Below are 72089 nucleotides of genomic sequence, written 5' to 3' on the forward strand. Positions count from 1 at the left end.
TATGATATTAATGAACATTGGTTTATGTGATCACATGGGCAATATATCCCCAAAGCTTCAAAAGTAGCATCCAATTATTGCCTAAAGCAAATTGAAGACATGCCTAGCAACTAGTTAGGGAGAAAACCGCGTACAAACCTTCAAAAACTAGGTAGCATTACCTCTAATGTATATACTCCTGCAGTTCAAAATAAGTGTCCGTTTAGCCTTTTTATTTTAATTCAAAATAAGTATTTATTTACATAAATAAGAAGAAACTAATAAGTTCTTCCAAATTTACCCCTATCTAGATAAGTGAGTTTTATATAATAAAAAAATTATATTAATTAGGTATTATTTAATTAAGAGTAATTTAGTCAAAATACCTTAAAAAAGTCTTAGGAGTTAATATTTTCTTAGGAGGCGTGCAAAACACTTTGAACCAGAGGGAATATTTGTCTTTTTTTTAAAAAAAAAAAACTCCTTAAAAAAGATATTAATAGCTTCAATTATAAGAGTATTTACTTAAATTATAATTTATCCTTCTCTTAGACGTCACAGTCAATTATACTAGTACTAAATTAAACAATAAGTGTATAATTTGAAAAAGAAATATTTCTTATTCTTTTAAAACGCCAAATATCTTGAATGAATTATTTAATTTGCCAAATGACAAATAATATATGAACTGGAGTTAGCAGACTCTTTACTATTTTTTAAGATTAATGGGACAACACCCCCCCCCCCACCCACCCCCCACCCCAACAAGAAAAACAAAAAAGGAAAGAAAAGAAAATGTCATCCCCATGTTCCCAAAAAAATACCCCTTGCACTTTCTTTTTGTTGGGTATGACTCACGTAATACTTTTAAAACGAAGCTTTGGACTAAAGTCTATCTAGCCTTCCTTTTTCAGCCTTTCTAGGTCTTGGCTGCACTTTTTCAAATTTTCTTTTTGTCACTCTAGATTATAGTCTAAGAAAATTGGTATATATAAGAAAATAGGTGTCATTTTCTCGGCACTTCATTTGTTTAACAGTTTAAGTGTTATATCCTATTTGTCACTCTAGATTACAGTCTAAGAGTTGGTGTAAAAACTAAGGGTCCGTTTGTTCATAGATATAAAAAAAAAAAATCATTTTTTTTGGAATTTTGGAGTTAGAGTTGTGTTTGGTCATAGTTTTTGAAATTATAGTTTTTGCTGAAATGTATTTGTAAAAAGGTGAAAAAAGTGATTTTTTTTTTTAAAAAAAAGTTTTTTTTGTTTTTGAAATTCCGGAATATAACTATTCTTATGGCCAAACGCTGAAAAGTGAAAAAAAAATTCCGGAATAAAGTGAATAATTCTTATAGCCAAACGCCCACTAAAAAGCTTGTCATTTTCCCGCACTTTATTTGTTGAAGTATTATTTTCTTGTTTTCCTAAATCCTAATATCCAAGGCCCCCTAGATTCCTAGAAGCACTCGATGAATAAATCTTTACATATACATATATCCTCTGCCCTATAGAATATACACAATGGATTTGATTGGAGCGAGAAATTATCCTTTGTTTAGAGAGTGAGGTAGATAAATGAAAGGGTGACTATTTCATTTAAGTAGATTAGATTTCAATTTACTATACATTACTTGCATGCAAACGGATCTACATTAGGAAAAATTACTTAACGAAAAGCTTCATGTATTTTATGCCTGTGTGTATATGGTGTATATATACTTTCATTTCGGTAAAAATGTATTCGTGTCGAGTATTTGCATCAATAAATGCAACACATATGTCTTCCATATATACATTCACCATTTAATCATGGTGCAAGTTGTATGTATTCTTACACTAACTCTTAATTACTAAGGTTAACACACTTAATTTGGTGTAAATATTCCTTGTAAGTGTTAACTAATCCTTTCACGGATGCAAGTCCTATTTATTTACTAGTTTTCTTCCCTCTACAATTTGAATTAAGTATAAGAAAGAAATATCCTGTTTTATTAGGTGAACCATCTTATACAGAAGAATTTTAATTTGTCGGACGAAAGACTAAGATATGCAATTTTTTTGACATGCTGGGATTCTTTGTTTTTTTTTTATTTGGGCTGAAACATTTGAAATTCTCTGAATCTTTCTGAAAGATAGAACAAATAATTTGGTTGATTTATAATAAATTCATTGATAGTGTGAACTCATAAATTTAATCAAACAAATTAGACTATTTGTTCTTGAATTTGACCAAAATCAGCCAAAAAAAATTCCCTTAAAGAAGGTGCAAATACCCGCGAGTCAGGTAGGATTCTATCATCAACGCAAATACATAGACAAAACTCAAAAGGATAAAAACAATCCTTTATGTTTGATGTTTAGTGAAAAATAGTCTTTGAATATAAGCATCTTTAGTCCTTGAATAGTCTCTACGTGTTTTTAAAACACATAGGCAGTTATACATCTTTGACAAAATTTGCTCGTCAGACGCGTGCATACGGAAAAGGGTAAAAAATGCCGTTAAATTTATGTGAAATTGAACAAAAAGGCCATCCATTCATAGTTTGGTCTAAATATGTCCTTAAACTATACGAAATTGAATAAAAATGGCTCTATTGTTACTTAATTGGGTCAAAAATGCCCTTTTCCTAATAAACATCTTGTTTATTTTCTTTTTAAACACATTATTTTTATACACATTATTTTTATAAAAATATTATTTTTAGATAAACCTTTTCTTGTTCATTTTCTTTTAAAAAAAAACCTTTACCTAATAAAAGTCGGAGATAATTTTTTTTCGGAGATAATTTTTTTTCTTCTTAATATCATTTTATCAATTAAAATAAAATTACCCATGTATCATTTTAACTGATAATATATATCATATATATAAGATCATAGTAACTCCATCATTAATTTTCATTTAGATGACGATAAAATTCTTTTTCTTAATAAAATAGGAAATATTTTTATTTCTTAATCTTTTCCTGAATTGAAGTAGGATATATAAGCATTTGCTGATGTAATCCTTAATTTTAAAGTTAAAATGAAAAAGGGTCAACAATAACTCCATGGACGTTATCTTAAAGATATTTTGTGATTTGATGCAACGTAATAAAATTGTTATTTTATGGCATTATGATTGTTGTATCTTAACTTTAAAACCAAGGATTATATTAGCAAATGCTTATCCTACTTCAATTCAGAAAAGATTAAAAAATATAATTATTTCCTGTTTTATTAGGAAAAAGAATTTTATCGTTATCTAAATGAAAATTAATGATAGGGTTATTATGATCTTATATATATGACCTATATTATCAGTTAAAACAGTACATGGTGTAATTTATTTTAATTGATAAAACGAAATTAAGAGGAAAATTACTTCCCACTTTTTTATTGGTTAAAGGGGTTTTTAAAAGAAAAGGTTTATTTAAAAATAATATTTTTATAAAAGAAATGTGTTTAAAAGAAAAGAAACAATATATTTATTAGGAAAAGGGCATTTTGACTCAGTTAAGTAACAATAGGGACATTTTTGTTCATTTTGTATAGTTTAAGGACATTTTTGGACCAAACTATATATGAACGGAGGACATTTTTTGTTCAATTTTACATAATTTAAGGGCATTTTTTACCCTTTTCCGATTATTTAAACTGAGATAACTATCTGAACGAAATTTTGTGGATTCATTTCCTCCAATTTATACCTTAAGAAGACTCCTAACTTCAGGTTTCAATGGTAAAGGATGCTAATGAGTATTAGAAGGGGACATAAATGTTTGATTCATTTGCTATTTCGTGTGTGTGTGTGTTTTAAATATAATATAAACGAGGAATAATCCATTTTGATAAACATAAAAGATTCACATACATTTCAAGAATTATTTTAGATCAATATATCCAAACATAAGTGGTTATTTTGGTCATTTTATCCAAATACATAAGTGGCTTGGAAGATTTAGGTGGCAAGACCCCAAATTTTTTTTTCTAAGTGACAGGATCTCTATTTTCTTTTCCATTTATTTTCGTCCCAGAAATTACTAATGAGATTATTAGCAAACATGCAGGGGTCTCTTTGTATTTTTAAAAACTTTGGGATTTAGTTTTAAACTAACAAAAAACTTACAATTTAGGCTCCAACTGATCGATCATCACCGTCATCTTCCCCAAAAGTGGCTTGGAAGATTTAGGTGGCAGGACCCCAAAAGTTTTTTTCTAAGTGGCAGGGTCCCCATTTTCTTTTCCATTTATTTTCGCCCTAGAAATTACTAATGAGGTGATTAGCAAACACGCGGGGTCTTTTGTATTTTTAAAAACTTTGGGGTTTAGTTTTAAACTAGCAAAAAACTTACAATTTAGGCTCCAACTGATCGATCATCACCGTCATCTTCCCTACATATCCATTGTTTGATCTTCCCGCTTCTCGAAACTACAAAAACTTGAGGAAATCCTAATCTACGTTAGCAGTTATTCTAAGTTCTTGAATATCCCCTTTTTCAACTTCCTTAAAAGCTGCGATTTCAGGATTTACTCTACCTTGAAGATATAGGTATGGAACCCTAATTTTATCCTTTTTTTTTTTTTTGGATATCGTTTTGTAATATTTCCTATTTTTGTTCACAGTTTGTATCTTGGGGTTCGAAATTTCATTATATTCATGGCGAGGACGAAAAATGTATCGAAAAAAAATCGAGAAAGATGAATCAACAAGTAAAATATCTGTTGGGAAAGGTAAATCAGCAGTGGAGTCCACTGGAAATAACAGGAAAGGTCAAAAAAGGTTGAGAGTGGAGGAAGAAGTAGATGAAGACTTTGTGCTGCGTAATTACATGGATAAATGAAAAAAAAAAATCTAATAAACGAGTAGAGAAAAAAAAAAGAATGGTGATGTTCAGGAAGAAGAAATTGCTGAAAAGGAAAAGAATGGTGATGTTCATGAAGAAGAAGAAGAAGTAGTGGAACATAGTGTTCAAAATGAAGGGGAAAATGATGATGATGAGGAGGTTGAGGAGGAAGAAGAAGAAGAAGAAGAAGAAGAAGAAGAAGAAGAAAAAGAAGAGGAAGCAGAAGGAGGAAGAAGAAGAAAAAAAAAAGCAAGGAGGAGGATGAAGAAGAAGAAGATGATGATGATGATAATGAAGAAGAAGAAGAGGAAGAAAAGGATGAAGAACAAGAACAAGAAGAAGAAGTACAAGAAGAAAACAACGCTGATGAGAAGACCATAGACCTCGCAAGTTATGGATTGACCACATGGAGGGCTAAACTTGGTGGTACTTTCCCTAGAAAGATCTCAGTAAGGTCTAGGATGTCAGTTTTTTTCGAATTGCTAAAAATTATTAATGCTCAAGAACTTACCGAATATTTTGAACACTTTTGTTTTGGCCACTTCATGTCATTGTCAACTTTATGGAATGGATTCAATGGAAAATTGTTCATTCTCTTCTTCTTCATCAAGTTACAAAGAATGAGAAGAAGCTTGAGTTCTAGTTCATAGTGGACGGAGTGCCCTGTTGTTTTGGGTTGAGGGAGTTTGCACTAGTCACAGGTTTGAATTGCGGAGCTTTTCCCAGTAAGGATATGAAGAAGATTATTTTCTCAAGAGGTTTGGGTTTATGGAATAAACTAAAAAAGCTTACCGGATTAATGGGGTTGACCACAGCTGAGCTGCTGAAATTGGTTAAAAAAAAGGTAAATTGACCAATTTAGAGAAGTTTAAGACTGTAATGGTTGTATTTGTCCATACCCTCTTGTTGGCTCACGATGTTTCGAAAAAAGTTGATAAGAAGTGGATCACCACGGCGGATAGTATTAATTTCTTTGAAAAATATCCATGGGGCAAGAAATGCTTCGAGTTGATCTTTGAATATTTGAAGAAGGTGGACGTTCCGAAGATGTATAAACTATCTTGTGAACAAAAGCAACCACCACAGTATGCTCTTTATGGCTACCCCTGAGCCTTCGTTGTAAGTATTTTATTATACAGATTATATTATTATAGATTAGTGATTGCTATCTTACTGCTTATTCTACTTATTCGTTTATTCCTGTTTACTATAGGCATGGGCATACGAAGCTATGTCATTTGCTGGAAAAACTGTTGCCCTAGCTAAACAATGTCCTTTTAAGATTCCATGGATTTTGAGATGGCGAACGGAGGAGAAGCCCAAAGATGTTGATCCTTTTCAAAAGTGCAATTGACAGTCGTGCGGTAATGATACAAACCTATTAATGCATTAGAACTTAGGTTAGTGATTGTCTATTCTGATTTAATCTGTTGTTGTTTTTGTTAACTTGAGGTGGTGAGACCTTTTCTACACCCTAATGATGCGAAGAAGAGGAATGAATACATTAAAAATCTTGTAGATTATGACGACGAAGTACCGGACCCGAATATTGATGCCCTTAAGAGGGAGATTAGGGATACTCGTCAATTTCGCATGAAAAAGGAATTTGCATCTGGTTCTGGGCACGAATATGATCATGATGAAGACCAAGGTTCAATATCGATACCTTAAAGGATTGGGTAAAGAGACATGCGGCTATTGTGGTTGTGGGCCGAGTGTCATTGCAAATAGATTGACATCAATTAAGGAAGAGCTAGTTAGCATTCGCAAATTGCTCGAGGGAAAACCAAGAAGGTGTGTTTCTCCTTCAGTTAGGTCCAGTAGGAAGAGGATCAAGAAGGCATTGCAATGTGTCAATGCTAAGAAGACCAAAGGTAATGTCAAATTCTGTGACATTCAAGTTAGTTAGTAGAAGCTTTTATGGTCTATTGTTACTAACCTTTATTAATTTTGACCCAGTGAATGCTCTTGCTGGTTCTCATTTGGGTAATGGGAGTTCTAAACCACGCATTTCTCCTTCAGTTAGGTCCAGTAGGAAGAGGATCAGGAAGGCATTGCAATGTGCCAATGCTAAGAAGACCAAAGGTAATGTCAACTTCTGTGGCATTCAAGTTAGTTAGTAGAAACTTTTATGGTCTATTGTCAATTATTGTGTTACTCACCTTTGTTAATTTTGAACCAGTGAATGCTCTTGCTGGTTCTCTTTGGAGTGATCCTGCCCATGTCACTAATGCTGATGGCTCTTCTAATCCTCTGTTTAATCATGTTGATGATCCTAATCATAAGACTCTTCCTTGTTCTCCTTTGAGTGATCCTGCCTATGTCTCCAATGTTGATGGCCCTTCTAGTCCTTTTCCTGATCAGGTTGATGATCCATTGGGTCTTTTGCTGATTCCGCTCTTCCTGGTGATGTTGCTGGTGAGGTTGATGATTCTATTGTTGCTAGTGGAATGATGGTGAAAATAGATCACCCGATCGAAGAATAGCTGATATCTTAGAAAAGTTAAATGGCGAGGTTGACATTGAAGAGGTTGGAGATGTTGGTCAAAATAGCTATGAGACTGCCAATGAAGAAGTTGTTTGAACAATTATTTAGGTTTATTTTGGAACAATTATTGAAGTTACTTTTTTGTATAAGTACAAATATTCCTGTAAATTTCCCTAACGAACCAGTTATTATAACGGATGTTTTATCAGTGAACTAATTCATTAATTTGGCTTTTTTTATACTTTGAATTTCACAATTTTCACTGGTCACCATTAACCGGTTACTATAATGGTTGTTTTGTTGTTACACCCCGTACTTTCATGTTAGAATGTGTCGTAAGTAAATCAATATGAGCCAGAGAGGTTAAAGACCTCTACAAAGATAACGGTGGGTTAAAACAAGTGTAAAGGAAGTATCGTGAGGGTTGGAGGTTAAACGAATCAAGGATGTTATAATCCTTACTTTCGAGATAAAACTAGGAGTGCTTAATATGCTAAGGAGGTCGTGTTTTAAGGTATTGAATCATATAACATTCGTATGTTAAGTTTTGAAGTAAAGCAGGTTGTAAAACAAAAGTCGGAAAAAGTTATCGCAATTTACGTTCATAATTTCACTGAAATTTGAGTCTAATGTCACTGAGATTTTCTCCCAATATACTTGGAGTTATGGGCTGTTACACCCACCAAATTGAATTTCTACGAATCTAGTTTCTAACGCATTAAACCGTTTATCAATGCAATGTCGGAGTCTAGAGATAATCGCATTTTTTCGAGATAGCGCAGGCAGCCACTTTTAGGACCCACTTAGGCAGTGGCTAACCTTGTGTTATATATTTTAAGGTCCAAACGTTTTTCTCATTTTCTCCACGCCTCCAGACCTAGAAACCCTCCATAGATGACCCCTCAACCCCTTCTGAGACTATGAAGCAAGTTCTACAAGTTTTAACTCAAATCAAACCCCGCTAAAGACAAAGAAACATAGGAAAGATATTGAAGAAAGAAGAAACTTTAGTTGCTGGTGTTGTTGCTGACCTTGGAGAGTACTTCAGGGTGAAGTAACCTTATAAAGGTAAGATTCTACCCTTCTCTATATGTTTGATGAAATAGAAGTGTTGGATATGTTGTTTGGGTGATGAACCTTAAAGAAAATAGTGGAAGGCCATATGTATATTGTTGTTGTGTTGTTGGAATGTTTTAAGGTTGTATTGTTGTAACTGGAAATTATGATAAATGATAAGGAAATTATGTCTATGATGTTGTTATGGATGTTTAGATGTTTATGAAAGAAACTGATAAAGAAAATATGAATAACTTGAAGCTAGAACATGAAGAGTTTGGAGGGTGTTGTGCGGACTATTTTGGAAGGAAATTGATGGAACTTTTGGGCTGATTGTTGTTGTGATTCTTCGGATATATTGTTGTTTGATATTATATGATTGTTTTGGGCTGAATTTGGTTTTGGATGGAAGCCAATATTATAAAAGAAATGTTGTCCAAATTTCGGTAGTTCACCTACTAGCTTGAACTTAGCTTATGAGAGTTCCGATGTTTAATCTTGGTCTTAATTGTTTTGTTTTAGATTGGCGAACGTTGGAAGATGAACGTTGGATACTAACGGTAAGTGGATAAGGTATGTAAAGGCTATCCCTTCCTTCTTTTTGGCACGAACCTATAATCAGTAAGAGTCAAACGAGCATATACGAGAAGAGTAATTCGTAGAGTTTCTATATCTCTATTATTCCATCTTACTTGTGTTGAAATCATCCCTCGACGAGAGTCTATATTCAGTAAGAGTATATCATCTCTAGTTGAGAAACAGAGAGTATATCATGCATATCATTTACGACATCGTTGCATACATTTGCCTTCGGGGCTATGCATTCATCAGCATATACATTTGCATTCGGGGCTATACAAAGATACAGTTGCCTTCAGGGCTAGATACAGTTGTCTTCGGGGCTATACAGAGATGCAGTTGCCTTCGGGCTATTTACATATGCCTTCGCGGCTATACACGACCTTCGGGTCACTCACGTTGCCTTCGGGGCTATACACTTACACACTGGACCCTACATGAGGCCGGATAGTTTATTTTCAGTATTGCATACATGACATGAGACAGAGACGACGCTTTTTCATATTATTATTGACTCTCAGCTTGCATTCAGTATATCATAGATATCAGTTCAGTTTCAGTTATTCAATTGCCTTACATACTCAGTACATTGTTTCATACTGACGTCCCTTTTGCCGGAGGCGCTGCATTCATGCCTACAGGTACAAATAGACTTCCCAGTAGGCGAGACCAGACATCAGCTGATTGGTGAGCTCCACTTATCCGGAGTCGCCAGGTCTAGTTTCTGGAGTCTCCTTGTGTTACAGATATGATGGGTAGGCCGGGGCCCTATCCCGACCATGATACAGTTATGCTTTCCTTAGAGGCTTGTAGACGAGTCCTGTATACAGTATGTCAGTGTTGTAGCCTTTCCAGCCTTGTATATGTCTATTTTGGCACTGTTGGTTGTGTACGTTCAAAGCAGCCTCGTCGGCTCGCTCAGTTATATACATATGTTTTGGGTGTGTGGGCCCCGTTCAGAAGAGATAGCCAGCTTTATATATGTTCAGAGTGTGGCCTTATCGGCTGGTTGGTATTGTCTATTTACGCTGTAGGCCCTATGGGCCTAAGTTGAGGATCACCCCTCCAGAGTTACATATTCAGAATGGTTCGCTCGAGTCGAGTGTGGCACCGGGTGCCGGCCACGTCCTCTTTAGAATTGGAGCGTGACATTTGTGTAGTGGTCTAGTGGTGAAATATTCCTGTAAATTTGCCTAACGGACCAATTATTATAACGGATTTTTTGTCTACTGAGTCTAGTGGTGAAACAAATTTGCCTAAGGCGGAAGCATGTTTTTGCAAATTCGATTGTTTATTTATTTATTTCATTTCAAAATTAATTTATTTATCAGTGAACTAAACATTAATTGAAAATATTGGTTTGTTTTTTTATACTTATAATTTCACAATTTTCACTGGTCACCACCGGTTATTATAACTAATGTTTTGTGTAGTGATCTAGTGGTGAAATATTCCTGTAAATTTTCCTAACGAACCAGTTATAATAACAAATGTTTTGTGTAGTGCTCTAGTGGTGAAACAAATTTGCCTGTAACTTTTCCTAACGAACCAGTTATTATAACTGATGTTTTTTCTGCTGAGTCTAGTGGTGAAATATTCCTGTAAACTTGCCTAACGAACCAGTTATAAATTTGCTTAAAGAAATTTCCTGTAAATTCACCTAACATATGCAAACAAGAATACTCAAGAGCAACAAAACATAACATCACTTAAATATTCATATATTTAAACATGACTTAAAACGTAACATACTGTTGTTCGAAATACATAAAAACTTAAACATTTGGGGGGTGGGGGTGGGGGGAGGGTTATGAAATCATCCATGTCAATCTCCGCCAAAAAACATAGGGCCCTCAGCATGTAAGCAATGCGCCTGATGCATCTCCTAGCGCTCAGCATCCTCGTTGATACGTTGAGTTAGCCGATTCAAATCGGCTCTAAAGTTGATACAGTCTGGACAAAGGTGGTTTCTCCTTGGCGGCATTTTGGATCAAAATGAAGAAAAGATGAAAATATATTTATAAAGATTGCAAGTGAGAAGGGGAAGAGGTGTGGGTGTTGAATTCATAGGAGTGAAAAGGTGTAGAGGTGTGGTTTCGTGCTTTAGTGGTCCATTGCGTCGATTGGTGCAATGAACCATTAAATCACTTCGTTTTACGAGTTGATTTGACGATGGGAAGATGAACAGCTAGAGTCTATTAATAATCGTTTTTAGGATATTAATGTAGCATATTATTATAATTATAATATAATAAAATATAGTATATAATAACACTTAAATTTGAAAAAAACTTAAAATGGTGACTAAAAAATATGTTAATGGCATGAAATTGGTGACTTGATGAATTAATTATTAAAAATAATGTGTAATTACACATTAACTACGACATAAATTACACTTCAAACATTACATTATCTAAGGATTACTCTTTATAAACTTGTAATGTTGATATTCATATTGATGTTTTTTGTAATATTTCACCAATAATAATTTTTTTTGTAATATTTCAACAATAATGATGTTTTTGGTCATGTATAAACAAAATGCCATGAGATTAATATTTTGATAATCATGTGTTTGAATAAAAAAGACAATTTATGTATTAATTTGGAGTTTTGTGTTTGTGATCTTGACTATTCTACTAAACTGTTCGTCTGGATACAATAAATTCACCTGCACGCCTATTCTAAATAATCATTTCCTATATTATTATGAGTACACACCTTTCTCAGGTCCCAAAGCACCCCATTAAGTAGTTTCAACTATTATCGATACCCAAATCTTGATAAGCTATACCATGATTATCTGTGGACTAAGCTTATTTTGAAATACCATAATTAATACATAATTGAATTTTTTGGGTGAAAATTCGAATAGCAATGGTCCTTATGGTGTAGTAGAATCCAAATACAGTCTAGTAGAAGACACACTTATGAAACCTCTCCTGATAAAGTGCTGCTTCACGTAAAGGTGCCTTGTAAGGGGAAACTTAGAAGGGTCCTGATAGTGTATTAGAATAGCAATGGTCCTTATGGTGTAGTTGAATCCAAATACATTCTAGTAGAAGACACACCTTTGAAACCTCTCCTGATAAGGTGCTGCTTCACGTAAAGGTGCCTTGTAAGGGGAATATTAAAAGGGTCCTGATAGTGTATTAGAATAACAATGGTCCTTATGGTGTAGTAGAATCCAAATACAGTCCAGTAGAAGACACACTTATGAAACATCTCCTAAAATGGTGCTACTTCACGTAAAAGTGCTTTGTAAAGGAAAAATTAAAACGGATAGTTAATTACAATATCATTGTAAGGTATAGGATACATATAGAATTAAGGCACATGAAAAGGTGCCGCCTCACTTCAAGGTGTCTTTTCTCCTTTCAAGGTGTCTTTTCGCTTTACAAGTGTCTTTTTGCCATTCACAATTCAATTTCATTACCCAAACACTAGACGACAGAATCATTATGGATCAAGGGAACGGCTTACCAAATGGACTACCAAATGGTGTACCGAATGGACAAGAAAATGACAATGTACGATGAATGATAAGCCGTTTGTTATGGGATTTTGGAGGCCTAGAAACTAATATAAGGATCCAAATCATGAAATCAATCGCTGCAACACTAAACATTGGGGTTATGAGGGACGATTTGAAGAACTCAATGAGGCCGTCAGAAGAATAGAGAGGATACTCACTATACTTCTTGAGGAAGGAGGACAGGCTCTTCTGAGAATTCAACAGCCCTCCGGATTCTCCTCCCAATTCTCCCCCTCCTAATGCAGACTTCAACAGCCCTACCAATTCACCCCCTCATAATGCCTAATTAGTTTTTTATTAAATAGCATATTTACTGTTCTCCCCGGATGTAATCTTTCATATTATATTAATGCTAATGATATTAATGTCTATTTCTATTTCTCTTTCGTATTATTTTTAGTTTTCAGTACAAATTTATTTTTCCCATGTTCAAGTCTTAGATTAGACTTTACAATTGTCAATTGGTCTAGTTTTAATTCTGAAGATTGAATACTTGCAGTTCTAATAAGCATAAAGGCGGTCTAGTGACCAGTTTGCCTATCATCCAGTTTGAAATCTAAATATCGAATATCTGAGTTTTAATATCCGTAAAGGAGTTCTAATATCATCCATTATAAATATGTATCAGAAACACTAAATAGTACAGTTAATTAAATATCTTGACAATACAATAGAAGTTCCAAGTTCACAACACAACACAGCTAATTCAAGAAGTTCAAACTAAAAAAAAATAGAACACACCAAAGAAGATTATTACACTTGAAGGAAAACAAATCAGTCTCCATTGCGTGACAAAGCTTTTGGGCAGGTCGTCTTCTTGTGGCCATATTTTTTGCACATTGAACATATATCTTCTCTTCCTAGATATAGATGCTTCCCCGGTATCCATAGTATGGCTTCGATACCTTTTCCGCGATCGATGATTTATTTTTATGAAAGTTAGCATCAATGCATTTACAAACGCCTTTGTGATCATTGATGTTTGCCCACGGAAAAAACTAGTGTCATCGATAAGGCTTTGGCTGGGCTGTGTTGTAGTATTCTCTGATGAGCCATATTTGTTGAAACTAATGGCAAATCATCGTAATTTTTTTGACAAAGGTTATTCCTGGATTCTTCAACAAATAATGATGGTTGTGGTGGTGGTGATGTTGCCGCCGTGACATTTGAACCTCCAACAGAACTCTTAGCCATATTTATCCTTAGAAAGGGCCTAGAACCATCACAAGCAATATCAAGAAGATACAAACGGACATGATAACCCATCTTTATGAATGCAGAAGCTATTTTTTCCATAGTAGACGCAACACTAATTGTATAACTAATCGTCACGTCAATAGGCGAGCGTTTCAGTTGACCACTTTCAATGACGCTTTCAACCAACTGTTATATGTACACGGCCTTTGAATTTCAATTGTTACTGTCACCTTTGTTCTGGAATGCCAAATCTAGCAATTTGAAATCTCCATCCATTCACAATAATATTCTCCGCCTACTATAATACCATCCTCCATAACAACTAAACTAGACTAATAAAAGAATAGCTAGTCTAAAATAAATTCAACTAGACTAATAAAATAATAGCTCGTCTAAAATAACTTCAATCAAATAAATCTTGTACAGTAGAGCTAATTAAACAGGAGATAACTCGGAAAAAAAGAATTGTTTATTAAAACAAAATTTGTAGAGATCTGCAGAGCCACAAAATCAAATCCCCACAAATGCAACAACAGATTCTACAACTTACCGGGTGCAAGTATAGACGACTACAACTATTGCGATTAATGCACAAGCAATTGAACTCATAAATTGGTGACCGATTTCGATGATTTGAATGAAAATTACCAGGACAAAAATGGAGGTATCTGAGCAGGACGAATAGAGGGAGTTGAGGGCGATGAATCCGAGCAAGACGACGGGGCAGGGCTGTATATTAGCAATTTTACAATTAGGAACGAGCTAGGGGTAGGGAATTAATGGCGGCAGTCGTGAAGAAGAAGTAGTTGGGGCAGCTGAGATTTTTGCTATTTTGGGGAAATTATTAATAATTTGATTCAGACACAAGTGTATTTTTTAAAACTTGGGGGCTGATTTGAAAGCTTGGAATAGTTATAATTTTTTATTTTTTTTATTTTTATTATTTTTAAATCGTTGGACGAAAATGATTTTTTTAAACTTAAGAGTTTATTTTGACGCTCAGCTAACTTGTCTCCACTTAATTAGCACTAATCTTAAAAGTGATCGTTCCACCTAATAATTAAAACTTGGAATCCATATTTCTAAAAATCTTGCTTGGGCCCTGTGACAACACTTTCCCACGTGGCTTAGGATTATAGGTTAGGGATATGGAGTGTATAATAGGGTGTCATAATATAGAATTCAGAACCTATCATTTCACTTATTTTCACTGACAAAATTCATTAATTAATTAATTCCTATAATGGGGAGTGCATTGGTGGAAGTGCAGATAAAGTATCTTTGACTGGTCTATACATGAATACACAAGCTCTGTCATTATTATTTATTTTAAGTATTGTTTTATACTTCTAATATTCTTTTATAAACTAACCATAGTTGCTAAGGAGTAAATAACATTATCTAATTTGCATAATGTACGCTAATATTCTTTTTTATTAGTTTTTAATACACTAATATTCTCAAAGTGCCTCTTGATGTGAATATAAATAAAAATTTGGGTGATTAATACACCTTGTATTCTGTACTATTAGTCACAGAATTGAAGGGTCGATTAGTCACAGAATTGAAGGGTCGATGTCATGCTTTGACCCTCTCGGTATTTGAGTTACGTCAAAATTAACCTAAAAAATTTAGACAAAAGATATAGAATGGCAAAATTGATAATGAAACAATGTCTTTTGAAATTCTTTTAGGGCATCTCCAACCCATTGCATCAAAATGGTGCAAATTAACTTGAGAAAAGACATCTTTTGATCTTTCGAATCCTAAGATTTAAAACTACTTTTAAGAACTAAACTTAATCGTATTTATTTACCCCCTTAATAACTTTCATCTCAATTATTTACCACCCCGAGAGCCGACGTGGCAAAAAAAAAAAAGTAAAAAAAAAAAATTAAGAGAGTGAAAAATATAAAAAGGTGGGCCCGGTATATATATATATATATATAAATAAATAAAATAAAAATAATATATAATTAAAAAATAATTAATTATTTTTTCTCTCCACCCCACCCCACGCCACCCCACCCCCCCGCCCCCCCCTCTTCTTCACCCCACAACCCCGCCCCCACCACCATCTTCTTTACCGTTCATTTTTTATTTTTCTCTTTCTTCTTCTTTCTCCCCATCCTACCATAACCACCCATAAGAACAACACCCACATCTTTAACCCACACCCACCACAACCACCACCATCACCCCACCAAATTTCATCCCATTCCTTCTCAAAATCGTCCAAATTGGTTATTTTGGTTGTCATTATTGGCATTATTATTATTATTAGCAACCCCATTTTTTCCATAATCATTATTCCATAACTTTATTTTTGAAAGAAAACAAAAATCAAAATCAAGAAACCAAAAAATGGTGAAAATGGTAAAAAAAAGAATGATGAGAATATAGAGAGAAAGAGGAATTTGTGAAGAAGAAGAAGAAGGAGGAGGAAGGTGGTGGGGGCGAAGGTCGTGGGTGGGGTGGGGGGTGAAGAAGACGAAATGGTGGGGGAGGGGCTGTGGCGTGGTGGGGGAGGGGGGGGGGTCTTCACTTATTCATGGACTAGTATTGCTCTTGATGTTCTTGTTTTTTTTTCTTCACATTGCACAACGAACAACATAAGTTGAATTCAAAGTTGTATTGATTATTGCTACAATTGTTATTTTGTGTTAACAATAACAATAACAATTGTTATTGTTATTCAAAGGCAGTTTGATTAACAAATTTAAAATACAGATTTTTAAATGAATCTAAATTTCTTATAATAATGTTTTAAAATTCTACCATAAAGAATGTTATGGGTGGTGGTGGTGGATGTTGTTCTTATGGGTGTTGTTCTTATGGGTGTTTATGATAGGATGAGGAGAAAGAAGAAGGAAGAGTAAAATAAAAAATGAAGGGTTGGTAATTTTTTAGTATTGGTTATTTTGGTTGGCGGCGGCGGGGGCGGTGGCGGGGCGGAGGTGTGGCGTGGCAGGGAGGGGTTGAGGAGAAAGAAGAAGAAAGAGAGAAGGAGGAAAGAAGAAGAAAGAAAAAAATAATAAAAGAAAAACAAAAAATGAAGGGTTAGTAATTTTTGACATGGCAATGACGTGGCAACGACGTGGCAACGATGTGGCGATGACGTGGCGCGAGCGTAATACACCTCCCATTGTGAGAGTGGTATTATTTTCTCAAGGTGGTAAATAATTGAGATGAAAGTTGTTAAGGGGGGTAAATAAATACAAGTTAAGTTTAGTTGCTAAACTGAGTTTTCGTGCCAAGTTCAAGGGTCAAATGATGTCTTTTCTCAATTAACTTCAATCCATTGCATCATTTTTTACACCAAAAAAGAATATTTCTTTCATATTCTTCTCTCTCTTTTATATTATATTATTTTTTTTACTTAAATTTTATTTTTAATTTCATAAAAAAAATCTTTTTTTTTTCTTTGTTACATATCCATCCCATGTATTTCATAATCCTTTGTTATATAATCATTTAATATAAAATTATTTTATACCATGAAATTTTAAATAATATAAATTGTAAGCAAATATTATACGTTATACATATTAATGGATAATTCAAATAAAAGTGAAATCATTGATAAAATATAATTAAATAAATACTATTACATTAAGGTAGAATTTATTTTAATTTCTACATAAATATTCAACTTCCATGATTAGTATGTTGCTCCCATAAATGCTCTACTAATGCATTACGAAGTGCAAAATGAGCATCTTTGTTCTTAATTTTTTTGTGTCATGCTTTCAATTGCAGTTGACTCTCCAATTTTCACATATTCGTCAGTGGCATCCGCTGGCAAGCCGTATGCCAACATTCTAAACACAGCAAATGGTCTAATCGGAAAATAATCGGCTTGTTGAGTTGTTGGCAAAGTCAGGTGCAGACAGGCAGCGAGATTTGGAGATGAAAGATAGAGCTTTGAAACTAAAAGAATTTAAAGAAGAAAATAAAATTTTATTGTCAAATTTAGATTCTATTGGTGATCCAAATATTCATGAATTTATTCGACAAGAACAAAAACGAATAATGGATAAAAGAAGTCAACAATTTCAACGACCACAACCACAACAATCCCCGCCCCATACACTCAATATTTTAATGATATTGGTGGATCCGGAAACGACCTACTACAAGTACTAAATTATTGTTATAATTTTCTAAATTATTATGTTGTTTAATGTATTTTCAATTTTAATGTATTGAACATTGTTATGTTATTGATCATTGTGTTGTTATTGAACATTGTGTTATATATTCGAAATTATTATGTTATTGAACATTGTGTTATTTATTAACAACATATTATATTTTATATTTGCACTTTTCATTTTTGTGATGGTTATATTTTTTAATACAATTATAACTTATAATAAAATTAACGTACAATTTTATATAAAATAATATATACGAAAATTAATTTATAAAACTTACACTCCAAAATTAAGATGTAAAATTAATATTATAAGATATTACATAAAAAAATAATTAGGTATATTAGGAATCTAAAATTATAAATTAAAATTTATAATATGTTAAATTAAAAGTGTTATATAATAAAAAAAAATAAAAAAAAATATTAATGAATAGTAATGGTGTAGATGAATAGGTATATTAGGAATCTAAATGTAAAAATTAAAATTTATAATATGTTAAATTAATAGTGTTATATAATAAAAAAAATAAAAAATTATTAATAAATAATAATGGTGCAATGAATAGTGTTGCACCAAATTTGGTGCAACACTATTCATGCACCAAAATGGTGCAAAAAATAGTGCAAGGTTGGAGCTCCAAAACACCATTTTTTGCACCAAAATAACATTCGATGCAAAAAATGGTGCAAGGTTGGAGATGGCCTTAGAGTTAGACTATTTTGTATGCATAGTAGACCAAGTTACTTTTTCACTTCAAAATAAACTTGAACTCTTCAAAGTGCATGAAACAAGTAGATGGTGAAATTTTGAAAAGAAACATTACCTAAATCTTGAATAATAATTCCTCCCTTCGGTCCATTTAATTTGTCATGTTTTCTTTTTGCACGTTCGTAAGAAAATAATAACTAAAAGGGTAATTTGACTAAATTATCCTTATTTATTCTATGATTTCAATTTAAATACTACTCTCTTTTTTCACCACATTAATAATTTTTGTCTACATTTATTGAGTAAGGGTAAAGATAGACAACTATTTTAGACCACCTATTTTTAGTACTCAAAATTACTTGGCATAGCTATTTCTAAGAGATAATTATTGATAATAACTACTACATTTTAATTTATTTATATTTAGTAGCTATAGTGATTTTATAAATTACCATTTATAGCTATACCAAATACATTAGGGTTATGGCTTGTATTTTTCCCTCACCCCTCTCTCTCCGGTCACCTCTCTATCTCTTCTCCCTCACTTCTCTCTTCGTTCCCTCTCTCTTCTCAGATCTGCTTCTACCCACCACCCCTCCACTACCGGCGTCACCGCGACAACCACCGTTCCCGGCGGCAATCTCCAGATCAGCTTCTCTCTCACCTCTCTATCTCTTCTCCCTCACTTCTCTCTCTGTTACCTCTCTCTTCTCAAATCTGCTTCTAACCACTACCCCTCCACTACCAGCGGCACCGCGATAATCTCCATTCCCTTTCTCTTCTCAATTTCGTGTTCTTCAGTCCAAAACCAAGAGAAAAAAGTGTGGAACTTAAAGAAAGGTTGAGGAAACTAGAAGAAGCTTCTCAGATCTAGACGAATATCGGAATCCATGGCATCTTCTCTTTATTGTATCTTAGATCTGAGTGTATTTGAATGTATTCGTTATTTTTTTCCTCTTTATACATACATTGTATATTAGATCTAAGTGTACGTATTCGTTTCCCCCCCCCCCCCCTTTATATTCATAGTTTTTTTCAGATCAAAACTAGATGTATTTGACTGTATGTGTTGTTTGAATTATCTATATACATATGTTTGTATACAAATTTTTTGAGTAAATACAGTATATTGAAATTTTGCATCTGCAATTTTGTTGAAATACAGTCGAATACATTCAACTTTGCGACGCTGGTGGCGACCTTGATGATCGGAGCTCGAATAAATTCAAATACAGCTAAAACAAAATGATATATCAATGTATAAATACAATAAAATACACAGCTCTGTCGTGTATTTAAATGCACTGGAATACAATCATTTTGAATACACATGTATTCAGAGAAATTATGGTTGCAGGCATTCAAATACAGTCAAATACAGTGATGTCAAATACACTCAAATAAAACGAATTTGCCATAAACTAGCTACGAATTGTAAATTGATAAAAGGTAGCTACTAATTGTTAATAGCCATTAAAAAGTAGTTATTCCTGTAAGTTGCCCTTTTTAGTAAGGACAACAAACAAAATGGACCGGAGGGAGTAATTCTTTTGAACATTACCTAAGCCATAGTTAGTAGAGTTGCTCAATATTTAACCTGGTGTGAGGTAACAGGTAGTGGTGAATACTTGAGGTGCATGTAAAATGATTCGAATACCATAATTATAAAAGAGAAAATTAGATTTATTTATATACAAATCGGATAAAATAAATATATTGTCTCTTCTTAAGGTTTGGCTTTAGATACCGATTTTGTCAAGAAACTCGGAAGAATTTAAGAGGATAGGAGGGACTAAGCCTCATTTGGACATGGTTTGAAATCATGTTTGGACATGCAATTAGGATATTTTAAGTTGTATTTTCTCTTATAGACATAAAAACCCCACAAATTGTGAAAACTATCAAAACATTCTCAATTCTTATACAATCTTACCAAATGAGCAAGTCATAGTTCATAACAAAATTAGTACACTACTAGAAGGCTTTTCTAAAAAATACAACATCAATTAATCAAACTTTAGTTCAATAAAAACGAAAATTTAACATGAATAGTAATGTAACTACTCTTTAATATAATCCTCCCACATAAATTAAAGGTTGGTAGACATAAATAAAGGTTGATGGAAGTTTATGAGATTGGTAAATGATTGATGGGGGTAATTGTTAAAAATATCTATCAACTTATGAGTCTTTTTTTACAAAATATAAACTTATGGATTAAATTTTATATTTAAAAAAGTTGAAACCATGGTTTCAAACCCCAAATCATGCCTTTTTGGATGATTTGGGGTTTGAAATCATGAGTGAAAAAGCATGTCCAAACGCTGGTTTGGGATCATGATTTCAAATCATGGTTTGAAAACGCATGGCCAAACGCCTACTAAGGGTAGTTTTTAATAAAGAGTGGTAATTGTCTTTTACAATATTAATTAATGAAGAATTTTGGGACAAAGGGGAAGCGTGACTCACGGAACAAGTACTTGGTTCTTTCTTTAGCACATTTGTCAAAATCTGATTCTTGAAGTCCAATTAAAAGTCTTGTTGTTTGCTTCAAGTTTAACGACGCAAAATTGGACTTTGAAGGTACACAATTAACTTAATGATGATTGAGATCTTACAATTCTTATAATTAATCTCAAATCCAACGTTTAACTGTGTTACTAATACATGTAATTTTTTAGAGTGTGAGAGACTAGGTCCTAGTAATATTCCTGTTAGGTAAAACGTTTGCAAGGTTCTTAGTAGGCGTTTGGCCATGAAAACCAAATATTTTTCACTTTATTTGGTATTTTGGAGTTGGAGTTGAAGTTGAAGTTGGAGTTGTATTTGGTTATAGTTTTTGCAAAGAATATTTGGTTGTTTGAATGTATTGAAAGTAAAAAAAATGAAAAACAAGTTTTGGTTGTTTTTCAAATGGAATTTTTATGGCCAAACACCATAAAGTGAAAATAGTGAAAAAATATTCCGAAAAAAAATGAATAATTCTCATGGACAAACGGGCCCTTAGATTACGTTTAGAGTTTAAACATAAGTTTTTAAATCCATATAATTCCTTTGCTAATTTTGATAAGTGCGGAATAATGACTTTTGCAAAGTGTTCTCCAAATGAGTTTGATGAACTACAGATTGGAATAGGAGTTACCAATTTGATACTTTCATAATTTATATGCGAGATGGTAATCGCACTTCTCCAACTTGCAAAGAAGTATAGTAGTTATTTGGCAAAAGCATTAGTTGAGATAAATTTTGATACAACTTATTTACTTGTAACGCTGACTCCAATTTTATTTGTTGCTACTGCAACTGTGGAGAGAGATTCTTATCCAAGAAGCAGATAAAAAATGAAGTGCGGAATAATATTGGTGATCAATATTTAAAAATAATTGTTTAGTTTCTCACATAAAGCGTGAAGTATTAGCAAATGTAAGTAATGGTGTAGTAATTGACCGTTTTTAGAATATGAAAACTCGTCGAGAACAAATGCAAATGAATGATATATGAGTCATATTATTGGAAGTTTAATGCTTTGTGCGAAGTTATCATAATAAATAACATTTTTTTGTTCGATCAATTTGTTTATAAAATTCGAATAGGGCGAATAACTCGAATCGAAGCTCAAAGTTGATTAGCCGACCAAATGTTTACTCTATTTAGATCTTGTAAATAGTTACAAGTCTATGTTTAAAGTAATGTGGCATTTGAAACCTCCAAATTATGAATCTGCCTCTAATTATTCCTTGAGGCATAAGTTGTGAAAGAAAAATTACAGACACGCCAAGTTATTTTTTAAATTTCTTAAAAGGGTACAAAATTTAAGTAGCAGTCTTCAATGATTCTATTTGTGCATATCTTTATGGTATACTAAAAAACAGAAGAAAAGACTTCCTGATTGACCTTGAGCCTATTCTGAATCCCAATCGGATTCCTTGCCGAAATGAATTTAACTTTTTAGTTACATCCACGTGCTAGACTTAAATAATTAAGTTTGTTTAGGCCAGCATTTCTTCGATTCACTTTGGCCAAATTTTGAAATTTTTGTACACTACAATCTTGAAAACTGAACAAAATCTAAGTACATAAATGCAAGTAAACGACATTTATGTACTCTTTTATCATGGGTAAGTTCAGAAAGTGATCAGATGATCCCAACAACCATATATTTCCAACTGAAGAAAATATAATTATTTGAACCTGTCTGAAACTCAACTACCCTCTCAGTATGATCTGCTTCCATTTCTTTTTACAGCTACTTTTCTGTTAGACTCTCAAGTTTGCAACACAAAGCTGGCATGTTAGGGGTCGTTTGGTTTGAAGACAAGGTATGTTGCGATTAACTATATCGGCATTAGTTATGCTGAGATTAGCCGTTCAGGTATTATTTCTTATTGGCTATTTGGTTTGTTGCATTAAAAATAGCATGCATTGCATAATTTCTAAAAAGAAGTTATTTATTTACAAAAATGTCCTCCACCTTAGAAAAAGCATTTGAGGGATCTCATGGATTTTTTTTGTCATTTTTATTATTTTATCCAGGAATAACTAATCTTGGTACTATATATTATTTCACTACCTGGCAGGGATAGCTTATCCCTGTACTATCACTACAAAAAAATGGATAATTTGCGGAGCTTGAAAGTTGCAATTCGCGGGGGTTTTAACCTCCGCTATTTGCTAAAGGAGGCTAAAACCTTCGCGAATTGCAACTTTCAACCTCCGCAAATTACCCATTTTTTTTGTAGTATATTTCTAATCCTGGTATAACTTATCCCAGGATTAGTAACCAAATAAGGAATAAGGCAATACTAAATATTTATTGCAAGACTATTTATACTTGCCCAGCATACCACATGACCCCTTAGGGCTCGTTTGGTACGAGGAATAAGGATAAATAATCACAGGATTATATTTGAGATGATTTATCCCACATTTGGTGGGGATAAAATCGAGGTATAACTAATCCCAGAATTAGTTATCCCAGGATTGTAATGTTATTTTATCCCTGTGGGAGGGTGTAATAACTAATCTCAGGATAAGTTATCTCGGGACAACTTGTTTACAACCAAACGACCCCTTAGTCTCTTAGGGGCCGTTTGGTTTGAACACAAGTTATGATGGGATTAATTATGTTGGGATAAGTTACACTGGGATTATTTATGTTGGGATTAGTTATCCTGATATTATTTCTTATTGATTGTTTGGTTTGTTGTATTAAAAGTAACATGCATTGCATAACTTTTAAGAAAAAATTGTTTGTTTACAAAAATATCCTCCACCTTATGTAGTAGAAAAAGAGTTTTGACAACCTCAGGGCTATTTTAGTCAATTTTACTATTTTATCCTCACCCTTTGATGGGTATAAATTATCCCAACACTATTTTTAATCCTGGGATAATTAACTTATCCCACGATTAGTAACCAAACAAAGGATAAGGTGGTACTAAATTTTTATCCCATCACTATTTTTGCTTATCCATCATACCAAACCATCCCTTAGTTTTGCTCATTGACCGATATTAGATATGTACATTGACCAATATTAGTTTTGCTCAAAATTTGACATGTTGTTGGCCACTCTTTTTAAAATCATATATACAATGTCTAAATCTATAAATTTGAATTCGCGTCACAGAAAGTATATTACTTATCATAGGTGGAGGATTTGAGATTTATAGCTTCTGAACTTACCACCAAATTCTAGGTTCACAATTAATTTTTTTTTTCTGTATATGATGAATTTTTAATACAAAAATAAATTCTAAACAAAGATTACTGCTTCATCCAAACACAAATTTGATACTATAATTTTGCCCATGTTATGATCAGGAGTTTTCGCGCTCCCTGCTAAATAAAACTTCATTATTAGGATTTGAATTCAAATAATGGTCTACATTTGCTTGCAAACATGCATGAAAGAAATGATACGAAGGGAAGCGATTATTTTCTCCATTGATACATGTGAAGAGGAAACTCATTGAAATTTCAAGGTAATATTAAGTGTAACGTGAATTTTCACACTTTAAAAAAAAAAAAAATTATCGTTCAAAATCACCTTTGAAAAAGATTGGTAAATGCAAATATTTTTATGATATTTATAAAAATATATCTCAAATGATTCTGTCCAATGTAAGCATATTTTAAAAGCTTGATCAATTATGTCATATAATTTGAGGGTTATTCTGGTTTAAAAGCAAGTTACGCAAGAATTAATTCACAGATTAATAATGTCTGGATTATTAATGCAGGGGATTTTTAATGGTACTGTTAAAAATTGAATATGCAATATAACTTAAATTTGTGATTGGTTTAAAATTATATAATTAAAGATTTGAGGAGACCCTCGATAGCAGCTTGGACATTTTGAATGCTTTATCCATATATAACTAGTCATGGGATTACTTATACCACATTTTTCTTGATATAAAATAATGCATAAATCGAAGTATAACTAATACAAGGATTAACTATACATAAAACTTGGTAAATAAAATTTGAGATTCTTGTACAGTCAGGTTCACTTGGTAAATAAAACTTGGTTTAGTTTTTTTTTTTTAAAAAAAAAAAACTATACATAAATTGAAAATTGCTACCATCATGGATAAATAATATTTATATTTTACACCATGATTATTTTGTCTCAGGAAAGTCGAAATGCACAAATATTTGATATTGGGACCACCATTTAAGCCATACGTACATAAAAAAATTTCAAGTCTATCTACTTCAGAACAATTTTAGATATACAATGTTTGAAGTTCAGACACATCTGGCTGAAGTTCAGCCTTTTTTTCGAACTTCAGTTATATGTGATTGCATTCAGTCATTTTTTGCCTGAACCTCAACTATTTTTGCTTCAAATTCAACTAATTTTGCTTGGTCACCCATATGCGGATGACAAGGCCAAGTAAATATTCAAAAACAATCGGAGAAAACTAATACTCCCTATGTTTCAATTTGTTTGTCTTATTTTGTTTTTAGTCCATTTAAAAAAGAATATTTATTTCCTTTTTTGATAACTCTTTAATTTCAACTTTCAATATGACATGTTTAAGACAGGGCCAACTCAAGAGCAAAGCCACTAAACTAAGGCAATGACTTTGGGCCCCCAAACTTTTAGGGCCCCATTTTTTGTTGCTAATTTGTTTAAAAAATTATTGTGACTCATAGTACTTTTATGTAGTTTCTAAATATGTAAATTGGTTTTCAAAAAATTTAAAGATTGTATGTCCGAATTCACGATAAATATAAATAAGTTTATTTCCTCGAAATCGAATTGTACACATAAATTGAGACAGTAGGGAGTACATATTTATATTATATATATATATATATATATATATATATATATATATAAATTATTTTAGTCATGTGATTGATTAGCTATGTTATCAGTTGATTTTTTTTTTTAAGAATAAATTGATTTGGAAAAATTGTTAACAACTTTGCATTGTTCTTAACTATTACTACTATAAAACAGTAATTAATGACATCATCTAAAAAAGTTAGAAAAGTAAACTTTAAATAAAAATATATATCGCAATTTTTTTTTTAAAAAAATAGGGTCTCTTTCTGAAGTTTGGCTTTAGGCTCCCAATCTTATTGAGACTACCTGGTTTAAGACCACAAAATTAAAAAATATTTTAGTATATTCAACATATTTTTAATCTAAAATCTCAAATTTCAAAAGTTTATTTTATTTTATTATATTATGTGCTAAGTAAAAATCATACAAACAAATTGAAACGAAGAGCGTAGATAGATCAGGGCTGGCTAAGTGGGGACCTTCATGGTCAAACAATATGGTCATTACTCATTAAAGCTTATATACAGTTGGTGATCATTGCCAAAAGAATAAAGAAAGGGGCTTACATATTCAATTGATATGAATCACTAATATTGCCTTATGTGCACGTAGTGAAAAGCTATCTCTTTAAAGGAGTTAGAAATTAGAAATTAGAAATTAGAAATTAAATTGATTGGACTCATTAATTGCCTGTCACACACTTAACCTAGTGAAAAGTTATCTTTCTTGATTGATCTGATCATTGACCAGTTTTTCACTTCAAGCAATTTTTGGAGTAACTATCTCCTCACTAGGCAATGTCATTGTCAATTTGTCAGATTTGAATCATTGTACCGTGTGATTGAAAATCTAGCTTCCTTTGTACCAAATTAAAAGTGAAATGTGAATCTAAACACTATGAGAAGATGTATGTTCCTTTTCCTATTAAAGTCCGTAATATTTTGGAGTAAACATTTAGTAGGCGTTTGGTCATTGAAATCAAGTACTTTTCACTTTATTTGGAATATTTGAAGTTGAAAGTGAATATGGAGTTATGTTTGGTTATATTTTTTGCAAAAAATAATTGATTGTTTGAATGTCTTTTAAAAGTGAAAAAAGTAAAAACAGGTTTCGGTGTTTTTCAAATTTCAAATATTACTTCAAGTTATATTTAAAATTTTCATAACCAAAAACCGATTTTCAAATAAAGTAAAAAAAAAGTTTCCAGAAAAAAATTGAATAATTCTCATAAAATTAAATGAAATAAGAGATTGCATTTGGGAGGAGGTAACTTCTTTAATTGATTGATGGAATAAAAGTTAAGTTGGCATTAATTATTAATTTTGGTTCAAAAGCAAATCTATCTCTCCGTTTTTTTTTCTTCTTAAAAAAAATTACTTTCATGATGAATTATTTGTCATCATTGGCAATAAGACACATTTCAGAAAGAGTCCAAAAAGTTTTCTATAAAAGACATTTTGAGATGGCCAAGATGCATTGCTCTTCTTATTTTGGATGTAAAATTAATGTCCCTTTCTTTGTCGATAAGCAGACACATCAGGGAGACTAAAATTTACTTTTATTTGATTTTATATCAATGCTATATTAATTTATGATGCATTTCTTTATATTTATTCGTATCAATAAATTATACATTAATTAGTTATATATTTTTCAACTTAATTTTTGATATAATTATAATAAATTAGTATAATTTATGCAGATAATTTTTTTCTGAAGTGAAATCTCTTCTTAACTGGTTGGTTCATTCATTGATCAAAAAGGGAAGTCCGACACGATACACATATACACACGACCAGAGTGGTTAGGAGATTACAATTTGAATCGTACCGCAACAAATCTGAAAGTAGTTTGGCTTTTCTTATTTCATTTTTAAATATGTGCAAAAGAATAAAATTAAAATAAGAATAACCACGATACCACCTTTACAAATGAAAACTACTCTTCTACATCTTAAATTGATTCCTTTTTTTTTTTTTCAAATTTAATTTGATAAATTTTGCAAATGAAATAATGTCTATTTATTATTATCTTGAATATAAATTAGTAAATAATATTTTAAAATTATGCATGAGAGATTGTGTGATTGAAAAAGGATTAAAAGTTTTTGAGAAATGTTCGTAAAAGATATTGTAGGTTTGCTATGAACTTGCATACATGAGATCAAATGGAGGGTGAAGGGGCTTCTTGTTTGTTAAATAGAAAATAAAATTGCTTCAGGTACTTAATGACGAAAGATCTACATATAACTTGTTATTAGTATTTAAAACTAATCAAACAGAAGGTACTTCTCCTCACTGTTGCTGTTGTTTCCACTTGATCATTTATATTATTTTAACATAATTACTAAGGGAATATGAAAGGCATCAATAGTTAGAAGGTACATTGGGAATCATGACACTAAAATTGAAATTATAATTTTTTGGTGATTGAATTGTACTGAACTGGAACTGAGCTTTTGTAATTAACTAGCGGTATAATCCTGAAAATATTTATCATATTTGTATAATAAACTTACATTCCATAACTAATACTTGGTATTAATGTTCATATATTTTCTATTAAGTACATGTTAGTGTGTGGACTCATTTAGTCACATCTCTCATTATTTTTCTGAATACTTGCTTCATCCTATTATTACATGTATCGAGTAATTCTACTCACCAAACTTAAGTGGATAACTACTATTTTTCTTGTGTGGCACGAGATTCAATTATCGATCTCCCATAAACGTCATTCTATGTTCATGGGTGTTATGTTAGTTTTTTCGTCCAAATTTGTAAATATTTTTTAGCTTATCGAGAGTACTTTGACTAATCTTTGAAGTTAAATTAGATTACATCAACTTAATTTTTTTAAAAAAATTAAAATTTAGATATTCAAAACTATACGAACAATACCATAAGTTGCAATTTTTCTGCAATATAATGAATAAATGCATTTAAAATATCGTCAAATTTTACATATTTTGAATCTGAAAAACGGAAAATATAAGATAAAGGGAGTATATGTTACACTAACATGTCCAAAATTGTTTTGATATTGTTAGTTTTTCTTTAATAATGAGAGTAATTTAGCCAAACTTTTAAAATTAGCTTATTTGAAAAGTATTTTTTTTTTTAAAAGTGTGTATAAAAAAGTACTTTTAGCGAAAAATAGTTTGTGTTTGGTCACTTAATTTAAAAATCATTTTGAACAGTAATTTGTGATTGACCAAACTTTTAAAAAGTGTTTCTAACTTCTAAGTGTATTTTTCTCAAAAATGCTTTTTAAAAAAAGTCTTTTTAAAGTAAAAATTTATTTTTTAAACGAAAAAGTTTAAAATTTCTCACCAAGCATTTATTTTTTTCAAAATTTTGATTAAACACCTCACTTTTTTAAAATAAAAATTTATTGAAAAAAAGTACGTTTGACAAAAAAATAAACTTGGCCAAACGGGTATTGTCATGTGTCTTTGGCAGTATTTGAAGGCAAGTGTGAAATGTAAAATTTATTTTAAATGGAGTAAAAGAGAAAAACTAATGAGCAGATAAAGTACATGAGAGGGCAGTCAAAGGTCAAAGATCGGCAACCCCAAAGAGTAGATTTAATTTACAACTCTTCCCCATCATCATCATCATTCTCCTCTACAAAACAAAACATCACACACTGTAGTCAGCAAATTCAACACTAGAGAAGAATAAGAGAAACTCTCTCTCTCTCTCACACACACACACACACAGAGTGGCTTAGAAGGTAGGATCTAATGGAGTATGAGAGGATTCACAAAGTGCAGGTACTAATTAATCACCACTTTGGAACTTCTCAATCTTACGTGCAACTTTTGCTACTTCTTTTTTTTTTTTCTTGTCCTCCACAAATGGGGTTCCTCAAAAACGTTTTCTAATGCATTTAACCCTTTTTTTTCCTCCCTTTTTTGCTCTCAAGAATGATATCTTGATCTGGGGTTTATAGGTGTTTTCAAGAATTGAGCTCAATGTGGTGTTCTTTCAATTGGTTAAATTTAGCTTCTTTTTAAGGTTTTGGTTATGAAGTTCTAATCTTTTTGTAAACTACTATGGTCGGTGCTGTTTAGATTATAAATTAATGACCATTTTGGAAGTTGTCAATCTTCCATGTAACTTTTTTTTTTCCTTGTCCTGCACAAGATGGGTTCCTCAAAAATTGTTTTCCAATGCATTTCTTCATGTGAAATACTTGGAAACTCTGTTTTTATTTTCCTCTTGGTGCTCTAAAATATTATATCTTGATCTGGGGTTTATAGGTGTTTTTCAAGAATGAACTCAATATGGTGTTCTTTTCAATTGGTTAAATTTATGGGGTTCCAGCTTCTTTTAAGTATTTAGTTACAAAGTTTCAATCTTTTCGGATAATCCTATGGTGGTGCGGTTTTGGTTACAAATTAATGACCATTTTGGAACTTCTCAATCTTCCATGGAACTTTTCTTAGACTACTTTTTTTTTCTTGTCCTGGACAAATGGGGTAACTCAAAAAGGTCTTTCAATGCATTTCTACATGTGAAATACTTGGAAACTCCTTTTTTATTCTCTTTGTGTTCTAAAAAATGATATCTTGATCTGGGGTTTGTCAAGAATTATGTTTTGAACAGAATGTGGAATCTTTCAAATTGGTTAAATTTATGGGGTTTTAGCTTTTTTTAAGGATTAGGTTATAAAATTTGAAGCTTTTCGGAAAATCCTTTGGTGGGTGCTGTTTGAAACTGCTCATCTTCCATGGAACTTGTCTAATAAGTACTTCCATGGGGTTCCTCGAAAAATGCTTCCAATGCATTTCTTCCTGTCAATTACTTGGAAGTATTTTTTCTTCCCTTTTTGTGCTCTGAAAAATGAAATCTTGATCAGTTACCAGTTTAAAAAAAAAAAATGAAATCTTGATCTGGGGTTTATAGGTGTTGTCAAGAATTACAATGTTTGAACTAATGTAGTTCTTTCAATTTGTTAAATTTATGGGGTTTTAGCTTCTTTTAAGGATTTCGTTATAAAGTTTTAATCCCTTTGGAAAATCCTACGGCGGGTGCTGTTTTGGTTACAAATTAAGGACCATTTGGAAGTTCTCATCTTCCATGGAACTTTAATTAGTAGTAGTTTATTTTTGTCCTGAACAATGAATACATCTGCTTAAAATTGCTTAATATGGTGTAAAATTGCTTGGTTTCTGAAATTTTTGTTTTTGGGTACTTTCAGACTGGTATAATATCTCCAAGTAAGCTAAGGATGAAGCTCATAGGACCTCACCATCACAAGAAGAAAGAAGGATCAAATAGTAATTCCTCAAGAACTTCTCCTGCTAGGCTTGAGGATTCTGAGTTTGTCAACAACAGTTTGCTGGCTACCCAAAGTGGAGACTTTGACGATGAATGTATGTCAATTTCTTCATTCAGATTTAGTAATGAGGAAAGAAGTTTTGATTAGCTTTGAATCTAGTACAAGCTTGAACATTTTAGTGAACTGCTACCCGCTCAGTTTATAGTGTTCTACTTCTTTATATTTTGACTCCCTCCGGTGAAATCATGGATCCGCCAAAGTGCCCCCGGCTCCCACTTTTTCCCTTTGTGCAACTTCAGAAACTTGTAATTGGTATGTGCCCCTAGGATAGTATATGTTTTGTTGCAAGGGCTAATTCTAAAAGATTAAAGTGTATGCAGTGAGAGTTTAAACTATTAGGTTACTCAAAACAGTTCTTATTTGTCTTATTTTTCAGTTCTAAACCATATTTACTTTATGCAGTTACATTTACTTAGCTTTAGGTTACATGATGGTGTAAAAATATTTTCACAGTAATATCTATGTTGCATTTGTGTTGTTGCTAGGAGAAGAAATAAGTGTAGAAATATATAATACTTACCTGGGAAACTGCTCATTTACTTTGCAGATGCCAATTTAGATGCTGCAGAAAATAAATTGCCAGGAAATTCATGCCCGCCAAAGGAAAATGGAGAAGCCACTCGTGCGAAAAGACAGCAGTTTTCCAAAACGGATGGTGGAAATTCTAGTTCAGTTCATCCAGTTAAAGGTTGTGAAGATGAGAATTTTGATTATGACAGTACATCCAGCTTTGAGTTTCATAAAGGAGAGAGATCAACACACCACCATTCGGTAACAGCAAGGTCGTTTTCGCGGCCCATTCCTTCTAAGTGGAACGACGCGGAGAAGTGGATAATGAATAGGCAAAATGTGCATGCTAATCATTCAAAGAAGGTTCAATTACAGAACCAAACATACCGGAGGCCTGCAACGAGCATGGTTAGAGTTGCTCCAGAATCTAGTAGTTACGAAAATAAATTAGCGGTTAAGAAGGTTGATTTTTGTCAATCTGCATGTCAGATAGTGCCCGAGAATTTTGATTTTGATCAACCTGGTTCTCATAGTCAAGGTAATGGAGTGAATGCCGTGTCACTTGATCTTTGCCCTGAAAGTAAGGCTTTGACTGAGGTGACAGAAGATGGAACAGGTACATTATGGCTTCTTTTGTTCCTAATGTTGATTTTAGCTGCTTTAACTTAATTTAAATATTCTTTAAGAGATTTACACTTTCATAAGGGAAGGGGAAGGGGAAAGCAGCAGAAGGGAGGGTGAGGTATTGGTGTTTTCAGTCGAACTATTGTCCGTCCTACTAACCTAAGTTACACGGACTCGCCATTTTGGGTGCCGTCCCCATCCCGGATACGGACGGGTGCGGGTGCCGGAACGGCAAACGTTCCGGATACGGCCAATCACATACGGATACTTTGACCGGAGTCCATCGACAAATTTGGGGGAAAAATTTGAGATTTTGATTTCTCAAAATTAAAAATAAAACAGATTTAAGATAATAAAAATGACATACCTTCAATATTATAGTACTTTTATTTCATATATGTTGCTTCATGTTTCAGATAAACAAAGAAGTACTTTTATTTCATATACATGTAAGTTTTTCATAAGAATATCTCTCAAAATTTGTAATGTCTTTATAGCTCTATTTTTTTTATATAATTTTGAATTTTCTTAGCCGAATCCCCGCACCCATATCCATAACCGGATACGTATCCCCGAGTCTTAAATTTAAATTTTGCTGAATCCGACACTCGAATCCGTACCCCTATCGGATACCCGCACCCGAGTCCATGTAACTTAGCTACTAACATTAAATGGTTGGAGTAAAATACTCATCGTGTGCCTCAAGCAGAATCTTGATGCATTCTTTGAGACATGAAGGATTGTCACTTTTTAGTGTGGACATCTAGTATATTAAGGTCAACGCATTGGATTTTCAGATGGTGCAGTGCCAATCCTCCGGCCTCAGGTGGTTGCAAAGAATGACGGCTATTATAGTGCCTCAAGTAGAATTCATACATAAGGGAAAAATGTTCCCTGGTATTAGCCAAAATTAAAATGCATGAATTTATCATTTTCATCCACGCTATTGATTGTTTGGCCTGCTCTGGATCTTTGACCAAGGCAATGACCAGTCTATTTTTGGGCAGTATGTGGATGATATGACTTAGGGGTCCTTTGGTAGGGTGTATTAGGTAAAGTAATGCTGGTATAACATTTTAGTACTCAAAAGTTCGATTGCAAATCTCACCTGTGTACAACTAATACCAGTTTTACTTATACCCCCTATTCAATACGATTCTTATACATAGTAAGCCATGGCATTGACAATACCAGCACTATTCTATTACTTGTACACCCTATTCATTACTACTCTTGAATAGGGTATAATGCAATGCATGTTATTTTTAATACAACAATCCAATCAGTCAATGAGAAATAATGCCAGCATAACTAATCCCAGATTCCTAGCATAACTTCTCTTCGAACCAAACGGCCCCTAAGTTGTGGACTTCCTTTTATATAGATAATTAATTTATACTTTGCTGATGTGAACTGTTTGATTGAATATGAACACAGTTGGCCCTGCAATAAGATCAGTCTCCATGAGAGATATGGGAACAGAAATGACTCCTATTCCAAGTCAAGAGCCTTCAAGAACAGCTACACCTGTTGGTGCAACAACTCCACTCCGCAGCCCCACTTCTTCTATCCCGTCTACACCTCGTAGAGGAGATCCAGCTCCGACGCCAATTGACAATGCTTCTCAAACTTCGACAGAAAACAATAAAAGGGAATTGTCGGAGGAAGAATTAAAGACGAAGACAAGAAAAGAGATTGTAGCCCTTGGTGTCCAACTCGGTAAAATGAATATAGCTGCTTGGGCGAGCAAAGATGAGAAGGATAAAAGCGAGGCTGATGCTGTTGAGGCTGAACGAATGGAATATGCTAAAAGGGCAGCTGCTTGGGAGGAAGCGGAAAAGTCAAAGCACACTGCCAGGTTTTCCCAATATCAAACACTTTTTAAATCTTTGTTCTGCTGATAAATTATGAATTAACAGAAAAACCATTGATCTTCCAGATATAAGCGTGAAGAGATAAAAATCCAAGCTTGGGAAAGTCAGCAGAAAGCAAAGCTAGAAGCAGAATTGAGGAAAATAGAGGTATATCTCACTATTAGCCATATCGAGAAGGGAAAATTACATTTTTGGAACACTCAAAAAAATAATAGTAAGCAAATGTATAGTTTTGTATATTAAGTATAAATATACATGTAATAGACATAATGTTTACTCAAATATACTCATATAGTGTGTGTTTTGTATTTTGGCTAGCCTGTAATGAATTTTGGCTGCCGGGCCAAAATGAAAAAAAAGCCCTATAGTAAATTATGTTCTACCATGATTAAAAGCTTCATTCTTGGAGAATTTTGGACGTGTTTTAAGGACCTGAAGTTGATTATGGATGGCTGAATATCAAAGCTCTGCTACTGAGACGCCTCCTGGAAATTGAACCAACCCGAGTCACGTTTCTCATACTGATGCCATTTAGCAGTCATATTATACTACTGCTCAATTTGCTGCAAATTCTCATGTTGTTTTGCATCATGATATGTATTATTCAGGCGCAAGTTGAAGAAATGAGAGCACAAGCACAAGCAAAGATGGTGAAGAAGATTGCTATGACTAGACAAAAATCAGAAGAAAAGCGCGCTGCAGCTGAAGCTAAAAGAAATCAGCAAGCTGAAAAAACTACAGGGCAAGTTCAGTACATACGCCAAACAGGTCGACTTCCATCATCTTCGTCTTTCACGTGTTGTGGCTGGTTATGATTATGATTAAGCAGGAGCGGCAATGAAGGTCATAATCAAGTTTCACATGCACATTGAACTTACGAGTTAGCCTCTCTTACTGTCCGGATTTGTAAGAACAGAAAGTATAGTATCATGCCGAACGTTGTCCATCCTTGTATCTATTGTTTGGCAATTTGCAAATGTAAGTTTTTACGTGGTATGAAGTTTGGTTTGGTCATCGATTTTTGGCTTCGGCTTGAATATTAAAACTGCCAGGTTTTTTTTTTTTTTTTCTTTCTATTTTTCTTTTCAAAATCTTTTTAGAAAATGAAAGTAAAACAATTTTCATAAAATTTGACTTTAGTAAATATATGTCAAGGGCCTCTTCTAATCTAAAAGACTATTACTGAATAAGTGAAAGATGTACCTTCTTTATTGGAGTACTGTTTTTTGGGGGGTCTCCGTGCTCTCAACGCTTAACAGAAAGTTTTAAGGTATTGTGTTTCTCACCTGTTTGCAAAATATTACTACTAACATAAAGGTAAAGAAGCCTACGTTCTTTAGGAATCTTCTCCAGAGGGGCTTCCCTTTTTTTGACTGACATTTTCATTCATATATTCAATTAAAAAAAGAAAGTAATTTGCTTAGCAAAATCAATGGTTTTATTTAAGATCATATTAAGGCAGCCGTTGGCAAAAATGTACACCCTCAAAACCATCCTTATCTCCTTACTGCTATTAGCTTAATTAAAATTTTGCAAGAATATGAATTTACAGAGCCCGGAGCCAAAATGGCTTAATTTTACAGCCAATATACAAAAATGGCATGCCTTTTTTTTTTTTTACCAAAATGGGTATTTCGTTGGATAACCAACGAAATACCCGCTTGTTACTGTTCAGTCAAATAATTTTTTTTTTTAAATTTTGGTGCATTTCGTTGGTAGTCCAACGAAATAGCATTAAATTTTTTTTTTTTTTTATTTCGGTTATAGAAAAACGAAAGTAAAAAAATAAAAATATTTTTGGCCTATTTCGTTGGACTACCAACGAAATAGGATAAAAATATTTTTTTTTTTTAATTTCGTTTTTTCTAGCCAAATTGTTAGCCAAATAAAAAAAAAAAAATTTTTTAATGCTATTTCGTTAAGCATTTCACGAAATGCAACCAAATTAAAAAAAAAAAATTATATTACCCTATTTCATTTTTGTATATATATATATATATATATATATATATATATATATTTTGCATTTCGTGTATTAAAAAACGAAATAGGAAAATAATTTTATTTTCATTTCGTTTATATAAAAATGAAATATACATATATATATATATATATATATATATATATATATATATATATATATATATATATATATATATATATATATTTCATTCATGTACCAATGAAATATTTTGGATTGTTCCACGAAATGCAAAATAAAATAAAAAAAAACATATTTCGTGGATTGTTCCACAAAATGAAAAAAAAAACAGTTTTATTTATATTAACGAAACTGTTTTATTTTTTAATTTAAAACTGTTTTTTTTTTTTTTTTTTGCATTTCGTGGAACAATCCACGAAATATGTTTTTTTTTATTTTTTATTTTGCATTTCGTGGAACAATCCACGAAATATAAAAAAAAACAGTTTTTTTATATATTTTTGAAATTGATTTTATATATATATATATATATATATCTATCTATATATATATTCCAAATTGATTAAAAGCCATTTTTTAATTTTTTTTAAATATATTTTTCAAAAAACTTAGTGTTTAACTGTAAGGTTATTTTAGTCAACTTTATATATCGAGAAAATTAGTCAAATTTTATTTTAAAAAATTGAAACCTTGTATGAAATTGACATTCATAGATACATTACCCCTGGATTTTTACGTTGAAATCTATTGCGTATCATCATCTTATAAGTAAATAAACCGAAAAATTTCACGCTAATTTGGGGAAAAAATTGAAATTGAATGTGATAAAAGGCGTTTTTTTAAAAATCGGCTCGCCAAACCGCCTTGTAGCAGTTGTGTGCATAGATCTCGGAAAAATACCCAAAATCAAAAAAAAAAATCGCGTAAATGACGTAAGAAAGCTTATTTATCATTCACTTTACAACTAGCTTTTTCTCCCTATATTTTTTAGAATTATATTTATATTTAAAATAAAGTTATGTCTTGACTTTACAACTAGTTTTTTTTTCGTTTATTAAAAAACGAAATAAGATTTTTTTTTATTTCGTGAATATATAAATGTTTTTATAAATGAAACACCAAAATATATATATATTCATCCTATTTAATTGGTACATGAATGAAATATATATATATATATATATTATATATATATACAAAAATGAAATAGGGTAATATAATTTTTTTTTTTTAATTTGGTTGCATTTCGTGAAATGCTTAACGAAATAGCATTAATTTTTTTTTTTTTTTTATTTGGCTAACAATTTGGCTAGAAAAAACGAAATTAAAAAAAATTTTTATCCTATTTCGTTGACCGCCAACGAAATAGGATAAAAAAATAAAAATATTTTTTATCCTATTTCGTTGGTAGTCCAACGAAATAGGCCAAAAATATTTTTATTTTTTTACTTTCGTTTTTCTATAACCGAAATAAAAATAAAAATAAAAAATTTAATGCTATTTCGTTGGACTACCAACGAAATGCACCAAAATTTAAAAAAAATAAATTATTTGACCGAAATAATTCGGGATTAATTACAAGTAATGGTTATCCAACGAAATACCCATTTTGAAAAAAAAAAAAGGTACGCCATTAGATATCGGTCAGTAAAATTGCCCATTTTGGCTCCGGGCTCTGAATTTACAGCTGGAGTACTTCCACTCAATACTTGGGCATTTCTCTTTCAACAAAGAAACTATCTATAATCCAGTGGTCACCTCTAATGGATAATTGATAAACTTGTGGCAAAAAATTTCTCATGAACAGCTTTAGTTAGTCCAATCAGTTCTTTTTGGTATTCAATCATATTGGTCTCAGCTGTTTCTCACTCCAACCAAGATCCCCAAGCTCATAGATTCATATTGCAGAAGTTTTGTTTGGTCTGGTGCAAACTCCATCACTAGTAGAGCCCTGGTTGTCTGGGACAAGGTCTGTGGTCCTAAGTTTATTGGAGGACTAACTCTCATCAATATTCACTTATGGAATAGAGCAGCTATTGCAAAGTCATGTTAGGATCTTGCACACAAACAAGATAAACTATGGATCCGATGGATTCACAATTACTACATCAAGATTCAAACTGTATTCGTTGCCCCCATCCCTGCTCAAGCATCTTGGATGATTAGATAGATCATTTCATCTAGGGAAATACTGTTACAGACTCATACAGAGCACCAGAGGTCACTTTCCATAAGAGCTATCTATCTGCAACTATTAGGTGACAACCCAAGAGTCCCCTGGAAATGTCTAGTTTTTAGCAATGGAGCTGGACCAAAAGCAAGGTTCACCCTGTGGTTGCAGCTGCAGGATAGGCTACAAACCACTGATCGGCTATTATGTTAGGGAATGGACATTGATCCTACTTGCAAACTATGTCAAATGTTTCCTGAATCAAGAGATCACTTGTACGTCCAATGTGAGTTTACTACGAGATTGTGGAGCAGAACATTGTATGGTTAAAGAGGCAAGAGCAACTGATACACGGGCAACTCACCTAGCTTGGGCCATCAAATGCTCTGAGGGGAAGTCCCCGGGTGCTCAAATTTTTCAAAATGGTATGTGCAGAGGTAGTGTATGTGATTTGGATTGAGAGAAACATGACAATTTTGAAGACAAGAGTAGACAGTGTGATAAGCTTGCAACTGAAATAGCTTATACATGCAATGGCGAGCTCCTTCTGGAATCAAACCTAAGATTCAGCAGCTTATGTTCTAAATTACCCCTCTCATTTTCTTTGTTGTTTGTTGATTGAGTCTCTCTTTATTTAGATAGCAAATTGTGTTTGGCTTAGCTATGGATTTGTAATGTTCTCCATTTGGTGATTAATAAAGATTGTTAGTTACCAAAAAACCTTTTTTTTTTTTTTTTTTGCATGAAATTGAAACTCAATTGCACAGTATTACACTTTTACAGCCATTTTGATGAGTATAGTTTTCATTTAATTCTTTTAAGAGAAAATTATAATTCCACAAGAAAATGTTCACAGATGGAGGTCACAAAATAGGGAGAAAGTTACAGCAACCACGGACAACTCAAAATCCATACTTACGTAGAAATGTGTTGCGTGTACTTTTAAGGGAAAAACACATCTATTTTTTTTCCCCAAAATGTGTAATAAACATGTGCTGCTTCACATATTTTTAATTTCAATTTTTTATTTTTATTTTTTAGAGGTAGCGTACCAGAAGGGTGCATGTGTTATGTGTCAGGGTGCGAGAGAGGGGACACGGTAGGGAATGCTTTCGACGAGAAAAAAAGAAGGGAATTTCCCATCACTCGCACCGTTTTAGGGTAAATTAATCAGAATAATTGACATAATTTATAAGAGTTTAAGAACAACCTCGAATTTAGTATCGAAGGATTATATTTTGATGGAATAGATTTGGGTAAACGAGTCTAGGGTTGGTCTCTAACATGGGATATCTATTCATCATAATTACTATTTGGTCATGTCGATTGTTTTCGAGCTCTGAAAATGAAATATCTTTTGAGAATGCTTTAGCGCTTTATTTCCCTTAATGGACCTATTCAGCGCAAATTCGGGTTAGTAAGGCCAGTGGCAGAGCCAGGATTTCCGCCGAAGGGGTTCAAAATATAAAAAAGTAAACATACGAAGAAGCCTAAGGGGATTCAACATCTACTATATACATACATACATACATAAAAAAAAAAAAAAAAAAAAAAAAAAAAAAAAATTAACCTTGTAAAAATAGTGTTTTTCCGCCGAGGGGGTTCTCTCGGCTCTGTGTGGCTCCGCCACGTAAGGCCAATGAATACCAGAATCTTAAAGCAAAATGAAAAAGAAATACTAATAGATATTCTTTCTCCTCCACCTTCTCAGTTTTCATGTGGTAGTATGTTTGCTGTAGACATTTAACAGCCAAACATTATCAGTTAATGCTATTTTTTCAAATTTTCCACTCATACAGTAAAAAGGTTACATCCTGCATATAACTGTACAACCATCAAACTTTACTTGCTACAAAATAGAGTAGCTAAGAGGCTATGAACTATACGATTAAAGGAAGATTCTGCGTGGCGGTTCCAGCCGCCTAGCACGGTTTGTAACATATGCATAGAGTCCATTACAGGATCAGGAACTAAGCTGTGGCTCCCAACTGAATAACCAAATGATTCAAATAATGCATCATCAGCATTGATAATAGATTGTGTCAAATTGTTCAGACGGATCAAAATTTGAGAAAGAAGAGGATAGTTTTAACAAACTTTTAGCTTTCTGGAATAAGTAAATGATAGTTTCCAGATTGCTAATGTTAAAAAAGCAAGAGACAAGTTTTCAAGAACGCATAGAAAGCACAAGCACATCTTACATTACATGCTAACGGGCTTTCTTCATACGTTTTGGGGGTCTCATCGTTTCTCTCCTTGAATCTTCTGCAGGTTTCATGTCAATTAATGACTGCAAGCATTTGGAAGGAAAAGGAAGGTTAGTAGTATGATAATGGACATATCCAAAAAAGGAAGGGGGAAAAAAAAAAATACACATCTGAGCTTTTCCATGCAGAAATTTCATTCATAAAATCTACCTAAACAAGCAATTAACATATCATTCTGAAAAGTTCTAAAGAAAAAGGGAAAAGAGCCGGTAGTGTCATTTAATTGCATATCCATCTTTTTGCAACTAGATTCTGATGAGAACTTCAAAAACTTGAGCAAATTATGTGAAATGATGTTAATCAAGGCATAGGGTAGGACCTACGAGTCTAGAGAAAAATTGGGACAAAAGAGTAGCTATCGAAATAAGAAAAACTAAGGCTCAAACAGAATACAAAAGACAGTGACCTTATTCAGGAGTTGAGTTTAATATTTTTATCACATCATCTTAGACACAAGCACCTGTCATAATATTCATACAAAGACTTGGAAAGCTGAGAGAGCAAAGAGATCACAGCGCACACAACAAATATCAACTGTTAAAGTTATTCTTTTCTGTAATTTACTCAACTGACATCCATCATTTCCAAGCAAGTCTCGAAGTTTTAAACCCACCCTTATAACTGAACTTCCGGTGAAGATGCTGTTACACCAGCTGAAACTCCAATCAATATGCTGTAAAGGAAACTCCTCCGAGTGACTTAGTAATTATCAAGTAACTGTTAGAGCTAGTTTCTTCTACCAGAAAAAAGAATCTATGACTTGCATGTTCTTTTGAACGGGAAAGCTCTCCTTTTCTCAGACAGAATAAAATGCTTGCATCTTCTTACAGTTATAGCTCATGTATTATCAGATCGTTATAAACATCATTTGCTCATTAACACATATACACGTACCATAAAATTAGAACCAAGATTCCATAACTCCTCGCTTTCCTCCGGCGATGGTAAATACTTCTCGGCAATCTATGTATAACATTTATTGTTTTCGATGATCTATTGGTAATAAATGTACCGGGATAAAGACTCTTTGACCGGACACATGGCAAGCACGAGGCAACTCATAGTCAATCCCGATTCAGCCGGTGCTAGCTTGGCCATAGACTAAAGAACTCTTAACCGTCTGAGAACTTGGCCCTAGGTCTGCTTCGCCTATACCGGATAGCAATGTTACGGAATGATCCAAGGTACCCGAAAAATCATCATACCAACTCTGGAATATCCGGGATTCTGTCTTATCACGTCCAACAACCACAATCTTATCCTCAAATCGGGCGGGAGAGGCGCTAGTTAGAACTAGACTATCCTATAAATATCTCTCTTCCCACCATTGTAATAAACACACGGATATACAAAAACTCCAGCAAAATCATGTTGGGAAGAATGAGCAATAATCCAAATTGCACACCACGGTAGCAGCGGAAGAAATACCCAAGTCTAACTTCCCACGCTATTTGAACACGAGGAGCAAACTAATTTTAAGCACAAATGGATATAAGAGCAACCACCAAACAAATAAACTAGCAGGCAAAGTAATCAAACGAGAGACACCAAATTTACATGGAAAACCCCTTCAATGTGAAGAGGGAAAAACCACAGGACTTCGGCCCACAAAAATCAACAAGAGTTACAACAATGTTCTCCAAATTGGCCACCAAACAACAAGCAACAGTAGATAAAAGACAGCACCAAAACTAGAGAAGAAAAGGAGAAAAATCACCAAAATGCAGCTACTGTTCACAAGCCAAAATTTGGGGCTACGGGACTCCAAATCACCTCCGTCAGTTCCCAATCAAAAATTAAGATGAGAGAAACCAGCTGTCCAAAAATCAGCTCAATTGGACAAGGAACGAAGTGGAAATCGCTTGCTGAAAGATCTGTGCAAAAATCTACAATTTCTTCCTCTATTTTCTCTCTCTGTGGCTGCCGAAATTTCACTCTTGTGTTATGGAAAATCAGATCTAAACAAGTCTTATACATGTACCACGATAGTGAGCTTTACAGCAAAAGTGGGCTGGTCCGAATTGGGCTTTCATTTATCTGCACAGGAAGGGAAAGAGACTCAAAATACAACAATTCTCCCCCTCCCGATTATGTGGAGTAGACAACAATCCCGGCAATCATGCAACAGTCTTCAACTTCCCTCTTGTCAAAGCTTTAATCATCATATTATCGTCCGTGTGAATCTTTTCATTCAAGAAATCTCGAATCCAATGGTATCTCACATCAATATGTTTAGACCTACTATGAAATGTCGAATTCTTGCCAAGATGAATAGCTCTTTGACTGTCGCAATAAAGCACATACTTCTCCTGAGCAAAACCAAGTTCCCCTAAGAATCTCATCAACCAGAGCACCTCTTTACAAGCTTCAACGACAACAATAAGCTCAACTTCTGTAGTAGATAGAGCAACACATTTTTGCAACCTAGATTTTCAAGACAAAACTCCTTTTTTTTTTTTTAGGTAAAGGTAATTTTATATTCACACAAAAAACTCCCATTCAAAAGTGATGAGGTGGGATCTTACAACCCACAGTGGGCAGATGTTATCTTCAAAAAAATAAAACTTTACAGTTGTCCTATAAAATCAACTAAAGTTTCTACTTCCCCCACCATATCTTGTTTACATTGCCAAGACACAACTCCTCCTGCAAAGGTAACCAAATAGACCAGTAGACTTGCGAGTATCAACATCACCAGCCATATTTGAATCAGTGTAACCACAAAGAATAGGCTTCCCTGTCCCGAAACACAAACTTAGACTAGAAATGCCACAAAAATATCTCATAACTCACTTCACAGCATTCCAATGCTCTCTTCCTGGATTAAAAAGAAAACTACTAATAATACCAACAACATGAGCAATATCTGGTCTTGTACAAATCATTGCATACATCAAACTGCCAACAGCTGAAGCATAAGGAACTTTCTTCATATCTTCCTTCTTATCATCACTAGAAGGACACTGCTTCGTGCTCAATTTAAAGTGCATAGCTAAATGTGTACCGACAACCTTAGCTTTATCCATGTTGAACGTGCGAAGTACTTTCTGAATGTACTTCTCTTGTGATAGCCACAACTTCTTGGCCATTCTATCATGGACAATCTGCAAGCTAAGATCTACCATACTGGTCCCAAGTCTTTCAGAACATGACTTATTCAACTCTCGTTTCAAGTTCTGAATTTTGGAAGCATTATGACCAACAAGAAGCATTTTATCAACATGAAGCACTAAAATGATAGTCACTATCAGAGAATTTCCGCACAAAAACACAATGATCTGATGAAGTTTTCTTGAAGCCCCCTTGACTCATAATAGAACCAAACTTCCTATACCACTGCCTGGGAGCTTGTTTGCAAGCTCTTCTTCAACTTGCAAATATAATTCTCTTTACCCTTGACTTCAAAACCTTCTTGCTGCTCCATATAAATTTCTTCATCTAAGTCACCATGGAGAAAAGCAGTTTTAACATCTATTTGCTCAATCTCTAAATCTAGACTTGCACCTAAGCCTAAAACCACACGAATGGATGACTTCTTCACAACAGGAGAGAATATCTCATCAAAATCAACACCTTTTTTTTTTCCCAAATAAATCCCTTTACAACTAATCTAGCCCTATACTGTGGAACTGGGTTGCCATTTTCATGTTTCACCCTGAAAACCTACCTGTTCTTCAAAGCTTTTATGTCTTTAGGTAGCTTAACCAAATCAAAGGTGTGATCATCATGTAAAGATTTAATCTCATCTTCCATAGCATCAAAACTACCTTTCTTTTTCTTCACTATCCATGGCCTCATCAAAACTCAAAACTTTCAGGTTCTCTCCCGTTAGTCAAGAGTGCATACTTACTGGGAGAATAACTAGATGGTCTTTTCTCTCTAATAGATCATCTAAGAGAACTCTCTGGAGCATCAATAGTAGCGGGTTGTAGGCCAACCACATCATCTTGCACCGAAGCATCAACAACATCATGCCGGTCATTCTGAACATGATCACCATCTTCATTATCAACTTGATCTTCACTATTTTGAAGATTTTCTTCAGGTGCAATAGTCACAGGAACTGGATCAACATCAACTAAGCTCTCACTACTTTGAGAATTAACCTTCTCAGCTTTGTCAAAATCTTCAATTTTCTGGTCTTCAATGAATACAAAATCACGGCTTCTAACAAGTTTCTTCTCAACTGGATTATAGAAACGATAGCCAATTTGTCTTGACCATAACCAATGAAGATACGCTGCCTAGTTTTAACTTCCAGCTTTGACATCTCAACCTTAGAAACATGCACAAAGGCCTTACACCCAGAGACTTAGATGAGCATAAGAGACATCCTTACCAAACCAAATTCTATCAGGGACATCACTATCCAAAGCAACAATAGGAGACTAATTGGTGACATAAGCAGCAGTATTAAGTGCTTCGGCTCAAAAGGATCTAGCAACTTAGCATCTGAAAGCAAACATCTAGCCCTCTCAACTAGCATTCTGTTCTTCCTCTCTGCTATTATCAAAAGGACCAATATATTCACCACCATTGTTTGAGCGGATGCATTTTAGTTTCTTCCCTGTCTGTCCCAACCAAAGGCCTGAAAATTGTTGAACACATCAAGTACTTAATCCTTAAACTTCAAAGGAAATACCCAGAGTTTGCGAGAAAGTAAAGTGCACCACCGTGAGATATTACTTTAAAGGACCACACAAATCATAATGTACCAACTCCAGCAAATCAAGCTTTCTTGAAGGCGGATGACTCTGAAAAGAAACTCTTTTCCGTTTTTTGGCCAAGCAATGGACACATCTCTTTAACTTCGCCTGTTTCACTCCAGAAAGCAAATTCTTCTTAGCCAAACTATCAATCCCCTTCTCGCTCATATCTCAGCTTTCTATGTTATAACTCTAATGTAGTATCATAAATGAAGACTTGGAATACGTATAAGTTAGATAACTTGTTACCTCGAGCCACAACCATTAAACCTTTAAAAAGCTTCCACTGGCCACCACCAAGGGTTCTATAATAACCCTTACCTTCAAGCTTTCCTGCAGAGATTAAATTCAGGCAAACAACTAGAGCATGCTTGATATTGTTAAGAACTAACCTTATACCATTGTTACTTTTCAAGCAAACTATACCAATGCCAATTACCTCAATCTCATCGTCATTGCCCTTTTTTAGCATTCCAAAAGTACCTGGAGTATAAGAAAAAAATTGCTTCTTGGGTGTGACATGAGAAGTGGCACCTGAATCCACAAAGCAACTTCTCATCATAAGGCCTGCGTACACTCTACCCTCCCTACACCCCACTTTGTGGGATTTCACTGGATATGTTGTTGTAGCAGCTTCTCATCATAAACAAGATTGATGTCATTTTCACCACAAGCAACAAAAAGATCACCTAGCAACAATAGCAACACAATTTTCATTATCGCCATCTTTCTTTTGTTGTTTCATACCTCTCTAATACATGTAGCAATATTTTTTTATAAGCCTTTTCTTGTTACAATAGTCACATGTAACATTCTTGTACGTGGACATTGACTTGCTTCTACTTTTGCCTCTGTCATTCTGATCTCTGAAATTGTTTCTTCCCATGTCTTCGGTAGCCAAAACATCGGAGTGTGAAGCTGAAGCGAAGCTCTTTTCTTATCTCTTCATTTAAAACAACACTCTTAGCATATTCCATAGTTACAACACCAAAGAGAGCAGAATTAGTCAAAGAAACCTGAAGAGTCTGGCAAAATATTAAAAAGCCAAAGTCCCCATATTTCTTAATCAAACTTTACACCCATTCCAGACAGCTAGTCAAGGACACCTTGAAAATCATTTATATGATCAGAAATAGGACTTGCCTCCTTTGTATCTAATCTTCACCAATTGTTTTACTAGGAACAACTTATTATGCCAGCCTTAGAAGCATAAGTCTCCCGAGCTTTTCCCACAAACTTCTAGCATGTGTCTCATTCACAATATGATTTCGCATTTTATCTTCAACCCGTTGTCTAATATAGTCACAAACTTGTAAGTGTTCAAAATTTCAATCTTCATCATTCATAGAAGAACTTTCATCTTGCCTTTCCAAATATGTTAATTACTGTCATTTAAACACACCATCTTACTCATATTTGTTGCCATCATTCAAATAGACAATCAACAATAAAGATAACCACAAGTTCTGATACCAATATGTTTGGTTTTGGGTCTTCTTCCTTTCCTATGTGGATAAATAAAAGTCCAATTTGGACCAGCCCACTTTTGCCCTAAAGCCCACTATCATGGTACATATATAAGACCTCTTTAAGTCTAATTTTCCACAACATAAGAGTGAAATTTCAGCAACCACAGAGAGAAAATGGAGAGATTTTTGCACAGATTTTGCAGCCACAATTGCCAGCTTCAAATTGCGATTCCCGCTTTGTTCCTTGTCTGATTGAGTTGATTTTTGATTGGGAACTGAGGGAGGTGATTTGGAATCTCGTAGCCCCAAATTTTGGCTCATGAACAGTAGCTGCATTTTGGTGATTTTGCTCCTTTACTTCTCTAATTTTTTTTGTTTGTTTTGAAATTGATTCTTTTCTAGTTTTGGTATTATCTTTTATCTATTGTGGCTCGTTGTTTGGTGGCCAATTTGGAGAACATTGTTGTAACTCTTGCTGATTTTAGTGGAGCTTTTGTGGGCCGAGGTCCCGTGATTTTTCCCTCTTCACAATGAAGGGTTTTTCCACGTAAATTTGGTCTCTCGTTTGATTACTTTGCTTGCTATTTTATTTTTTTGGTGGCTGCCCGTATACCCATTTGTGCTTAATGTTAGTTTGCTCCTCGTGTTCAAATAGTGCGGGAGTATCTCTTTAGCTGCTACCCTTGTCTTGCAATTTTGGTTATTGCTTATTTCTTCCCAACATATTGGTATCAGGCCAATGGTTTTGCGGGACGAGTATGAAGATGGCAAGAGTGTGGCTAAACAGACTATGCATTTATAAATAAGAGTTAGATAATTTTTAAATCAAGACCAACAACAACAACAACATACCCAGTTGGATCCCACAATGTGAGGTCTGGGGAGGGTAAAGTGTACGCAAACCTTACCCCCACCTTGGAAGGTAGGGAAGTCGTTTTCGAAAGACCCTACCAAAAGAAAACAACGGAAACAAGGGAAAGAGTCGATACGGATAAGCAAATCAAAACCATGTGAAAATGAGAAATAGCAAGAGCAACGAAGTCATGATAAAATAACAAAGACAGACAAGACCAACACATAGAAGCAGGATAAAAATACTCCTAATACGAGAAAGGAAACCTCGCGGCCCCCCACTAGTCCTCTACCCTGATACTCGACCTCCACACCCTCCTATCACCGGCCATGTCCCCGTAGGGTCGGGAGTAACGCCATGTCCCGCCGAATCACCTCTCCCGTGCCTTCTTGGCCTACCCTCCCTCTCTTCGGTGCCCACCACCGCCATCCTCTCACACCTACCACCGGCGCATCGCCGCATCCTCCGCCGCACGTGGCCGAACCATCTCAACCTCCATTCCCGCATCTTATCCACCACAGAGGCCACACCCCTTATCCCGAATCACTTCATTCCGAATCCTATCTCTCCCGGTACGCCCGCACATCCATCTCAAGCATCCGCATCTCGCCTACCTTCATCTTCCGGATACGCGCTTCTTAATCGGCCGCATTCCGTCCCATACAACATAGCCTTTCTAACCACCGCTTTGTAGAACTTTCCCTTTAGAATGGCGGCACTTTCTTATCACACAACACCCCGACGCGAGCTTCCATTTCATCCATCCCGCTCTAATACGATGTGTGACATCGTCATCAATCTCGCCGGTCCTGGACGATCGACCCTGTGTACTTGAAACTTTCTTTCTTCGGGATGACCCGAGTATCCAAATTGCCGAACGTCTCGTCCTCTACTTGACTCCCATTATCGAACTTGCACTCTAAGTACTCCGTCTTAGTCCTCGCTCAACTTGAAACCCTTCGACTCGCAGTCCGTCACCAAACCTCCGGTCTCGCGTTAACACGGCCGCGACTCGTCAATAAGCACAATGTCATCTGCAAACAACATGCACCACGGTACCTCTCCTTGAATGTGACTTGTCAGAGCGTCCATTGCCACAACAAACAGAAACGGGCTAAGCGTGGACCCCTGGTGCAGGCCCATCGTGACTGGAAAGTGTTCCGAGTCACCTTCAACCGTCCTCACCCGAGTTTTGGCTCCGTCATAAATGTCCTTAATGGCTCTAACGTATGCTACGGGAACACACGGAAAAAAAAGGTAGAGCCAGGAACATCATTGTACGTTTGCCACTAGCAAATTCAAGCAAATAAAACTGTCTAGCGAAAAGCAGAATTGTAAGTCTAATCATTATAGTTTGATAATCAAAACAGAGCAATTAAGGACAAGGACAATGACATATACAACAGTCTGCATATGCAAACAACTCACTTACCCATCTTGCTAAAAGATAGTAAAACAGCTAAGAGCCTTCTATGGGAGAAAGACAAGAAAATTTACAAGCACAAGCTCGCTATTATGACCATGATATGTTGACGGTAGATATTAATCTCATGAATTAAATACTTGGTACAAATAATAAGTTTCAATTATTCCAGAAAGCATGTGATTTCACAAGACACCAGTGAAATGAACAAAAGTTGCAGGAAGATATTGCTAACCTCTTCCACTTTGTTTTGAAGTTCCAAAAGTTCTTGACAATATGCAAGGCACTCTGCATGGTATATAGCAGCTAGGTCTTTTATCATTGCCTTCCTTCTGATGATACCAATCACTGTAATACTCAAGAAGAAACACCACATGTTAGATTAAACAAATCTAATTCCCCTTCATGCCAAAGCTAGCACTGATTAAAACCTTTTGGATCAAACAGTTCGATCAACAAATAGTTACTGAATTCTTTGGAGGTGCTATTATTTGTCTGTCATATCTCATTGGAAAATAAGTGTTCAAGAGACAAATTATTAATCTATTTTCAGAAAATCACCATTGTAAGTTGACCAAAGAGGAGCCCACAACCCCAGTGAGAGACAATAAATGGGAAGTAAAAAGAAAGAAAATGAAAAGCCAACCAATATGAAGATGAAGGACTCCATTTTCACATAAATTATAATCAGATATAAAGAAGGTAGAAGTTTAGGATTAAATTTTTTGTTTTTATTTTTAGGATCACAAAAAGAAAGTTCTTTTTTTGATAGATACAATTATATCTAGAATTTCTGGCCCTTCAACTGTGACTCCTCCCAACATAAGCAATAAGACACATATAATTGCAATGCTCATTCTTTGATATATCCAACCCCACCCCCAACTCTCCAAGAAAAGGACAAATAGAAAAGAAAAAAAAAAAAAACGGACGGAACTTTATTTTATTATATCAACATTCTATCTGGCCTTCAAGGTTCAAGCAAATCCATCGAGACATTCCTTATATGAACAAAGTGCAAATAAAGGTTGAAATATTGACTATAAACCCCCTAAAGTATCTAAGCTACTAAAGAGAAACAAAAGCAAAAGAACAAACAAAAAAAGATACAATAACCACGTATCAATACCAAGAAACTTGGGGTCGGCTATATGAATCTTCACTGTCCATGTTGCTTCATTTCAGCCCATACCAATCCAATATTATTAAAAAAAAAAAAAAAAAAAAAAAAAAAGGTTTTCTAGCACTACAGGTATAATGGCATATAAAAATTAAATAATAAGAAACATCTCTCATTCATTACTACATACAATTACAAAATTAATGAAGTTAAAGACAATAACGCATATGTTTGGAAAACAGCCCCAAAAAAAAGATGTTATACATCCATCCCTATCCTCCACAGGCAAAAATTCAGAGGGAAAACCAAATCCCAGTAAACCAATTATGTAATTTCCAAACTGAAGCTAAAAATTCCTTTTCCAATGTTAACAAACAGGACATTCTAAACAGTAGTCCTTGTTGATGCCCGGTTGCTTCCTAAAGATATTACTTTGAAACAAATAGGAGTACTCAATGCATAATTTTGGCAAACGTGAGCATATTAACAGACACATACTAAATTCGACCCGTTCATTCAAATACTAAATAATTGTAGCAAATTTCAGAATTATACATAAGACGTTTCTATGCTGACCAAAAAGATTAAGGAAAGAGAAAATCCATCGTTTAGAATGAGGGCTAGAAATATATGCAGGACAATTCACAAAAAGAAGAAGAAAAGGAATCAACAGCTCTTGTCCTCCAAACAAAAAAGAAGGGTTAATTTCTCAGATGGTCCTCAACTAATAGTTATAATGTTAAAAAGTCATTGATTCGAATTTGCGTGAACAAAGAAAATGACTTTGTGAGATAATAACTATTAGTTGAGTGACCATCTGAGAAATCAAATCCAATCTCTATATACATTCAGAGAGACCCATTTTACCACAATCAAAATAATATATGTAGGGCAATTCAAGAAAAAAGGAATCAATAGCTCTACTAATTGGGTTGGCTTAAAGATGCTCTATATCTTAAGGACAAGCAAAATGGGAAATTAGATTGATTAAACAAATCTTACACTTACTTCTACTGGGATTAAACCCAGTTTGAGGTTGTTGGGTTGAAGGAGGAACCGGGTTGTCGCTTAAAGATTGTGGGGGATCACAAGGAAGAGATGAGTTGTTCTCAATTTCCACCATTCTTCAAAATGAGATGAGGTTAGGTTTCTCTGCAAGTAAAGTTCGCAAAAGACTAGCCTTTTTAACCTCTCATCTTTGTTTCCACTGTGGATTTGCACGAATAATAGAACGAAAATACTAGTGTGTGTTTCGTAAAAGAGGTTGAATTATTTAACTTTCAGGGTGAGGTGGAGTGGAATAGCACAAATATACCATAAATAAAGCTTGACTATGGTAAGTTATAAAAAGGAAAAAGGGTCAAATATAACCCCCTACTTTAGTTTATTAGAGCCTGTTTGGATGAGCTATCTTTTATGTTTCAATTTATAAAAATGCCTAAAAAAATAAGTTGGGGTAGTTAATAAATTGTTTGGCAAACTTATTTTAAAAAAAGTATTTATTTTTTCAATAAGTACTTATATTAAAAAAGTGAAGTGTTTGGCCAAGCTTTTGGGAAAATAAATCTTTTTTGGGAGTATGACAGTTTTTAATTTAAAAAATATACTTTTTGTCCAAAAATCTTTTGAAAAAATACACATAGAAGACTTTTTAAAAGTATACTAAACACTAATTCTTTACTCAAAAATCTTTTTAAATTAATTGGTAAACACAAATTGTTTTTAGCCAAAAGTATCTTTCTTGAAAATACTTTTGAAAAAAAAAAATTTTTAAAATGTTGTTTTTAAAAGCTTGGCCAAACAAAGTTATAACTTTTTTTTTGGCTTATAAGTTGTTTTTACTATAAGTCAGCTTTTAGATAATGTTAAGTCAAATGGGCCTAATTATTTTTTGAGCTTATTTTAAGCACAAAATGACTTTAAATTTGGTGGTAAACACTCAAAAAATGAAAAGCGACTTATAAGCCAATCCAAACGGGCTCTTAGTTAATTTTGCCCTCTGTTAGCTAAAGTAGTCAAATATATCCCTCCTGTTATAAGTTGGGGCCAAATATATCCCTACCGTTAGCAAAGTTTTAAAAATACCCCTCATTTCTAACATATTTCCACATAGACAAGTCTAGTTATTGGAATTAGTGACATGGACGCCACATGGCATTTAACTTATTTTATGTGGTGCCCACGTGAAATTTTTTTAAAAAACAATTTAGAAAATTGATTTTTCTAGAAACAAATCTGTTAAAAATGGCTTTTATTAAAAATCTGATTTTTTATTTTATTTTATAAAACCCACTTCTTAAAAAAAAATATTCTGGAAAATTAGATTTTTTTATTACAAAATCTGGAAAATGATTTTTTTTTTAAATCTGTTTTTCAGATTTTTTTAAATTAATCCAGATTTTAAAAAAAATTACGACACTTTAAAAAAAAATACTTTACAGTTTTCCAGATTTAAAAAAAAAAACATTTTCCAGATTTTTTAACTAAAATATCCAATTTTCGAGAATATATTTTAAAAAAACTGGTTTTATTAAAATAAAAAAGTTTCAAATTTTAATAAAAGCAATTTTGTTCAGATTTGTTTTAAAAAAAAATCAATTTTCTAGATTATTTTTAAAAAAATTGCCACGTAGGCACCATGTCACCCAATTCCAATGACTAGACTTGCTTATGTGGGAATATGTTAGAAATGGGGGGTATTTTTGAAACTTTGCTGATGGTAGGGGTATATTTGGCCCCAACTTGTAACAGGAGGGATATATTTGACTACTTTAGCTAACGGAGGGTAAAGTTAGCCGATAAACTAAAGTAGAAGGGTATATTTGACCCTTTTCCCTTATAAAAATATATATTCAAGAAACATATTTTACATTTCTTTTTTCTTTAGGTGTGTTTCTGTACCTTTTCCCAAAAATAAAAGGAAATGATATTTTAGACATTTTCCCATTAAACCAACATATATAGTGTTTTTATTTTACACTCTCATGCGCCAAAAAGGAAAAAAACCAAATAAAAGTACAAGAGGAACTTACTATAACGAGGTACCCCTTCATGTTATTCAATCCTCCTCTCTTCGTGTGAAAGACTAAAATGAGTAAAACTCTTTAAAGTATATTATCATTGTTATGAATTCATTATATTCATTAATTGAAGTGGATGTCATTTAGATATATATGTATCTTATTAATACTCTCATAAAGAGATGTAACATTCGGTGGTTTCATATCCTATAAAAGAGATGTTTCTCAACCTTTTATGAACACAAAAGAAATAAATAATAAAGGTGTTCTCTCCCATATCTCTTGTCTATATATCTTGTTTTGTATTGTATTATTTGCTTTCAATTTACACCACGTTATCAACACGAGACTCTACCGTCTAAAGAAATTTTCGAAGCCTAAGGTACTATTTTTCTTATCACTATTTTATGGCTAACCTCACGAAACTTGAGTTTGTTGACCTTGATATTTCGGGCAAGAACTACCTATTATGGGTGTCAGATGCTGAAATCCATCTGGATGTTATGGGTCTTGGAGACACCATTAAAGAAAAAAATAAAGCTTCCAATCAAGAAAATGCCAAGGCTATGATATTCTTGCGTCATCACCTTGATGAGGCCCTGAAGATTGAATATCTTACTATTAAGGATCCACATGTTTTATGGAAAAACTTGAAAGAAAGGTATGACCACCTAAAGGTGGTCTTCCTCCCAAAAGCACGACACGAATGGATCAATCTAAGGCTACAAGATTTCAAGTCAATCACAAAGTACAATTTTGAGATGTTCAGAATTACTTCTATATTAACACTATGTGGAGAGACGATTAGTGATTCTGATAAGCTGGAAAAAAATTCTCCACCTTTCATGCCTCGAATGTGCTCCTGCAGCAACAATATCGAGAGAAAGTTTCACAGAGTACTGTGATTTGATTGCTCATCTTCTTGTGGATGAACAACACAATGATTTGCTGATGAAAAATCATGAGAATCAACCAGCGGCGCCGCACCATTCCTCGAAGTGAATGAGGGGTACGCCCACTACTCTAGTTGTGGAAAAGGTCGTGGCCCGAGTCGTGGTCATGGTTGTGATCGTGATAGTGATAGTGGTCGTGGTCGTGATAATGGTCAAGAAAGAAATTCTTCTTTTGGTGTTAATCATTCATCAAAGAAGAATCACTACCAGAGAGGAAAAAAGAAGGATGATAGGCATGAAGTGCCAGAAGCACGTGGCTCAGAAGATAAATGCTATCGATGTGGTGGAAGTGGACACTGGTCATGTACCTGTCGTACGACGAAGCACTTGGTTGAGCTTTATCAGGCATCAACGAAAAGGAAAGAGAAAAATCCCTAAGCTAATTTTATCTCCGAAAATCAAGCTGACATTACACACTTGGATGTAGCAAATTTCTTTAAGCACCCTAAAGGAAAATAGATCACTTGATTGGTGATGGATCTTGTTAGAGGTGATTGAGTAATTTTATTTTAATTTTTTCTAGTCGTAGTAACTAGCGAATAAATGATCATGTAACAATAGTCGTTTACATGAGTATTAGCTTTTCAATTAGCATTAATTAGTCTAGTCATATTATTATAGTTAGTTATTAATGGAATTTATTCATCTTTGTTTTGATTAGATAATGCTTGTTTTGGTGTTCTATTTCTGAATATTTCGTTGAAAAAAAAAAAAGAAAAAAAATGAGGAGGGATCACTGGTTAACTTCTTTGTTATTTATAGTATGAACTAGAAAAGAGTAATTTTCATTGAAAGTGAGGAATTGGGTCCCATGTAATATTTGTGTTAAATAAATATTTGATTAGAAAAAAATAAATGAGGCATCATGTTCTGGTAGACTAAGAAAGGGACATGCATTGATTATCTGGAATGTGAATTATGTATACTTTATTTACCATTAGTTAAGAATATGAGAAGAGTTCTATTACATGATGAAAACTTTTCTAGGTAGAGGACCTATTTCTCATTACATCATGTCTTATGTCATTGTTGGTCTTTCAAATACTACTCTTGAATTATCGTATGCCTAATATTATCTAACCCAGTAAATGACTTATTTACTATGTTGATTGATATTAATTCGACTTAACTGTTACTTGAACAGTCTGCAAATAGCTCTAATAAGGAAATTAACGCGTATCACTGAAATGTAACATTAAATTATTACATTGACCTTGTAAATTAGACAATATGCCTACGTGATGATTGATTTGGATCATTAAATTGAAACGTTATATTGGAGTAAAGTTTCAGTTGTGTATACAATATTATTGGTTTGTATTTATTTTTATTGGAAGTACTAATATTTGATAGAGTATTTATTTTACTTTGTGTATGTCATTCTATTTGAAGATATGAATAACTCTCAGAGTAAACTTAGATTAAAATCCAGTTATGAAGACATCTGTTTGATTGATTCTGCTACTACACACACGATATTCAAAGATAAGAAATATTTTTCTCATTTACTTATGGGTAAGACAAATGTTAATACCATTTATGGTAGTAGTAATTTGATCGAAGGCTCCGGAAGAGCCATCTTAATTTTGCCTAAGGGAACAAAACTTATTATAAACGATGCTATGTTCTCTCCTAAATCTCGAAGGAACTTATTAAGTTTTAAAGATATCCGTCAAAATGGATACCACACTAAAACAATGGATGAGATTAATCTTGAATATACTTATTATAAACGATGCTAGTGTTCTCTCCTAAATCCCGTAGCTTTTGTCTGAATCATATATTTTTATTAAATTTTTTATCAAATATGTATAAATTATTAATTAAGAACAACTGGATGAGATTAGAATCTTGAATAGTTTATTGGTATCACCAAGGATGTCTCTGTCCAGCAAGTTGTTACAGAAAAGTTTTCTGCTTTGTCTTCTGGCTTATATTGGACAAAACTTGATGTGATTGAGGCACACTCTGTCGTAAACTAGAAGTTTACTGACTCCAATACATTTGTACTTTGGCATGATCGACTGGGACACCCTGGATCTATAATGACGAGACGAATTATAGAAAATTCAAATGGGCATCCATTAAAGAACCTGAAGATTCTTTTAAATAATGAATTTTCTTGTCCTTCTTGTTATCAAGGCAAGTTAATTATAAGGCCATCACCTATAAAGGTTGGGTTTGAATCCCCTGAATTTTTGAAATGTATACATGGGGATATTTGTGAATGTATTCACCCACCTAGTGGATCATTTAGATATTTTATGGTCCTAATATATGCTTCTTCTAGATGGTCTCATGTGTGCCTACTGTCATCTCGCAACCTGGCGTTTGCGAAATTATTGGCACAAATAATTCGATTACGGGCACAGTTTCCTAATAATCTAATAAAATGTATTCGCCTTAATAATACTGCAGAGTTTTCATCCCAAGCATTTAATGATTATTTTTTATCAATTGGGATAAGAGTTGAACATCCTGTAGCTCATGTTCACACAAAAAATGGCCTTGCAGAGTCATTAATTAAACGTCTGCAGTTGATTGCAAGATCATTACTTATGAAAACGAGGTTGCCCACTTCTGTTTGGGGTCACGCTATTTTGCATGCAGCAACACTTGTTCGTCTAAGATGGACAAATTATCATAAGTTTTCTCCGTTGCAATTGGTTTTGGGTCAAGAACCTAATATATCCCATCTAAGAAATTTTGGATATGCCGTATATGTGCCTGTAGCACCACCACATCGCACCAAGATGGGTCCCCAAAAAAGATTAAGACTATATGTTGGGTTTAAATAGACCTCCCTTATTCGCTACCTTGAACCATTAACAGGATATTTGTTCGCTACTCGATTTGTAGATTGTCGGTTTGATGAGACAATTTTCCCAAAATTAAGGGGAGAGAATAATGAAATAAAAAGGGAAATTTTGTGGAATAATCCATCATTGTCTCATCTTGATCCACGTGCTTCTATTTGTGAGCAAGAGGTCCAAAAGATTATTCACTTGCAGAAAATAGCAAATCAAATGCCAGACGCATTTACAGATTTGAAAATAATTACCAAATCACATGTCCCTGCAGAGAATGTCCCAATTCGCCTTGATATCCCTGTAAGACCATCTACTAGTGTCATAGCAAGTGAGTCCAAAGCACGCCTGAAGCGTGGTAGACCATTGGGTTCTAAGGATCGAAATCCTAGAAAAAGAAAAACAAATGGTCAAGATGACACTACGAAAGAACCTCATAAAGAAATTCAAGATTTGAATAATACTGATATTCTTGAAGAAATCAATGAGCCCGGGACTCAAGAAAATGAGGAAATATCAATTAATCCAATTGATGTTGGGACTAATTTGAATCGATTGGAAATAAATGTGGATTATGTTTTTACTCATAATGTTGCAATAAGAATTATGCAAGATAGTGAGGATCTTGAACCCCAATCTGTTAAAGAATGCCGAGAAAGAGGTGATTGGCCAAAGTGGCAAGAGGCAATTCAATCAGAGTTAAACTCGCTTACCAAACGGGAAGTTTTTGGACCTGTAGTCCAAACACCTAAGGGTATTAAACCTGTTGGTTATAAATGGGTTTTTGTGCGAAAAAGAAATGAGAAAAATGAGATACAAAGATATAAGACACGCCTTGTTGCACAAGGATTTTCACAAAAGCCTGGTGTCGATTATGAAGAGATGTACTCACCCGTTATGGATGCAATAACGTTACGTTATCTCATTAGTTTCACTGTCCATGAGAGACTTGAGATGCATTTGATGGATGTGGTTACAACCTGTCTCTATGGATCACTTGAAAATGAAATATATATATATATATATATATATATATATATATATATATATGAAAATCCTTGAAGGATTTAAGATGCCTAAAGCATGTCATTCAAAGACTCGAGAAATGTATTCAATCAGATTACAAAGATCATTGTATGGTCTGAAGCAATCCGGACGCATGTGGTATAATTGTCTTAGAGAGTATTTGTTGAAGGAGGACTCTACAAATGATGCCATTTGCTCATGTGTTTTTATAAAGAAAACAATATTGGAGTTTGTTGTACTTGCTGTATATGTTAATGACATAAACCTTATTGGAACTCCTGCAGAGCTTAAAATGGCAATTGATTATTTAAAGAAGGAATTTGAGATGAAAGATCTTGGGAAGACAAAATTATGCCTTGGTTTGTAAATTGAACATTTGACAAATGGTATCTTTGTCCATCAATCTGCCTATATAGAGAAAGTGTTGAAACGATTTTATATGGATGAAGCACATCCATTAAGCACTCCCATGATTGTTCGATCACTTAATGTGAATAAAGATCTGTTCCGACCTCAAGAAAAGAATGAGGAAATTCTTGGTCCTGAAGTACCATATCTTAGTGCAATTGGTGCGCTAATGTATCTTGCTAATACTATAAGGCATGACATATCATTTTCAGTTAATGTGTTAGCAAGATATAGTTGTGCTCCTACAAGGAGACACTAGAATGGAATTAAACACATATTGAGGTATCTAACAGGGAAAATTGATTTGGGCTTATTTTATTCTAACAATTGCAGTCCCGATCTTGTTGGTTATGCCGATGCAGGGTATTTATCCGACCCACACAAAACTAGATCTCAAACAGGCTATGTGTTTATATGTAGAGGTGTTGCCATATCTTGGCGATTTACAAAGCAATCTATTGTAGCTACCGCATCAAATTATGCTAAGATAATAGTAATGCATGAAGCAAGCCGAGAAGTTGTGTGGCTAATGTCAATGGTACATCTCATTCGAGAAAAGTGTGGTTTGAAATGTAAAAAATACCCACAATCTTACATGAAGATAATGCAGCATGCATTGCTCAATTGAAGGGAGGATTCATCAAAAGAGATAGGACAAAGCACATTTCACCAAAAATGTTCTTCACACACGAGCTCCAAAACAATGGTGATATAAACGTGCAACAGATTCATTCAAGTGATAATATGGCTGATTTTTTCACTAAGTCTCTACCAGCTGCAACTTTCGAGAAGATGGTGCACAAGATTGGAATGCGTCGTCTCCGAGATATCAAGTGAAGTTTCTATCAGGGGGAGCAAATACGCGTTGTACTCTTTTTCCCTTAACCAAGGTTTTGTCCCAATTGGATTTTTCTGGTAAGGTTTTTAATGAGGCAACACTCAATGCGTATTACAAGATGTGTGAACTCTTTTTCCTTCACTAAGGATATTTCCCACTGGGTTTTTCCTAATAAGGTTTTAACGAGGCACACTATCTCTCAAATGGACATCCAAGGGGGGGGGGGGTGGTTATGAATTCATTGTATTCATTAATTGAAGTGGATGTCATTTAGATATATATATATATATGTGTGTGTGTGTGTGTGTGTGTGTGTATCTTATTAATACTCTCATAAAGAGATGTAACATTTGGTGGTTTCATATCCTATAAAAGAGATGTTTCTCATCCTTTTATGATCACAGAAGAAATAAATAATAAAGGTGTTCTCTCTCATATCTCTTGTCTATATATCTTGTTTTATATTGTATTATTTGCTTTCAATTTACAACAATTATGTTTATTTCATCATTTATTTATATTTTTCGTTTTCTGAATTTATTATTTTCATTTCTAGAAATTTACTCTTAAGAATTTGTTTGTTGTTTTATGATAGTTCATTTGAAATAACATAAACCTTTTAAATATTTTTTTTATCATTATTATTTATTTTACAAGTCGTTACAGTTATTATTTTGAAGATGTATGAATCTAACTAATATTGTATCATTATTTTTGATTTTATTTAAAGTCAAACCGCCTTACATAATCTTGTGTTTGGTTAGATGAAATTTTTTTTGTTAAATTTTTTTTACAAGCTTGAAAATCATGATGATTTAATTATTGCCAAAAAAAAAGAAAAAGAGAAAGGCTACTTCTTTCTTAGAAAAAATTGAAGAAAATTTACCTGGAAAACTTTAAGAAAAAAACTCCTTACAAATAGATGTTTTACTTTCAAGAAAAATATCAATGTCAACAGTAATGCTGTTGTTGACATAACATATTCTATATTTTGTGGGATGCAAAACGATTTTTCGCGACGCAACTAATATGGAAAAGTTTTGATGCCATCAAATAATCAACTTGATAGAGACTTGATCACTTTTCGAGTATCCATTAGAAAACTTAAATTTCTTTTACTTTTTCGATAGAAGGAAAATGATACATAACGCACAAATCTATCGGTTTAAACTATTATTAGAAAAGTTTTTCTGGAACAATTTTGCAACGAAACGAAAAATAGTGTAAGAGAGTACTCATTAAAAAATAAGACTAAAATAACCTTTTGATAGTTTATATTTATATTTAACAATAATAATAATTTAAAAGTTAAAACATATACAATCAAACCTCTCTATAATGACAGCGTTTGTCTGGAAATTTCATGCTACTATAGTGAGGTGCTGTTATGTATGTATACTGACATTTGATGTTTAGATTTCATTTAACTGTTATAAACAAAAGTACGCAAACAATTAATTTTATGTACCTTTTATGTTATAAATAAAAACAATATACTTGTTAATTTTAAAAATCTCAATTGATTTTGATATCTCATTAATTAAAAATTAAAAAGACTAATAAAAATCCATAACTAATTGTACTGTATCGATAAAGAATTAAAATCTAAAGAACATATGCATTAAAATTAATTGATAATTTAAATATTTTAAGTTTGACGTAAGAATTATATAATTGTAGATTGTTTCGTAAATTTCAGTCTCAGTGATAATATAATGATTGAATTAACGAAAATTTGTCCAAACTTTCAGCAAAAGGGAATTTAATAGCTTTTCCTTGAAAGTTGTTTGAAAGTTTAACAGTTGGCTCTTCTTTCTCATCCCAAATAGCAGTAGGTTGAAGATATTCATCAAAACTTTCGTTGTCACCTTCTGAATCTGCTGTCTCTTGAAATTTACTATGTGCATGACATTAATGATGATTACCATAGATATTTTAATATTTTATTTTATACATAGTATATTTCTTACAAAATATTATTGCACAATATGTGAGTATGGCTGTTATAAAGAGGTAATTTTACAAAGAGTGTATCGCTATAATGAATGTCACTGCTGTTGTAGGTAGAATGCTGTTATAGAGAAGTAAAATATAACATCAGAAATCGGTTCCGGAGAAAATAGGTCGTAATAATGAAATGCTGCTATAATGAATGACAATTATAGAGAGGTTTGACTGTATTTATATTGTGGATAAGGAACTAGTACCGCTGAACTTTGGCCAAAGTTGCTGCGACACACCTTACCTTTACTGGGGTCCTATTACCCCCCTAAACTTTTTTTTTGTTTGTTTGTCTATTTTGCACCTTATGTGCTGACGTGGAGGAGGGCGTGAGAACTTAAAAAAAAAAAAAAAGGGGGGGGGGGCTAACCTATAGGAAATGGCCACGTGGCAGTTCCAAAGCTAATTTTAAGAGCTCTTCATCCCCATTTTATCACCCATTTTCAGGAGACAAATCTAATTTTTGGTCTAAAAATTCAACAAAAACTCAGCTAAATCCGCACCAATCAAGCTCAAATTTCAACTACAACTTCACAACAACATCATCACCAAACGCTAATAATCAATTTGGCCAACAAGCAAAAATTCGACAAACCTTTTTTTTGTTCTTCAAGTTTTTTCAAGGTTCAACAGTGGTGGATTCGAAATTCTTTCTTCATTTTCGAATCTCATTAACAACTAAGAATCTAGAATGAGTTTAGCACTTGAATCTCAACTTTAAACTTCAACAACCTTCGAATATTCTCAATACGTCTAATTCTTTTTCAAGGTCATACAACATGGTTCGCTACCTGGGGTGTGATTATGCCTAGCCATTCGGGAGGAAGAGTGGCCACTTCCGGGTTCGCTACCTGGGGTGTGATTATGTCTAGCTATTCGGGAGGAAGGATAGCCACCGTTTAATTTCATATTCCAGTGTGATGCACTGCTATGACTAGGGAACCTCCAAGGTTATCCCTTCGTTATGATTGATTTTTTGGCATGTATTGGCAAGTGTGATATTCCTATCTTTTAATGGAACTGTTGTTAATAATCATGATCAACTTAAATGGCATATTTGAAGGTTGGAACTTGACAAGGACTTTATAACCTGTTTTGATAATTGTCTTTCATTGAGATAAACAAGCTGAATAACTGTTTTTATATTGATTTCACATGAGTTTCAGAACTGATTTTTTTTATATGTTATTACACTTTATTTTCATATCAGTTGTTGTCCTCGAAGCACTCACTGAGTACAAAGTACTCAGGCATACCATTGTTGTTTTTGATGGTATGTTAGGTAACGGAGAAGAGCAGGTTCTTGATACTTCTGGCGCCTAGGAAGGACTTGCTGTTATTCGACTTGGTGAGCCCACATGTTCATTCGTGGGACACCCTCATTATATTTATTCATTATTTTAGCATTTTAGCGGGCTGCGTCCCTATATGTTAGACAATCATTATTTATCTTAGAAGCTCCATAGTATACATTCTTATGGGTAGTTGTCGAGTTGTTTAACTCTTGGGCACGTGATACGTTTGATTAAGTTTTATAATATTAAAGACTTCTGCTAATTTAATTCATATCTCATGATTCGTTTGAATTTATTGTATAAACTATTGGAGGTGATTATTGAACCTGGAGGGTTCAAGTGTTATCATTGCATCTTTTAGGTTCTTCCGATGTTGTTTATTACGTCGGATGCTGGTCACGTCTAGGATGGTTTTTGGGGCGTTACAAGCTTGGTATCAGAGCTTAGGTTTATACGTGTCCGAGGATGTGTTTGTGTCTGTGGATCTGTGGAGCCGTGTCTAGTGGAGTCTTCTTCATGCAGATTGGCCACCTGTATGGATGAATCACTACCAGGACATTCTAGGTGTTTCTCATTTTTCTTGATTCTAAATTGTGCTATAGAGCTTGAACTTCCTTTAGGATCATTTTGACGTGATTGTTACTCGTGCTTATGGAGATGACTTTAACTCGTGTTGCAGATACTAACCAAGTGAACAATGGTATTATGGAATGCACATTGTTGTGATGTGTAATTTGATGGATGGTACAGAGTGGCTGAAATTGTGTTGTAGGTGCTTGGTATATATGGTCGATGTAGGGTTTCGTGTTGATAAATTAAGACAGGTATAGAAACAAAAGTAGTCCTTGTTACAGGGAAAACTCTATCGAAATCTTGTTACGCTGAAAGGGATAATTAAGATGTGATGTATTTCAAGTGCTGGAGGTTAGGATGAAGGGAACAATTAAGAGTCTCTTGTGGTGAATTAAGAATTATCTTACATTGAGGTTATATTCTTATTGGGTTAATAGATCTGTACTATTTTGATGTTTAGTGGAAGAACTCTATTTTAGGATTGAACTCGAAAGCAACCGCTTATGGAATAATGATTTAAGAAGATGATGTAGTTGATTTAGGCTTTAATTTGGTATTCTCGATTTTGGCATAAGATGAGTTAGGCTTGAATCATGTGTTGTTGAATTAGCCTCCTTGTCGGAGTATATTGTCTAGATTGATATATTGTGCTCTTCCTAGTCAAAGCATATTTGTGTTGAACCTTTTTGAGTATTTAACTCTTGGGAAAGTGAGATGAAGGTAGAGAACCCCTTATTCGTGTTGAGACTTGAGTGCTCTAGTCGTTAGAATCCTTGTGAGGACTATGTTGTTCTTATTTAGGTGTAGATGTGTTTTTATCTTTCCGGGTTTGTTTAGTACAAAGAAAGCTCTACTACATGATTTGGCTCGTAGGGAGGTGGCTGGAGTCTCAGATGTTGTGGTCACATGTATTCTCACTATTTTCTCTTTTGATGCTTAGTCGTTGATCGATCCAGGTTCGAAATCCTACTTATGTGACTTCGTACTTTACCCTTGATTTAGGTAGGGAACTCGAACAATTGTTGGCACCTTTTTTCTATGAATACCCCTACGTTCTTTTTATCGCTTCTATAATATATAGAGACTGCATCATTGTAGTTAAGGGTCGTGAGATTACTTTTGATTTTTTGAATTAAAAAGGATGAACTTTGATGTGATTTTTGGGGATAGACTAGCTTTCCGAGTGTTATGAAACTCTGGATTGTCAATCAGAAATAGTTAGGCTTGAATTTCTTTGAGGGACTCGTTATAGAGTGAAAAAGTGATATTTCTAAAACCTCGGGGTAGACTTATGTCGTATCTTAAGACTTGCGGGATGAACTCGAAGGGGGCGTAGTTCTATCTAGTTGTTGTAGTGTCACTCAAGCCGTGTTACTTTCATTTAATCCTTACTGCAGATATGTGTTGAACCTTTCGACTGTGTATTCCCTGTGAAAGTTTAGATTAGAGGTATGAATCCCTCGTCCATGTGTTTAGGCGTGAGAGATGTATTCATTATGTGGTTAGTCATATGTTACCTTTGAGAATGATCCTCTTTACTAAAGAACTCTACAAATTCTAAAATTTGAGGTTTAGTGAAAAATCTTAAGCCATGACTTTCATTCGGGGACGAATGATCCTAAGGGGGGATAATGTAACACTCCGTAAATCTGGGTTAGGGGTGAATGTGTATAATGGGTGTAACTATGATATCTTAACTATATGGATCCTTTCGGAAGGAATTTGGGTGAAAGATAGTCGTTATAGAGTCAAACCAAATAGTGAAGTTCGTAAGAGTTCTTAAACTCGTCTAAGTTTTTGTTGATCTGGCTTGTAGGACAATACTGTGAAAAATACATTGAGAATTTGGGAAATATTCCTCTAATAAAAGTTGTAGATCTTTGAAATACCTTTCCAACGATATATGGTGGAGCTCAAACGGACATATGAGTAATAAGTTATGACCGTTTTACTAACCTATCACAGTCCGCAGTGCATCGTGCGTTTCACAGGATCAGTCTGCGGTTCAATCCTGCATTTCTCAGGATGAATACCAAAATTCATACCCCTCTATCACATTGTGTGGTAGGGCTGTGTTTCACCGGTCAAACGTGTGATTCACGGGATGTGTCACGCGCCTTGCTCGACTATAAAAACCCCAGAAAGTGAAATTTTCTTAAACCTTCATTCTACTTTATCTTTGGCCTACTTTTTGAGAAGAAATAACCCTAGGGCTTCCCAAAAACATATAAGGTAAGTTCTTGATCAATTCCTATCATTGCTACATCAGTCTAACGTCAATTCACTACTAGTTCATCTTCTCAAACCCTAGATTCTTGAAAGCTAAAGAAAGAGGAGAAGAAAGGAACGTTGGAGACTTTGAGATTCCTTTAGAAAGGTATGATCCTTGATTTTTCTGATGTTATTGAAAGGGTCTAGACTAGTGTAGGTTTTTCTATGGGATTATAATCCATGAATGATCATGAAGTGTTCAAGAACACGTTCTAGACATGAATACCCTAGTTTTTCTATAAAGGGGTATATGAGTAGAATTAGATTAAAGCTCTAATCTTTCTCATCAAAAACCATTATAGTGTGATTGTTGAACCTTGGGAACTCCGTTTTACTAGATTTTAGCGGGATTTGAGGTATGTCTCTCTTCTAAAAACCTTATTATGGATGTATGTCTTTTTCTCAAAAGTTCTATATTGAATAAAAAGGTGAACTTCTCATACAAAACCCTAATTCATGTTTTGATTGTGGTTGGTGTGCGTGAGGGGACAAGCCCACATTAAACCTTGATTGTATTATCCTCTATATACGTACATGAAATCATAATCGTTTTCTTCTTTAAGAGATGGTCATTAATGAGGGTTAATTGTTGGCATTGATGTTTTAAAAAGGAACTATGACAACGGATTCTTGTTTAAAGAAGTGGAAACGTTTTCAAGATTATCTATGAAAGTATGGATTTCGTAATGGCATAATGAACTTTAATGGTATTGATGGTGCGACTGCTTTGAGACAAATTGTGAATCGGCTTTTATGCTATGAACTTTGTTGTTGTGTTTGGCCTAGCTACTTAGGAAGGATCCTAGTGTGATAGCCATTCGGGAGGGAGAGTGGATCTACTCGGGGGTGTGATTATGCCTAGCCATTCGGGAGAAAGAGTGGCCACTTTCGGGGTCGCTACCTAGGGTGTGATTACTCCTAGCTATTCGGGAGGAAGAATAGCCACCGTTGAATTTCATATTCCGGCGTGATGCGCTGCTATGATTAGGGAACCTCAAAGGTCATCCCTTCGTTATGATTGATTTTTGGGCCTGTGTTGGGAAGTGTGATATTCCTATCTTTTGATGGAACTGTTGTTAATAATCATGATCAACTTAAATGGCATATTTGAAAGTTGGAACTTGACAAGGACTTTATAACCTGTTTTGATAATTGTCTTTCATTGAGATAAACAAGCTGAATAACTGTTTTTATATTGATTTCACATGGGTTTCAGAACTAATTTTTTATATGTCATTACACTTTATTTTCATATCAGTTGTTGTCCTCGAGGCACTCACTGAGTACGAAGTACTCAGGCATACCATTGTTGTTTTTTATGGTATGTTAGGTAACGGAGAAGAGCAGGTTCTTGATACTTCTGGCGCTCAGGAAGGACTTGCTGTTGCTGCTGACTTGGTGAGCCCACATGTTCATTCGTGAGACACCCTCATTATATTTATTCATTATTTTAGCATTTTAGCGGGTCATTCCCGATATGTTAGACAATCATTCTTTATCTTAGAAGCTCCATAGTATACATTCTTGTGGGTAGTTGTCGAGTTGTTTAATACGTTTGATTAAGTTTTATAATATTAAAGACTTCCGCTAATTTAATTCATATCTCATGATTCGTTTGAATTTATTGTATAAACTATTGGAGGTGATTATTGAACCTGGCGGGTTCAAGTGTCATTATTGCATCTTTTAGGTTCTTCCGATGTTGTTCATGACATCGGATGCCGATCACGTCTAGGGTGAGTTTTGGGGCGTGACACCTACTTAAACAATTGACATGTTTTTCCTTTACCTTTAAGGATTCAGTACTTGACAAACTTATCGAATGTCAACAAAGTGATTCGAACGGAATATTAAAGCTTGTGATAGCAATGTCAATGCACGCGAGCAATAACTGCATTTTCAATCTTTATTTTATGGGCCTCAGGAGCACAAGTTTTTAAAAGGGATGCCAATGGCACATACCTGAAGCTTAAGTTGTACCCAAAACAGTCAGTTTTCACCAAAAATCTCAGAAGGACTAAGGAACATGTAATATCTTAACATGGTATAGAACTTCTTGAGATCCAGTGCACCAAATGTTACTGAGAAATGTTACTGAGATCCAGATCTTCTTGAGAAACGTCTAACCTGCCACATCTCTGCTAATGTTTTCCTCTTATCTGGCATCAAATACGCCAAAGTTCTTTCAATCAATCCGTAATACACTATTATATATTTTGATCCGAAAAGTAAATATTTTCGACTATATAAGTGCAATAATAATCTCCCTTCATCTTCAAATATAACATCTTGGACTCACCAGCAGAAGCCGAAGGAATCAAATACTGAACAGAATTTTCAGAATTCTAGCACAAACGTCACTAAGTTTAGATTCAATACTGTCTAGTTGAAAAATTCTTTGCAACTTTACCTATTTCCTTTGTAAAATATTTTTTAAAAAGTTAGCAATATTTTCTAACAAATAGATGAACATTTATTATGCTTAGATCCTCTCTAGTTGAATATTGTATAACTGGGAATAAGTTGGAAATTGACAATATAATGTTGAAACTAGAGTTTTTTTAATTTAGGTGAAGTAACATAAAGTTGGTTCTTCGAATAATTTCTGATTTTTTTCTCTGGTTTATTCATTACTTATATACAAAATATCCTCTCCCAGTTGAATATATGTAAGATATAATGTGAAGAAATAAGTTGGAGACATCCTCTTTCACTTTAATCTATATAACTGAGATAAGAAAATGAGTTGGACACAACGAAAATATATGTTGAAGACAGAGTAATTTTCTGCAGCTTAATTTTGTAGGGGAGAGTAAACTCTACTTCTTACCCTAGTCATATACAGAGGAAGCAGAAATATTATAAATAGTAACTTATGTAATAACTACTAAATGCGTAAAACTGCAAATGTGATAACATGCAGATTCAACAAATTTCATCAGATTAGTAAAGAAAGACTTATAAATTTTACTATAAAAGATGTATTTCTTCACTGTTTTTGTTGTTGAAATTGACGAAAGGATAGATATAGATCAACGCTAATTGGTCATCAGACATATTAAACCAAAATATTTATAGGGCAGAGCTTAGGGGTCACTGAATTTATTGTGTGTCACTGCAATTTCTTTAGATGTCCTAAAAGAATGAATAAAATTTTGTTAATGACCATCACCTTCAAGGAAATAGAAGTACGAAAGATGGCAAATGAGACCCCTGAAAAACAGTGCATAAATGTATATCCTTAATCGGCAGAACATGCAGGAAACAAATACAACTTTTTAGCAGTAGAAGCTTTCTTACTTCATTAAATTTCATATCCATATCATTCAGAGTACATTCAAATCAACTTCTAGATGTACTACTTTTCACAACTATTCATATTAGATCTAATTTAACCATATTAATATCCATATTAATTTAGAATTAGCGGCTCCCTGTAACGTAAAGAATAACTAAGTATCAAATAACAGAAGTAAACAACTTTCACAAAAACAAATCGTAATACGCATAACTCTAAACTTTTCGAAGTAAAAGACCTCGTTGTAAACTTTTAGTTCTTCTATACTCGAAGTTGTTCATTGTTAATTAGAAGTCAAAGGAAAACATAACCTCTTATGATAAGACAACCAATCTGAGTGATTTGATTATCGGTTTCCTCACTAAAGTTCATCACATTAATTTTGGAGGTTCATTTGATTACATCAGTGCTATAATCCTACATAGAAAATATTGGCAGACACTACTTTATCTCAAAGCCACATAATACTACATATACAACTAACAAATGGCATTCAACCAAGCAATTAAATTAAAGGAGTCTACTAGAGTAGAGTAATTACTTGCATGCCTGAGTTTCAGCGATTGATTTTGTCACTGAAAAAGTTGCTAGATCAAAAGTGTTATCCTTGCAAAAATTCTCCGAGGTGTACTGCACATATCCTTTGTTGAGTCTACTACACATATCCTAAGATTAATGTGATATTAATGTGGTTGAAGCGAACAAGAATGTTAAAAAGTACTAACTATAATCCCCAATTTTTTATGAAAATAAACCAATTAATCTGAAATCTTAACTTGTAACACAAAGAGCCAATTCTATCATAAATTGATGAGGAAAAAGATAGGAAGTTATAAAAGAGAAGTGCTGAATAGGGATAAGAAAAGTTGCCGAACAGTCAGCACATACCATTGGAAAATGCAAAACTTCACACAATCCATCGTGTGCTATCGTCGTTGAAGTTTCCATTGATCCATTCTTTTTTCTTTCAGCTTGCAAGACAAATTGAAAAGACAATTATTTCTAAACCACTATAAACTTTGAAAACTCCTATAATTAAGATAAAGGTGATAAAGTGGAGAAGTTGTAACCATCTCCAAAACTGTAATGTAATTATTAAATTCAAATTTTATTCACTTCATCTTTTACTAATTAACCACTCCACTCTCAAAATTTAAATAATTTTATAAAAATATTTAAAGAAAAGAAAATCCCTAACCGAAAATAAGGGATACATCCCTTAAATTTACTTAGTTCATTACTCACTTCGAAAATAAGGGATACATCCCTTATTTGGTTACTCAGTTCCTCTTATACATGTTTTTTAAATTAAAATCAAATACTCCTGGTTTAGTTTAGTAACTCAGTTAGTTTTCAACTTTTCATAATCATTGTGAATTTGCTGTTTTTTCTTTTTCTTTTTATTTTGCTTTCTAAAATTGGGATTTTATATATTTGAGCACTTAATAATAAAGTCAAGCGACATTATGAAAAGCAAAAAAAAAAAAAAAGAAGAGCTTTGAAAAATAATCACAAAAAGAATTCATGAATATTAAAATCATCAACATTGAACTAAAAAAATAACATCTCACAAATGCAGAGAGAAATGGAGAAGCACAATGTAATTCAACCAGTTTCAATCTTTATAAGAATTAAATCATAGTCATTCCCTAAATCTAGTCATTTAGGGCATCGTGGTTCTATTTATACATAAAGCAACTATAAATATTGTACAATCGTCTTTAATGTTGTTTTTGGTATATAAGATTAGCGAATCTTAAGCCTGTAAAGTTTCTACTTACATTAAGAATTACGACATTGATCTAGATTAGCAATAAGAATTACAATAATGAAAAAGAATTAAGAAGATATTTATTTTCAATGTAGTCATACAAATCTTGTGTACCCCCGGATAGCGAGCAACAATTAAATTTGTAAGTGATGAATAGAATATGTGGATGAGCTTAATCTTTAATGATATGAGACCCTATAGAATATGTATATATATATATATATATAATGTATATTAGTAAGTAATAGCAAATATTATTGAACAGTTACGATCAAAATTGGAAAGGGAGAGTTAGCCAATGTAGCGAATTGGTTCGGCTCGGGAAAACTTCTTGTAACCGGACCAAAATACTTGAGGAAATCTTTATCACCCTTTTCTGATGACAATGTTGTTGAATGATAAAAAGCTAACCTAAAAAAGGAAGGGGTAGCCCTCTATTTATAGGTAATCATAAATGGGCCTTAGTACAATGTTAAAAAGCCTTTCTAAAAAACCCTAAAATTGATAAGGCTGATCCGTACGGTCTGACGCCCGTACTGTTGTGAAACAGTTTGGTGATGTGCGGTTGCTCGATAACTGATTATCCGGACCTACATTGAATATGCTCATTTAGGTTCGGGACTACCGTGTCCGGTAAAATACCTCCGATGTTGAAGCAGAGTTAAACGCGTTAGCGTCTTTTACTTCGGCCCTATCGGACACAAGTTGACCCGGTTTTTACGGTATACAGATATTCCCCACACTTTCCGGATCAGAGTTTCATCGAAGTGACGGGAAGTGGAAAAGACTCTTCCGGTGACTTCCTTAACAAGTTTATTCTTGCCTCGAAAATAAGCGGGAATTGTAACTTCTCTTCACGTCACGTCCTTCTGACTTCGGCCACGTGTCTCATTCCGAATGGCCAACTTCGGTAACCGCCTCAGGGTCACGTTGCTTCAAATCACGTCTCAATAAATTTCGAACACGTGTCCTTTATCGATTGTCTGGCTACGGTAACCGTCACGGTGATCCGTCTATATAAGGGAGTTACAGTTGCATTTTCACTTTTCACCTTTCACTTTCATATGTTCTTAACTACGCTTCTTTTCTTTATCTACTTCGTGATCTCGAAATCTCCTTATCTTCAACCATCAAGTCTTCATCCCCTTTAAACCAAACCTTCATATCTTCAAGCAGGACCTTCATATCTTCAAGCCCAGGCCTTCATATCTTCATCCCAGCCTTCAAATCTTCATTCCAAGCCTTCATATCTTTATATTTACTCTTTATAAATTCATACTTGAGACATTAACCCTTGTCAATCAAAGAAGATCGCTTTCCTCGGGTTCTGGCTGATTATGGATGGGACAAACATTCGGTACAAGTTTTTGCTTCCGGTGATGACGAATCCATCACCGATTATAAAGAAGGATTTCTATACGTTTATACGTATCCATTTACTATCAAGCTCGACCCCTCGATTGATTCGGTTATTCTTGAAATGTGCCGGACGTATAACGTGTGCCTCGCCCAAATTGGACCGAATATCTGGAGGATCGTGGCCTGCCTTCGTCTTTTGGCGGACAACGTCAATAAAGAGTTTATATTGGCGCATTTTATTCGATTGTATTGCCCAAGGATCTTTCGTGGGGGTGTGACAAAAGTCTCCAAACGAGGTCGGAACCCGATCCTTTCCAGTGTCGACTAGGACAGGCGAG

The 72089-nt window shown here is 33.8% G+C and overlaps 1 protein-coding gene and 1 long non-coding RNA gene across 2 annotated transcripts; one reads left to right on the forward strand and one right to left on the reverse strand.

Annotated features, from left to right (window-relative positions):
* The first annotated feature begins 29372 nt into the window (after positions 1-29372).
* LOC132055725 (uncharacterized) lies at positions 29373-35199 on the forward strand. The gene is made up of 6 exons (XM_059447687.1): positions 29373-29602; positions 31033-31207; positions 31721-32299; positions 33745-34165; positions 34247-34328; positions 34790-35199. Exons 1-6 carry the CDS (start codon positions 29573-29575, stop codon positions 34994-34996), a joined length of 1494 nt encoding a protein of 497 aa, XP_059303670.1. The 5' UTR covers positions 29373-29572; the 3' UTR covers positions 34997-35199.
* A 5356-nt stretch (positions 35200-40555) lies between these two features.
* Positions 40556-51182, reverse strand: LOC132030144 (uncharacterized). The gene is made up of 3 exons (XR_009407996.1): positions 51140-51182; positions 49247-49359; positions 40556-40583 (listed from the first exon to the last, which is right to left on the reverse strand). It is a non-coding gene; the product is annotated as an uncharacterized LOC132030144 (long non-coding RNA).
* Positions 51183-72089: the final 20907 nt, after the last annotated feature.

The sequence above is a fragment of the Lycium ferocissimum genome, chromosome 1 (genome assembly GCF_029784015.1).
Source record: "Lycium ferocissimum isolate CSIRO_LF1 chromosome 1, AGI_CSIRO_Lferr_CH_V1, whole genome shotgun sequence".
NCBI lineage: Eukaryota > Viridiplantae > Streptophyta > Magnoliopsida > Solanales > Solanaceae > Lycium > Lycium ferocissimum.

What these genes read in the sequence shown, in the direction of transcription:
- LOC132055725 (XM_059447687.1), top strand. Translation starts at nt 29,573, where the DNA reads ATGGAGTATGAGAGGATTCACAAAGTGCAG. An exon ending in AAGTCAAAGCACACTGCCAG is followed by an intron (nt 34,166 to 34,246) that starts GTTTTCCCAATA and finishes TTGATCTTCCAG; the next exon opens with ATATAAGCGTGAAGAGATAA. An exon ending in CAGAATTGAGGAAAATAGAG is followed by an intron (nt 34,329 to 34,789) that starts GTATATCTCACT and finishes TGTATTATTCAG; the next exon opens with GCGCAAGTTGAAGAAATGAG.